The 60,948-nt window shown below is 49.3% G+C and overlaps 1 protein-coding gene across 1 annotated transcript; it reads left to right on the forward strand.

Moving 5' to 3' along the window:
* Nucleotides 1-18,006: 18,006 nt before the first annotated feature.
* On the forward strand, nucleotides 18,007-51,744 carry LOC134339628 (putative transcription factor Ovo-like 1). The gene is made up of 4 exons (XM_063036306.1): nucleotides 18,007-18,316; nucleotides 26,449-26,630; nucleotides 35,093-35,279; nucleotides 48,893-51,744. The coding sequence occupies exons 1-4, from the start codon at nucleotides 18,217-18,219 to the stop codon at nucleotides 49,165-49,167; spliced, it is 744 nt and encodes a 247-aa protein (XP_062892376.1). The 5' UTR covers nucleotides 18,007-18,216; the 3' UTR covers nucleotides 49,168-51,744.
* Nucleotides 51,745-60,948: the final 9,204 nt, after the last annotated feature.

Consider the following 60,948-nt stretch of genomic DNA (forward strand, 5'->3'; position numbering starts at 1 on the left):
CGAAGACACGCACTCAACGATTCAGGAACAGCTTCTTCCCCTCCGCCATCCAATTTAAGAACGGTCCACAAACTCATGAATGTTACCTCGTTGTCCCTTTTAACTATTACTTATTTAGTTTAAGATTTGCAATAATGTTATTGCTTTGTAACGTTCTGCTGCCGCAAACTACAGAAACAGGTGGGCCGCGCTCTGGTGAAGCGCTTTACGGCGGGGTAGGTTGTGAGGCCTACGTTCTGCTCGCTGCTCCCCGACGACGTTGGCTCGGCTCTGCGCTGAACTGAGGCTGCGGCCTGCTCCGCTGCAGTGAGGCCTGGCTTCATAAAACTTCAGTTCCGAATGCCGTTTGCTTACTTTTATATTTCTCACGATTTGTTTTTTTTCCTCTCTCTCTCTCTCTCTCTCAGTGGACCTAGGGTGTTTGGTGGTTCTTCTTTTCTTAGGAAGATGGGAAAATCTGCAGTCGCTGGAAATCCAGAGCAACGTACACAAAATGCTGGAGGAACTCAGCAGGCCGGGCAGCTTCTGTGGGGAAAGAGAACAGTTGGTGTTTCAGGCTGAGACCCTTCATCAGGACTGCGGAAAAAGATGACACAGGGGAATGGAAGAAGAAGTACAAGGTGGTAGGTGATAGGTGAAACCAGGAGACGGGGGGAAAGGTGAAGAGCTGGGAAGTCGATTGATGGAAGAGATAAAGAGCTGGGGAAAAGGGAGTCTGATAGGAGAGGGTAGGAGACCATGGAAGAAAGAAAAGGCAGAGGGAGCGATGGGCAGGTAAGGAGGTAAGGTGAGAGAAGGAAAAGGGAATGGGGAATGGTGAAGCGGGGGGATTCATTACCAGGAGTTTGAGAAATGCCCTCAGGTTGGAAACTATCCAGGTGGAATATAAGGTGTTGCTCCTCCAACCTGAGTGTGGCCCCATCGCGAACGTAGGGGAGGCCATCAACTGAAATGTTGGAGAGGGAACGGGAAGTGGAATTAAATGAGTGGCGACTGAGAGATCCTGCTTCTTCTTGCAGACGGAGTGTAGCTGCTCGGCGAGGCGGTCTCCCAGTCCACGTTGTGTCTCACCGATATAGAGGAGGCCACACCGGGAGCACCGGACACAGGGTATGACCCCAACAGACTCACAGGTGAAGTGTTGCCTCACCTGGCAGGACTGTTTGGGGGCCCTGAATGGTGGTGAGGGAGGAGGTGTAGGGGCAGGTGTGGCCCTTGTTCCGCTTGCAAGGACGAGCGCCGGGAGGGAGATCAGTGGGGAGGGACGAACGGACAAGGGAGTCACGTCGGGAGCGATCCCTGCGGAAAGCAGAAAGTGGGTGGATGGAAAGATGTGCTTGGTGGTGGGATCCCGTTGGAGATGACGGAAGTTATGGAGAATTTCGTGCTGGACGCGGAGGCGAGTGGGGTGGTAGGTTTCTTGGTTTTGCATCTGCCTGTAAGGTTGTATAATGTATACATAATTTGATAATAAATTTACTTTGAACTTTGAGTAAAGCGTTGGAGAAAAATAAATTGGCAGTACCACCAGGAAGGGCATGTGAGAGAGGTGATAAGTTCAGGGCTCAGACAACCATGTTCTTGTGTCTCTTCAGGAAACGAAGAGGAGTCTTGACCTAACAGCAGAGCTGCAGAGAAGATTCGGCAATGAACAATAGCTTTAATAATAGACCCCAAAAATACCGAACCATAAGGGGCCACAAAACGAGAGAGAACAGATGCTAAATGCCACAGGCAACGAGGTGACTGAGGACCAGCAGCAACTGGTTGAGGCTGGCTGGTCGGATGGATGAAGAAGGACTGGGTTTAAATAGGCTGCAGGTGACGTATTGGAAATCAGTGTCAGGTGACTCCTGTTCGCTGGGTGGAGGCTGGGAGGTGCCTGCTTGCGCGGGTATGACACAACCAGCCTTCCTGAGACAATGCACGGTGAGGGTGGTGTACATTACACTTTCAGTGGGACAGGGATGTGTAGAACAAACTGGACATCTCCCATGGGGTGAGGCCAAGTGGCTTCATGGGGCTGGTTAACAGCGGAGGGTCCTGAAGGGATTTTGCCCCCACTGATGCTGCTTGGCCCATTTGGTGCCTGGTCCCAGTTCCTTCACACATTTCTCTTTCTCCCAGTTGTGGTGAAGGGTGCCAGACCCGAAACGTCAGCCCCGCCTCTCCCTCCGCGGATGCTGCCCGACCTGCCGAGTGTTTCCAGCCCTCTCTGTTTCTGCCCCAGATTTCCTGCATCCTCAGCTTGTATTCTGATTCAAAAAAAATGTTTACCTAAACCCCGTCTCTCACGGCAACATTTCTTGCAGAAAGACACTCAGAAACGATAATCCACAGCAATGTGCATTTGCATAGTACCTCTTGTGTGTTAACGTGCCCCAGGAAGTGTTGCCAAGAGAAAAGTTTCATGTCGAGGTGCAACGGAGGGGGTAGCCAACAGCTGTCATAGAGTTATAGCATCATACAGTATGGGAACAGGCCATTCGGCCCAACTTATCAGTGCCATCAATGTTCAATTGTTTAATGGTCCCATTTAGGAGGGGAGGAGAAGGTGGCAGTGCGCGCAGCCATTCCGAATGATATCGATATGTGTTAACTGGGAGGCCGTGCACAATCCTGATTTGATGGAGACAGCCGTGAAATGCACAGAGGAACACCTGGAGAAACTTCTGAAATGCCCGCTTCGCTGCCGCTGCTACTGTGCGATCGAGAATCTCTGGAGGGGAAGGTCCCAAATCCTCGGCTTTGCCTGTTGCCTGTTGCCGGGGCCAGGGTCGAAGCGCTCGGCAGAGATGGTGCTCGGTGCTCGGTGTCGGAGTGCTGGTCGGAAGCTCAGAGTTTTTGGACGGACTCGGAGTCGGACTGTGGTCGGATGCTTCCGGGATGCTGCATCGGCAAGTTTGCGGCGCTGGAGGTTCACCACCTGTGTGAGATGATGGGACTTTCGAGAGACTTTGAGACTTTTTTACTGTGCCCATGGTCTGTTCTTTATCAAATTACGGTATTGCTTTGCACTGTTGTAACTATATGTTATAATTATGTGGTTTTTGTCAGTTTTTCAGTCGGTCTGTCATGTGTTTCTGTGATATCATTCTGGAAAAGCATTGTATCATTTCTTAATGCATGCATTACTAAATGACAATAAAAGAGGACTGCGTGTCCTCATAATCTAATCTAATACTAGAGAATGTATACAGTATACAACCTGAAATTCTTACTCTTCACAGACATCCACCAAACAGAAAAACCCCAATGAATGACAGAAATGTCAGAACCCCAAAGATCCCCCCTCTCACGCACAAGCAGTAGGAAAAGTATCAAACCCCCCGCATCACCACCCACCGTGCAAGTGATATCAGAGACCGTGATCTAGAGATCATCAAAAGCTACTGCCCACCCCAGCACTTCGATATTTCAGGTGCTCTCACTTCCCCTGACCCAAGGGCCTTCTTTGGGCAGCAGCATAAGCTTCACCGGCGAGTGATCCGGTCGTCCACGAGGCCGCATCCCGACGGCGCGCGTCTTCCAAGCCGCACCCGGAGATCCCGAGACGCCGGGCCGCGGGGCAAGCTCCGAGAGCGGGAGCCCACCGCCCCGAGTTGAGCACAACTGTGGACCGCGGACTGCGACAGGACCCCGGCCACCTTGAAAGGGGGAGGAAGGGACATCAAGGGGGAAGAAATTGAACTGTTTCGTGGACGAACTGGAAGAAGTCACCCGCGTCCGCAGAAACCTCTGGCACCACCTTTGGCTCCTCCCACCGTCTCGCGAGCTGGTCGCGTCCGATCGCGTTCTGCCCGCAGCCTTAAATCCTCCGCTATCCATGTGGTTACCTCGATGGCTTTTAAACGTTGCAAACGCTTGGCCACTTTCCAAACATCCCCCACCGCTTGTGGAAGACACTGCCCCCCGACTTCCCTTTTAAAAGCCTCACCTCTGATCCTAAACCTGTGCCTTCCTATTTTCAGACCCCCCTCCCTGGGGGTCTGAAACTTCCCTCAAACGTTGCAGATCAAACCCACACCCACCACTTCTGCTCGCAGCCAACGACAAACTGCAGCACTTTGTTTATATGAAGTTGGCTCACCATTGCGAGGAAGGGATTTAGTGAATGTCAGGCATGATTTCATTGGAAAAATGCAGATACTGAAGAGGGGAGACACATAGAACATAGAACATAGAAATCTACAGCACATTACAGGCCCTTCGGCCCACAATGTTGTGCCGACCATATAACCTACTCTAGAAACTGCCCAGAATTACCCTAACGCTCCTGCTCCTATTTCTTATATTCATCCATCAATAAGGACCCCCACCACCCAGGACATGCCCTCTCCTCATTGCTACCATCGGGGGGAGGTACAGGAGCCTGAAGACACACACTCAACGATTCAGGAACAGCTTCTTCCCCTCTGCCAGCTGATTTCTGAATGGACATTGAACCCATGAACACTACCTCACTACTTTTTTATTTCTATTTTTGTCTACGTATTTAATTTAACTAGGTAATATACTTACGATAATTCTCCGTTTTTTCCTATTAATATGCCAAATAAACTGATTCCTAAGGTCCGGAACCTGGGCCTTAGCACTCAGATCTGCAGCTGGATCTTCAACTTCCTCACAGACAGGACACAGGCTGTAAAAATAGGGGACAAGCTCTCCTCTACAATCACTCTGAGCACCGGGGCCCCACAAGGCTGTGTACTCAGCTCCCTGCTGTACTCACTGTACACCCATGATTGTGTAGCCACGTTTCCAGCAAACTCAATATATAAATTTGCTGATGACGCAACAATTGTAGGCCGTATCTCGGGTAATGATGAGTTCGAGTACAGAGAGGAAATTAAGAACCTGGTGGCATGGTGCGAAGACAATAACCTATACCTCAACATCAGCAAGACGAAGGAATTGGTTAACAACAGGAATTCTGCAGATGCTGGAAATTCAAGCAACACACATAAAAGTTGCTGGTGAACACAGCAGGCCAGGCAGCATCTCTAGGAAGAGGTACAGTTGACGTTTCAGGCCGAGACCCTTCGTCAGGAATTGGTGTTGACCTCAGAAGGAGTAGCGGACCGCATGACCCAATTTACATCGGTGGTGCCCAAGTGGAACAGGTCAAAAGCTTTAAGTTCCTCGGGGTCAATATCACAAATGACCTGACTTGGATCAACCAAGCAGAGTTCACTGCCAAGAAGGCCCACCAGCACCTTTACTTCCTGAGAAAACTAAAGAAATTTGGCCTGTCCCCTAAAACCCTCACTAATTTTTATAGATGCACCATAGAAAGCATTCTTCTAGGGTGCATCACAACCTGGTATGGAAGTTGTCCTGTCCAAGACTGGAAGAAGCTGCAGAAGATCGTGAACACGGCGCAGCACATCACACAAACCAATCTTCCATCCGTGGACTCACTTTACACCGCACGCTGTCGGAGCAGTGCTGCCAGGATAATCAAGGACACGACCCACCCAGCCAACACACTTTTCATCCCTCTTCCCTCCGGGAGAAGGCTCAGGGGCTTGAAGACTCGTACGGCCAGATTTGGGAACAGCTTCTTTCCAACTGTGATAAGACTGCTGAACGGATCCTGACCCGGATCTGGGCCGTGCCCTCCAAATATCCGGACCTGCCTCTCAGTTTTTTTGCACTACCTTATTTTCCCTTTTCTATTTTCTATTTATGATTTATAATTTAAATTTTTAATATTTACTAGTTTTTACTATTTTTAATATTTAATATTTGTAATCCAGGGAGCGGGAAGCGCAGAAACGAATATCGCTGTGATGATTGTACGTTCTAGTATCAGTTGTTTGGCGACAATAAAGTATAAAGTATAAAGTATTGCAATGTACTGTTGTTGCAAAGACAACAAATTTCACAACACATGCTGGTGACTGATTTTGATTTCCACAGTGAACGGTAGATGAGTAGCAGAGAGAGATCTGGGAATACAGACCCATAATTCCTTGAAAGTGGCATTCATGGTTAGAGAGGGTCGTAAAGAAAGCTTTTGACTGTCAAGGATCAGAGTTTTGAGGACAGGAGATGGGGTGTTACGTCGAACCTGTATAAGACATCGGTGAGGCTGGATTTGTAGTATTGCACCAATTCCTGGTCACCTACCAGCAGGAACTATCAGAATCGTTTTATTGCCAGTATGTGAAACATCCCAGAATTGATTGTGGTTCGGTGCCAAGCATAAAACACAGGACAATGCCATAACAGACAACACAATAGCAACCGACAATTTATGAAGACAAAAGTGCAAACAGCCAAGAGCAATCAGCAGGGCGGACAAAAGTCAAACTTAAATAAAACATGAGCCCATGAACAGGCTCGATAATTGTGGACAGAACGAGGAGGGCAGGAAGGACTGTTTAACAGATGTTGCGCTGGGACAGTTGGGGTGTTACACCTGAGTGAGTTTCGTTGAGAAGCTGGATAGCTACAGGAAAGAAGCCGGTCGGAGATGACGTGTGGTGCTGGTGGTGATGGGACTTGTAGCCTCTCCCTGGTGGGAATTTTGGTGAATCGGTGACTGCTGGGGTGGGTGGGATCAGAAGTCACTGTCCCAGCTCTTTTCCTCGCTCTGGCGACGAACAGGACTTTGAGCGCCAGTCGCTGACACCCACGACTCGCTGCAGCCCGGAGGCAGCGGGCGGAAAACCAAGCGGTGGCAGAGGTGGCCACGACACTCTCAACGGTGGCTGGGTGAAAACTCGTCCGTTGTTACGTTTCCGAAGATGGCGTAGGAAGGACCACCTCTGCTGGGCTTTCCCGGTGATGAGCGTATCTACGAGTGTGTCAATCTATCGGTTGTGGTAGTCCCCAGGAATTTGAGATCACAGACTCAACCCGACCATTAATTTCCAGGGGTGTGGCGGGGGGGGGGGCCAGGTAGGGGGTTTGATAGCATTAAGCTCTGAGTTGTTACGGGATCCTAATGTTGTACGATGGTCCAAGCCCTCCAGCCAACAGTTTGGCAGGTGACATTATTCTTCAAGATGATCCAGGGGAGCATACCCCGGCCGCGTGTCTACGCAGTCACTTTCGTTCTGAACGCTCCCGCTTGCTTTTAATGTTTGCACGATTTGTTTTTTCTTTCCTCCTCTCTGTGCATCGGGTGTTGGTCTTTTATTTTAAAGAAAATGGTCTCTTGTTTTGTGGCTGCCTGTAAGGAGGTAGATTTCAAAGTTGCATGGTTTATACGTACTCTGATATAATGGACGCACTTTGAACTTTGAGACTAACTACGGACCGCGTCATCGGCGGACTTTAGGGTTTTAGCGGATTTCTCTGCGGAGGCACGGTCGCTTGTATAAAGTGAGAACAGGGGTGGGGGGGGTGAAAGAACACAGCTCTGGGGGGGGGGGGTGCCTGTTCTTACAGACGTTGGGTCGGACAGGTAGGAGCCCAGCCTCACACACCACCTCCCGCCTCCTCCCCGCCGAGGGGGTTGTAATGCATCGACAGATACTGCAGGGTCCCGCTAGCTGTGGGGCAACTTCGGAACAGGAACAGTGTTGAAGGCGGAGCCAAAATCCACAAGCAAGCTCCTCACATCGGCGTTGGGAGACGTCAATCAGTTTGAAAGAGCGCGGAGAAAATTTAGATTAGATTAGATTATGAGAACCATCAGTCCTCTTTTATTGTCATTTAGAAATGCATACATGCATTAAGAAATGATACGATGTTTCTCCGGAGTGATATCACAGAAAACAGGACAAACCGAAGACTAACACCGACAGAACCACATAATTATAACATGTAGTTACAGCAGTGCAAAACAATACCATAATTTGATGAAGAACAAACCATGGGCACGGTAAAAATAGTCTCAAAGGTCCCCGAGTCGATCGATTCCCGAGTCCCCGATAGCAGGCGGCAAAAGGGAGAAACTCCCTGCCATAAACCTCCAGGCACCGTCAACTTGCTGATGCCTTGGGAGCAGCCGACCACAGCCGACACTGAGTCCGTCCATCCGAAAACTTCGAGCCTCCGACCAGCCCTCCCGAGTGCCTTCCTCTGCCAAGCGCTTTCGACCTTGCCCCGGCCGCTGAAACACACAAAGCCGAGGATTTCGGGCCTTCAGCTCCAGAGATTCCAGTTTCCACACAGTAGCAGCGGCAGCGAAACAGGCATTTCAGAAGTTTTCCAGATGTTCCTCCGTACTCTCACGTCTGTATCCATCAAATCAGGATTGTGCACGGTCCCCGACTTGACGGATAACGGACATCATCACCGGAGAGATCGCGTGCGCGCGGTACAGGGATGTTGCCGGGAGTGGAGGACCCGAGTTATTGGGAAATGTTGAACACGTTAAGACTTTATTCTCTGGAGCGTAGGAGAATGAGGGGAGATTTGACAGAGCTATACAAAATTATGAGAAGTATAGATAGGGTAAATGCAAGCAGGCTTTTCCCACTGGGGTTGGGTGGGACTACAACCAGAGGTCATGGGTTAAGGGTGAAGGGTGAAAGGTGAAATGTTCAAGGGGAACATGCAGGGGAACTTCTTCACTCAGAGGGCGTGGATCAAGCAAACAGTGGGTGCAGGTTCGACTGTGACATTTAAGAGAAGCTTGGAGGGCTCTGGTCTGGGTGTGGGTTGACGGCGCTAGGCAGAGTAACGGTTTGGCATAGACAAGACGGGCCGAAGGGCCCGTTTCTTTCCTGTAGCCCTGTGGCAAGGCATTTATTTGGCTTCCATTCACTACCCTTGTACGGTCACTGCCTCTGTAAAGCAGCCAGCATAATCAAAGACCACCACCCCCAACCCCACCACCCAGCCCGGACATTCCCTCTTCTCCCCTCTCCCATCGGGCAGAAGATACAGAAGCCTGAAAGCTCGTCCCACCAGGCTCAGGGACAGATTCCACCCCGCCATTACCAGACTCTTGACCTCATGGTCTCCACCGTCGTGGCCCTCGCCCCTCCTCGTCTGCCTGCGCTGCGCTTCCTCTGTAACTGCAAAACTCTATTCTGTCTTCTGTTACTGCTTTCCCTTGTCCCACCTCGATACACTGCTGCGAGGAACGATTTGTAAGATTTTTGCCATACCCAGGTACGCGTGACAATGGCTCACCAGTTACTGGTGACTGCTGCGTATCATCCATGTGTGTAACCCGAAGCAACTCCCAAACCTGTTTCGTCTACCACCAGCAAGTGGCGGGAAGCAATTGGTGCGTTCAGGACAATTAAAACGACTCAGGCAGGTTAGATCAAGCCAGTTTCGCCTTGAGAGTGTGGGTGTGCCGAGGGTGTGGGGAATCTAGACAAAAAAAAACAAGGAGAAGAGTCGATTCTTCAAATCTGACCCAAAGCATGTGGGGCAGATGTTAGAGTTGCTCCCTTATCATATATACACCGAAACAGACAGTGAAATGGGTCAGCATAAACTTGTAGGCTGGGGAGCCTGGCATCAGTAGTGGGAAAGTTATTAGAAGGTATTCTGAGGGACTGGATATATAAATATTTGCATAGGCGGGCTGATTAAGGAGAGACAGCCTGGTGAGTCATGTCCAACCGATCTTATAGAGTCTTTCGAGGCAGTGGATGGTGTCTACATGGACTTCAGCAAGGCATTTGACAAGGTCCCGCATGGGAGGCTGGTTAAGAAGGTTTGGTCGCTCGGCATTCAGGGTGAGGTAGTAAATTGGATTAGACATTGGCTTTGAGGGAGAAGCCAGAGAGTGGTAGGAGAGGGTTGTCTCTCTGACTGGAGGCCTGTGACTAGTGATGTGCCGCAGGGATCGGTGCTGGGTCTGCTGTTGTTTGTCATCTATATCAACGGTCTGGATGATAATGTGGTTGACTGGATCAGTAAGTTTGCAGGTGACACCAAGATCGGGGGCGTAGTGGACAGCGAGGAGGGCTATCGTGGCTTGCAGTAGGATCTGGACCAGCTGGAAAAAATGGCAGATGGAATTTAATGCAGGCAAGTGTTTCACTTTGGTAGGGCCACCCAGGGTCAGCCTTACACAGTGAACATTGAAAGTAAGAGCGAAAGGTCAGAAGTTTAAGGGGAACGCGAGGGGAAACTTCTTCGCTCAGAGGGTGGTGAGAGTGTGGACGAGCTGCCAGCACAAGTGGTGGATGTGTGCTCGATGTCAACATTTAAGAGAAGTTTGGATAGGAACATGGATGGGAGGGGTATGGAGGGCGATGGTCCCAGTGCAGGTCAATGGGAGTAGGCAGTTTAGATGGTTTGGCATGGACTAGATGGGCCAAAGGGCCTACTTCTGTGACTCTATGTACAGGGGGCAGCCTGCAAGTGTCGTCACACACATTCCCACACCAACGTATCACAGCAGCACGGCTCAGCGGAACAAAACAAAACCAGCAGATAATCCCCTTCCCCACCATCCCCCCCGCATCCACGCACGCACCCGGGCAGGATCCCGGACTCTCAGAATGGCAGACTCCGAACAGCCACCTCTGGACCCGCCAACTCGCGGCTTCCACCCCCCCGGACTCATCGATCCCTAGCTTCGGCCTCCGGACGCTGCCGACCTCTGGATGTCGACCCCAGGACTCGCTGACCGCGAGACTTTGACCTCCAGACTTTTCGACTGTGACCTTTGAACCTTGTTCTCCACATCCATCATTATTTGGACCCTGACTTCCAACCAGCAGTCGGAGGGAGTAGAAGATGGTGGCGCGACGCAGCACGCGCGGCTGTTCCGAATGATATCGTATGTGTAACTAGGGATGCCGTGCATCAATCCGGATTTGATGGGGACAGCCGTGAAAGCGCAGAGGAACATCTGGAGCAACTTCTGAAATGCCCGCTTCCCTGCCGCTGCTACTGTGCGATCGAGAATCTCCGGAGACGAAGACCCCAAATCCTCATCTTTGCCTATTGCCTGTTGCCGGGGCCGGGGTCGAAGAGCTCGGCAGAGATGGTGCTCGGTGCTCGGTGTCGGAGAGCTGGTCGGAGGCTCGAAGTTTTCGGAGGGACTCGGGTCGGATGTTTCCAGGATACATCATCGGCAAGTTGGCGGCGCTGGAGGTTCACCGTCTGTGTGAGATGATGGGACTTTCGAGAGACTTTGAGACTTTTACCGTGCCCATGGTCTGTTCTTATCAAATGACTGTATTGCTTTACACTGTTGTAACTATATGTTATAATTATGTGGATTTTGTTAGTTTTTAAGTCAGTTTGTCATGTGTTTTTGTGATGTCATTCTGGAAAAACATTTTTTTCATTTCTTAACGCATGCATTACTAAATGACAATAAAAGGGGACTGTGTGTCCTCATAATCATAATCATACTCCGAAGGGAGTGAAAATCTGGAATCACTTCAACGACAGGGATTTTATAATCAACGTGGGTAATTTTTGTGTGGGAATTAGATAAAAGGAAAAATTGAAGATTGTTTAACGTCATTTAATGTGTACAAGAGTAAAGGAGAATCAAATAATTGTTACTCTGGATCCGATGCAGTACACAGAAAGCACAATAGGATAAAGAACACAATAATAAAAAAACACGATAAATATAAATACATAAGATAGTTTCTATACAGAGATTGATTGTATGTCCATAAAGTGACACTAGGCTGTAAATAAGGTGACTGATCTAGTGGTGGAGTTGTTGGGTGGAGGTGTTGATCAGCCTTACTGCTTGGGGAAAATACCTGTTTTCGAGTCTGGTGTAATTTAAAGGCCCCATCCGGGCCCATCGCGCGAGCGCAGTTACGAAGAAAGCTCGACAGCGTCTCTGCTTCCTTAGAAGTTTGCAGAGATTCAGCAAACTTTGACAAACTTCTGAAGAAGTGTGGTGCAGGGTGTATTGGCTGGCCTGGCGTGGAAACACCAACGCCCTTGAACGGAAGATCCTACAAAAAGTAATGGATGCGGCCCAGTCCACCACAGGTGAAGCCCTCCCCACCATTGGGCACATCTAAATGGAGCGTTGTCGCAGGAAAGCAGCGTCCCTCATCGGGGACCCCCACCACCCAGGCCACGCTCTGTTCCTGCTGCTGCCATCAGATAGAAGGTACAGGAGCCTCAGGACTCGCACCATCAGATTCAGGAAACAAACATCAAAGTTGCTGGTGGAACGCAGCAGGCCAGGCAGCATCTCTAGGAAGAGGTACAGTCAACGTTTCGGGCCGAGACCCTTCGTCAGGGCTAACTGAAAGAAGAGCTACTAATAGATTCAGGAACAGTTATTACCTCTCAGCCATCAGCTCTTGAACCACAGGGGGGTAACTTCACTCACCCCCATCACTGAACGGTTCCCACAGCCTACGGACTCACTTTCAAGGACTCTTCGTCTCATGCTCTCGATATTTATTGCTTGAGTATTATTTGGTTTTTCCTTTGTATTTGCACAGTTTGTTGTCTCTTGGCCACAGGTTGTCCGCCCTGGTGCGGTCTTTGATTGAATCTATGATGGTTTTGAGTCTCAGGATTGTTTATGGTGACATATATATGTACACAGTTTGATAATAAGTTTATTTGAACTCCAGTGGTCCTGGCGTGGGTGCTATGTGGCCTCCTCCCTGATGGGAGAGGGTCAGCAGTTAGTCCTGACGAAGGGTCTCGGCCCGAAACGTCGACCGCACCTCTTCCTCGAGATGCTGCCTGGCCTGCTGCGTTCCACCAGCAACTTCTTCGTGTGTTGCTTGAAATTCCAGCATCTGCGGATTCCCTCGTGAGTCGGTGAGCAGGGTGGGTGGGACGTCACTGCCCCTTTCTGTATTTCTGTCCGTGATGGCGGGTGGGCTGGTGCCGGTGTTGTGTTGGGCAGTTTTGACTCCCCGTTGCAAAGCCACCCTGTCTGCCGCAGTTTTGGTCCCATACCGCGCAGCGACGCAGCTTGTTACGATGCTCTCTACTCCGCATCTGTAGACTCCCACCGGCCCCCATCACCCCGTCAAATTCCAGTCCCCCACCCTCTCAGTCTGCCTGCCACCCTCCCACCAACCCCTCCTCACCTCCCTCTCCTTTGCTCCGCTTTCCACTGTCCGGTCCCCTCCGGCCACTCCCAGCCGTCACCTCCCCGCTCCTTGCGTCGCAGTTCAAAGTAAACTTATTATCAAAGTACACTTGCTCGCAGTTATTTACTGTCGCTGTGGGCGCCGGCCACGACCGACAAGCCAGATGCTGGAAGATCTCAGCAGGCCAGGCAGCCTCTGCGGAAGGAAACGGCCAGTCAGTGTTTCAGAGGGAGACCCTTGATTCGGCCCGGTTCAAGACTCCAGCTCCCTTACTGAGATCCCTTTCAAGGACACAGGTACAGAAGGGAGCCGGGGCCACCAGGACCCACCAGACTCAAAAGCAGTTCCTTCCCCCAAGCAGTGAGGCTGATCAACACCTCTACCCCTCCACACCCCCCAACCGCCTCGACTTTATCATTTCCTGTCAGAGTCACCTCGTGCACAGACACTCCTGCGCCCAGAGTCATTTTATGGACAGGCAATCAATCCATGTGCAGGTATATAGATAGATTGATAGATACTTTATTGATCCCAAAGGAAATCACAGTGCCACAGTAGCATCACACGTGCACGGATATAAGATGTAAGCTATCCTACATATTTTATATTTTATTGTGTTTTTTTATTATTGTGTTCTTATTGTGTTTTTTTTTGTGCCGCATCGATCTGGAGAACACTGCACAGGATCGGAAAAGCCTGTGGAGAGTTGTAAACTCAGCCAGCTCCATCATGGGCACCGGCCTGCCCCCCGCATCCAGGACACCTCTGATGCCGCAGAAAGGCGGCGTCCATCATTACGGACCCCCACCACCCAGGACGTGCCCTCTCCTCATTGCTGCCATCAGGGAGGAGGTACAGGAGCCTGAAGACACACACTCAGCGATTCAGGAACAGCTTCTTCCCCTCTGCCGTCTGATTTCTGAGTGGACAATGAACCCATGAACACTACCTCACTATTTTACCCCCTCTTTTTGCACGACTTGCTTAATTTAGTTTTCTTTTTATATATACTTATTGTACTGTACATTTTTTATTATTATGTATTGCATTGTACTCCTGCTGCAAAACAACAAATTTCACAACATACGCCTGTGCTGTTAAACCTAGTTCTGATCCAGAGTCACAATTACTTCCTGCTCCTTCACACCGGAGTCCTGGGAATGCCTTCAATCTCGGTCGAAGGGCGTTGTTACCACATGTTAGGCGGCTATCTGCTGGGGTTGTCTGTTGCGTCCGGTGCTCCTAGTGCGGTCTCCTCCACACTGGCGAGACCCGAGGTAAACCGGAGAGGGCCACTTCGCCCAGCGCCTCCGCTCCGTCCACCTCAAGCCGGACTTCCTGGTGGTCAAACGTTTTAATTCCCATTGCGGCTGTCCGCCTGGCGTCAGTGGCCGCGTAACCAGGATGCATATGCACCGGCCGCTGGTACGAACACCCACCACCTGCTCCCGCGGCTCCACATGACCCTGACTGGGGGGGAGGCTAAGCAGGTGCTACCCCTTGCCCAAGGGCGACCTGCAGGCCAGCGGAGGAAAGGAGCGCCTCATACCTCCTTCGGTAAAGACCTGTCTCCACCCCCGCCAACCGTGGTAAAGGTGTAGACGACAGAGTGGACAGCCAGTGCAGAGGGAATGTCAGAGGTAGATTTTTTTTTAGAGAGGTGGGTGTGTGGAACGTACCGCCAGAGGTGGTGGCAGAGGCAGATACATTAGGGGCATTTAGGCTCATAAATAATAGAAAAATGGAGGGCTTTGTGGGAGGGGAGTGTTAGATTGATCCCGAGTAGGTTAAGGGGTCAGCACACAATTGTGGGCCAAAGGGCCTGTGCTGTTGTATGTTCTTCGAAGGGTTCAAAGGTTGAAGGGTTCAATTTAATATCAGGGAATGTATACAACCTGAAATTCTTACTCTTCACAGACACCCACGGAACAAGAAACCCCCCAATGAAAGGCCCGAAGTCCCTGTTTCCCTCCTTGTTCTGTGCTGCAATGTCCTATGTCTAAATTTGACCACATCTCTTCTGCTTGTAATGATTCCGTCTCTGCTACAAAACAGCACATACGTCTGATAATAATTCTGTAACAGTATTGAGACTTTGGCTGGCTCTATCTACATTTCTCACTGCCTCGGTACAACAGCCGGCGTAAGCAAAGACCCCCACCCCGGATACTCTCTCTTCTCTCCTCACCCCCCCCAAATCCGGCAGAAGATACAAAAACCTGGAAGCTCGTCCCACCAGGCCAGTTAAAAGATGACTGAATGGACCTCTTGTACGATAAGATAGACTCTTGACCTCACAATCTACCTGACTAGAACTAGAGGTCAGGCGTCACAGCTTGGTTCAGTTTGGCTCCGCCCAAGACAGTGGATGTCAGTTACTTGGATTTCTGAAGGCATTTGATAAGGTGCCACACATGAGGCTGCTTAACAAGATAAAATCCCATGGTGTTACAGGAAAGATACTGGCATGGATAGCGGGATGGCTGACAGGCAGGAGGCAGCGAGTGGGAATAAAAGGGGCCTTTTCTGATTGGCTGCCAGTGACTAGTGGTGTTCCTCAGGGGTCAGTATTGGGGCCACTGCTTTTCACATTGTTTGTCAGTGATTTAGATAATGGAATTGATGGCTCTGTGACAAAGTTTGCGGATGATACAAAGGTAGGTGGAGGGGTAGGTAGCGCTGAGGAAACAATGCGATTGCAGCAGGACTTAGACAAATTGGAAGAATGGGGAAAAAAGTGGCAGATGGAATAGAGTGTTGGGAAATGTACAATGATGCATTTTGGTAAAATGAACAAATTGGGAGAAGGTTCAAACATCAGAGGTGCAGAGGGACTTGGGAGTCCTCGCACAAGACTCCCAGGAGGTTAATTTACAGGCTGAGTCTGTGATAAAGAAGGCAAATGCAATGTTGGGATTTATTTCAAGGGGAATAGAATGTAAAAGCAAGGAGATAATGCTGAGCCTTTATAAGACACTAGTCAGGCTCCACTTGGAGTGTTGTCAACAATTTGGGCCCCATATCTCAGGAAGGATGTGTTGTCATTGGAGAGAGTCCAGAGGAGGTTCATGAGGATGATTCCAGGAATGAAGGGGTTAACATATGAGGAGCGTCTGGCAGCTTTGGGCCTGTACTCACTGGAATTTAGAAGAATGCGGGGGGGGGGGGGATCTCATTGAAACCTGCCGGATTTTGAAAGGACCATATAGGATGGATGCAGAGAGGGTGTGTGGATATGGCGAGGGTATCCAGAACTAGAGGGCACAGCCTCAAAATTGAGGGGCGATCTTTTAGAATGGAGGTGAGGAGGATTTTTTTTTTAGCCAGAGAGTGGTGAATCTGCGATGGAGGCCAAGTCTGTGGGTATATTTAAGACGGAAGTTGATCGTTTCCTGATCGGTCAGGGCATCAAAGGATATGGAGAGGAGGCAGGTGTGTGGGGTTGAGTGGGATCCGGGATCAGGTATGATGGAATGGCGGAGCAGACTAGATGGGCTGAATGGCCTAATTCTGCCCCTATGTTTTATGGTCCTTATGACCACGAGAAACCGTGGGGGTGGACACAGCTCAGCACATCACGGAAACCAGCCTCCCCTCCATAGACTCGGTCTACACTGCTCACTGCCTCAGTAAAGCAGCCGGGATAATCAAAGAGCGCCCCCCGCCCCGAACCCCGGACACTCTCTCCTCTCCCCTCTCGCATCGGGCAGAAGATACAAAAGCCCTAAAGGCCCAAGGAAAGCTTGTACCCCGCCGTTATCAGACTACCCTAGGACGACGAGATGGACTCTTGACCTCACAATCTACCTCATTATAACCTTGCGCCCTATTGTCGACCTGCAGGACACACTTTCTCTGCAACAGTTACACCTCATTCTGACGTCTGTTGTTGTTTTCCCTCGCTCTACCTCAGTGCTCTGATCTGTGCGAACAACAGTCTCCGTACGTGGCCCGTTCCAGTTCCAGCCTCGGTGAGAAGAACCTGACGATGAAATGGTTAAAAGTGACACGGAACTACGGCGCAGGAACGGGTTAATCTAACGATAAACCCACTCATAAGTTCCCTGCGCTCAAACACTGCAGAAGTTCCTGATAGGCTGCAAAGTTCGGGACATTCTGCGAGGCACTGCAAGGAAACGCAGGCTAGAGATGTCCCGACTGTCTGGGTGTAGAAATGAATCCTACAACGAGGGAGGCCGGCCCGTTGTGTTGTGTTTTTTTTTGGTGATGAGATGATTAGGGAAGAGGTGGGGACCGAACTTCCGCCAGCGGAATGCAGACAGGTGTGATCGCCACCGTTATTCGAGGGCGCATGCGTCAGTCCCAATGGGCTGCGGTGAAGTTTCGCTTTTTATCAGCTCGGGATAGGTGGGTCCGAGCCTCGGCGAGCGCCGTCTCCGTGTCGGGATCGCTCCCCCTCGCATCGGACAGACGGAGAGGGAGGCGAGGAGCCCGAGCTCTTCCGCCTTCGAGGAGCGGGGCGGCGGGAGGCGCAGAGGGAAGGAATAGCGGAGGTGCGGGAAAAGGGGGGAGGGGGAAGGTGCGGGATAGGTGAGCGGAGAGAGGGAAGGTGGGAGAGAGGTGAGCGGAGAGAAGGAAGGTGCGGGAGAGGTGAGCGGAGAGAAGGAAGGTGCGGGAGAGGTGAGCGGAGAGAGGGAAGGTGGGAGAGAGGAGAGCGGAGAGACAGAAGGTGCGGGAGAGAGGAGAGCGGAGAGAGGGAAGGTAGAAGGGAGGAGGAAGGAAAGCGGAACGAGGGGAGGTGCGGGAGAGGTGAGCGGAGAGAGGGAAGGCGCGGGAGAGGTGAGCGGAGAGAGGGAAGGTGGGAGAGAGGTGAGCGGGGAGAGGGAAGGTGGGAGAGAGGTGAGCGGAGAGAGGGAAGGTGCGGGAGAGGTGAGCGGAGAGAGGGAAGGTGGGAGAGAGGGAAGGAGGGTGAGAGGAGGGGTAGGAAAGCGGAGCGGGACAGGTGAGAGGAGGGGCAGGAAAGCGGAGCGGGACAGGTGAGCGGAGAGGGTAAAGGAAGGAGGAAGGCAGAAGCGGAGAGGGGGAGAAGGGGAAAGAATCCGAGGGAGGGAGAGAAAAGTGAGGGGACAGAGGGAAGGAGAAAGCGAAGAGGGGGAAAAACGAGGGGGGAGAAAGAGAGAGAGAACGGGGAAATCGCGGGAAGAAAGAGTTGGAGAAAACCGAAGGAGAGGGGTTTTCTTTGCCCTCTCCCCGCGAGACTCGAGGCTGTTCGGACCCAGACCGGGACAGGTCGAACAACATGCCGAGAGCGTTCTTGGTGAAAACCCGCAGCGCTGCCGCTAGACACCGCAGCTGGAGCGAAATGCCGGACGAAATGCGAGCCGATGTCTACATTCCGCGTGAGTTCCGTTCTGACGTTCCCGTCCCGCAAAAACAAAAACGCAAACGCAGGTCGAAGGGGAGAGGGCAGTTTAAGCGGATCGGCACGGGCTAGACGGGCCGAAGGGCCTGATTCTGTTGCCGGAGTGCTGAGATGGCACCCTGACGTAAATTATTACCCTGTTGGTTCAGTTCAAAGCCGCGGGCTCTGTTGCACTGATCTCGCTCGACAGGCGATCTTGCTCGTTGACAGTTGTCGAACGGCGTAAACAGTAAATATTTTCGCCTCTGAAAGGGCGTTTGATTCCAGACTAACAGGAGGGATTCCCCGCTACTGCGTCGGTTCGCATTGTGAACTTCAGGAAGGCGACTGACAACTTAAAAAGAAAGTTTGGACCTCGCCGCAAAACTTTCCGAGTGAGATTCAGTCAGACGCTCGGGGTTTTTCTTTCCTCCCGCTCAGCCCCAACTTGCAATCCTACGTGTTGAGGGGGGGGGGGAATGTTTTGGGAGCCGAGTCGTAAATCTGCCTATCAAAGAGTGGCTGTAACTTCAGAGATTCTGATTGCTGACCCCCACCCCACCCCCGGGAATGTAGTTTTAAAGATTCTTTACTACGGTTACGACGGCCAACACCTCGCTCGGCACAGGAGGGGGAAAAAAAGGGTGCGGTTCGAAAGCTCAGGGGGAGGTGATGAGTTTTAAAAAAATATATAACGGTAAGAGGGGCGGTCAAGGATATTCTGTTAAAAAATAATTAACTCCGTTTCTGGATCACGTGGGAGGAAGTTTAAGTTAACGTCGGTTCTACTCCACCTGAAAAAGTGTTAAGTCTCAAGTCGTATTGCAATCTTCGACATAAGAGCAGAATTAAGCCAATCGGCCCGTCGAGTCTGTTCTGTCATTCCATCATGGCTGATCTATTAACCCTCTCAACCCCATTCTCCCATCTTCTCTCCGTAACCTTTGCCGCCCTGACTAATCAAGAACCTGTCAACCTCCGCTTTAAATACAACCAGTGGCAATGAATTGCAGAGACTCGCCACGTTCTGGCGAAAAAAAATTCCTCCTCATCTCTGCTCTAAAGTGACATCCTTCTACTCTGAGGCCGTGTTCTCCAGTCCTACACTCCCCCACTATAGGAAACATCCTCTCCACGTCCACTCTATCTGTGTCCTCTGGTCCGAGACTCCCCCACTATAGGAAACATCCTCTCCACATCCACTCTATCTGTGTCCTCTGATCCTAGACTCCCCCGCTATAGGAAACATCCTCTCCACATCCACCCTATCTGTGTCCTCTGGTCCGAGACTCCCCCACTATAGGAAACATCCTCTCCACATCTACTCTATCTGTGTCCTCTGATCCTAGACTCCCCCGCTATAGAAAACATCCACTCTATCCAGGCCTTTCAATGAGACCCCTCCCCAACCTCGTTCTTCTAAACTCCAGCGAGTACAGGCCCAGAACCGTCAAACGCTCCTCATACGTTAACCCTTTCATTCCCGTGAGCCTTTCTTTAGTGCTTCTCCAACTCCGCAGGTCCTTTCCTCAGATAAGCGGCCGAAAACTGCTCACAATACCCCGAGTGCAGTTAACCGACTAACCTGCATGTCTATGTCTCCGCACTGTCCCTGCGAATTGCGAACTTCGAGTTAGCCGCTTGTGTTCGGAATCACAGAACATTATTAATTGAACAGTTTTCTGGGTTGAGGCTCCGGCACCCTACTTTTCGAGTTACACCCTCCCCCCGGGCTCTCCATCCCGGTCCAGTCCTGACCTGCTGCTCAACCGCTGTCTTCGAGTTTCCCGCTCTCCGCACGCCGGCCTCCATCAGTCGGGGGCATTGGGTGTGTACTTTTGGTCACAGGACGTCCCGTTTGTACCGGAACAAGGCAAGACAGCGGCTATATTTCATTCGGCGTTTGAGGAGGTTCAGTACGTCACCAAAAACACTCGCAAATTTCTACAGATGTACAAGGGAGAGCATTCTGACTGGGTGCATCACCATCTGGTATGGGCGGGGGGAGAGGTGGGGGCTACTGCACAGGATTGAAATAAGCTGCAGAAAGTTGTAAACTCAGTCAGCTCCATCATGGGTATTAGCCTCAGTATCCAGGACATCTTCCTCAGAAAGGCATCATCCATCACTAAGGACCCCCATCACCCAGGACGTGCCCTCTTCTCATTGCTACCATCAGGGAGGAGGTACAGGAGCCTGAAGACACACACTCAACGATTCAGGAACGGCTTCTTCCTCTCTGCCATCTGATCTCTGAACAGACAACGAACCCATGAACACCACCTCAGTATTTATCCTCTCTCTCTTTGCAATGATTATTTAATTATCTCCAACCTGAGTGTGGCCTCATCGCGGCAGAAGAGGAGGCCGTGGGCTGACGTGTCGGAATGGGAATGGGAAGTAGAACTGGAGAGGGTGGCCACTGGGAGATCCCACTTTTTCTGGTGCTCAACAAAGCGGTCCCCGAATCTATGTCGGGTATCACCGATATACAGGAGGCCACACTGGGAGAACCGAACAGAGTATAGGACCCCAACAGACTCGCGGGTGAAGCGTCGCCTCACCCGGAAGGACAATTTGGGGTCCGGAATGGTAGTGAGGGGGGAGTTGTGGCACTTGTTCTACTTGTAAGGATAAGTGCCAGGTAGGAGATCAGTGGGGAGGGACAAATTGACAAGGGAGTTGTGCAGGGGATCGATTCCTGCGGAAAGCAGAAAGTGGGGGTGGGAGGGAAAGATGGGATCCCGCTGGAGGTGGTAGAAATTACAGAGTTATGTTTATGCATAGTTTTTCATACACTCTACGGTTTTTCATTATTTTCCTGTAAATGCCTGCAAGGAAACAAGTCGCGAGGTAGGAACATGCGCAGGAGGGTGCTCTGATAATAAATTTCACTTCTAACTTGACCTTGGTTAAACTGGAAAGAGTTCGGGGCAGGTTTTACGAGGATGTTGCCAGGACTAGGAGAATGGAAGAGGGGGCGGGGGGAAGTGACCTGATAGAAGTGTTTTCGATTCTGAGAGGCACAGGTACGGTGGATGATAAGTCTTTTCGCAAGTGTAGGAGAGTCCAAAAGTTGGGGGCACAGGTTCTGGGTGAGATGGGAAAGCTTTAAAAGAAACCCGAGGGCCAACTTTTCCCCACCCAGAGGGGTTCTGAACGAGATGCCAGAGGAGGTGGTGGAGGCAGGTACGGCGGTATCCTCTTGGGAGCGCATGGAGGGGTATGGGCCGAATGCTTGGAATTGGGGCTGGCTGGCTGGGCGCTGGGGCTGGGGTGGACTGGATGGGCCAAAAGGCCTGTATCCCTGCTGTAAGGCTCCTTCTACTCTCCTGCCTGACGTGACCGGTTAAACCTTCAGAATGCTGAAAGGTCCAGGTGGGACATGAAGAAGGCGTTTCCAACAGTGGGAGAGTCTAGGACCAAAGAAGAGAGGCCAACTCCATCGTCAAGACAGCCTTCATTGGACCCCCGAAGGGCGGGGGAAACGCGGGGCGCCAAAGGCAACTTGGCGCCGTGCCGCAGAAGCAGAAATGAGGACCCTGAACCACACAATAGAGAAGAGGGCTGAGGACAGACAGAGATGGAGAACCTCGATTTCTGCCCTAAACACCAATGGCATAACCAACCAACCTGGACCAGAGGGCGCAGCCTCAGAATAGAGGGCTGTCCCTTTAGGACAGAGATGAGAAGGAATTTCTTTAGCCCGAGGGTGGTGAATCTGTGGAATTCAGTGCCACGGACGGCTGTGGAGGCCAAGTCATTGAATATATTTAAAGCGGAGGCTGAGACGTTCTTGATTAGTCAGGTTATGGGGGAGAAGGCAGGAGAATGGGGTTGAGAGGGATAATAAATCAGCTCCGATGGAATGACAGAGCAAGCTTTGTGGGCCAAAGTGGCCTAATTCTGTTCCTATCTCTTGTGGTTAATGGCAGAGTCATACAACATGGCCTAACCTGTCCATACAGATCCCACTGGCCCATACCCTGCTGAAGTTCTCCTCTCTATTTATCTGTCTGACATTGTAATTGTACCCATTTTTACCTCTTTCCTCTTGCAGCTCGTTCCATACACCCACCACTCTTGGGACATATTCACTGTATAAATATGAAATTAGAATCAGAATCAGGTTTATTATAACCAGCATTTAATGTGAAATTTGTTAATTTAGCAGCAGCAGTTCAATGCAATTCATAATCTAGCAGAGAGAAAAAAATAAAATAAAAATAATAATAAATAAACAAATCAATTACATATATTGAATAGATTTTTTAAAATGTGCAAAAACAAAAATACCAATGCCTGGGTTTCATCTCCTAAGTTACAGAGAAAGGTTGAACAAGTTAGGTCTTTATTCTTTGGAGCGTAGAAGGTTGAGGGGGTACTTGATAGAGGTGTTTAAAATTATGAGGGGGATAGATAGAGTTGACGTGGATAGGCTTTTTCCATTGAGAGTAGGGGAGATTCAAACAAGAGGACATGAGTTGAGAGTTAAAGGGCAAAAGTTTAGGGGTAACATGAGGGGGAACTTCTTTACTCAGAGAGTGGTAGCTGTGTGGAACGAGCTTCCAGCAGAAGTGGTTGAGGCAGGTTTGATGTTGTCGTTTAAAGAGGGGAGGAAGCTGTTCCTGAATCGTTGAGTGTGCATCTTTTGCAGGTTCGATGCTGTCGTTTAAAGTTAAATTGGATAGATATATGGACAGGAAAGGAATGGAGGGTTATGGGCTGAGTGCAGGTCGGTGGGACTAGGTGAGAGTAAGAGTTCGGCACGGACTAGAAGGGCCGAGATGGCCTGTTTCCGTGCTGTAATTGTTATATGGTTATATGGTTATTTTTTCAAAAGTGAGGTAGTGTCCAAGGGTTCAATGTCCATTTAGGAATCGGATGGCAGAGGGGAAGAAGCTGTTCCTGAATCACTGAGTGTGTGCCTTCAGGCTTCTGTACCTCCTACCTGATGGTAACAGTGAGAAAAGGACATGCCCTGGGTGCTGGAGGTCCTTAATAATGGACGCTGCCTTTCTGAGACACTGCTCCCTGAAGATGTCCTGAGTACTTTGTAGGCTCGTGCCCAAGGTGGAGCTGACTAGATTTACAACTTTCTGCAGCTTCTTTCGGTCCTGTGCAGTAGCCCCTCCATACCAGACAGTGATGCAGCCTGTCGGAATGCTCTCCACATTACAACTATAGAAGTTTTCGAAGTGCTATGCTATGTAATTAGTTGCTGGGTTATTACAGTGGAGAACATTTTTAAAATGTTTTCCTCCTTCAGAATTTTTTTTGTTTATGATAGACCACTTGAAGCTGAACACAAATATAGTTTCAGATAGAAATATGGAGAAACAAGAATTTGGAAAGCCACGGTTCCAAACCTGGGGTCCACAGACCCTTCTGACCATGCACAAAACTGTTTGGGAACTCCTGGCCAGAGCTGACTTCACATGCCGGGGACAGGCATGTCCCTGTCCTTCCCCCCCCCCCCACCCCGCTGGGGTTTAGCCAGCCTGTCGAAGCGGTTTACTGGGGTGTGTGGCCGCTGTCACGTGCAAACAGCTACCTGGAGCTGCGGGTGGGAGCTGAGTGTCTGCTGGGGCCCCAAAAGGTGAGCAAGGTGCCCCCAGAGTGGAGGGGACAAGCCCCTTCGCTGGAAGTGTTACCCCCACCCCACACACCCATACATCCTGCATCAGGCAAAACCACATCTGAAATAAAATCTCTTAGGAAAATAGAAGTTAATGTGTTCTTTGAACATAATCAATTATGGCCTTTTGAGATAAGTTATTACCTGATGCTCTCTGGTGACAGATGGAGAATGGGTCCCCTGAACTCGATTCCTTTCTGAGGTTTCCATTGGTAGGTGAGACTAGAACTAGGGGACACAGCCTCAAGATTCAGGGGAGAAGATTTAGGACGGAGATGAGGAGAAACTGTTTTTCTCAGAGAGTGGTGAATCTGTGGAATTCTCTGCCCAGGGAAGCAGTTGAGTCTTCCTCACTAAATATATTTAAGAAACAGTTAGATAGGTTTTTACACAATAGGGGAATTAAGGGTTATGGGGAAAAGGCAGGTAGATGGAGATGAGTTTACGGACAGATCAGCCATGATCTTATTGAATGGCAGGGCAGGCTTGATGGGCCAGATGGCCGACTCCTGCTCCTATTCCTTATGTTCGTAAGAAACATTCCCTGTGGCAGAAGCTGTCATAGTCATACTTTATTGATCCCGGGCGAAATTGGTTTTCATTACAGTTGCACCATAAATAATAAATAGTAATAGAACCATAAATAGTTAAATAGTAATATGTAAATTATGAAATAAGTCCAGGAGCAGCCTATCGGCTCAGGGTGTCTGACCCTCCAAGGGAGGAGTTGTAAAGTTTGATGGCCACAGGCAGGAATGACTTCCTATGACGCTCTGTGTTGCATCTCGGTGGAATGAGTCTCTGGCTGAATGTACTCCTGTGCCCAACCAGTACATTATGTAGTGGATGGGAGACATTGACCAAGATGGCATGCAACTTGGACAGCGTCCTCTTTTCAGACACCACCGTCAGAGAGTCCAGTTCCATCCCCACAACATCACTGGCCTTACGAATGAGTTTGTTGATTCTGTCGCTGTCTGTATGGAATTTTACATGGCACACAGCACTGTACAAAAGACTTGGGCACATATATATAGCTAGGGTGCCTAAGACTTTTGCACAGTACTGTACTAATTTTATGTATTGCTCTGTATTGCTGCCACAAATAAAAAATTTCATGACATATGTGAGTGATGATAAACCTGATTCTGATAGGGGTCTCTATTGTGGACTGAAAGTGGGAAGGGAGCAGGGAGAGGGGAGGGAGCGGGAAACACCAGAGAGACATTCTGTAATGATCAATAAACCAATTGTTTGGAATCAGATGACTTGGTGTCTCAGGGCTCGGGGTGCCTGGATCCGTGCCATCCGCTGCCCCCTGGCACTCCTCCTCTGCCACCTGTTCCTCGCCCCTCCAGTGGCACTCCCGCCAGATTTACAAACTCGCTCTGCGCTCCGCATTGACAAATACAGTACTGTGCAAAAGTCTTGGGTACCTGAGTTGTACATACGTGCCTAAAAAGTTCTGCAGAGTTTTTTACATTCAAGTTGAAGTTTCATTCTCATTTGACCATACAAATGAATACAGCCAATCGGAGCAGCGTTTCTCCGGGGCCGATGTGCAAAGTGCATTAGTGCCTGCGCACAGCCGTGTATAATTACGATACCAGAAAATCACAGAGTCACAAAAAAAATGATATAGCCCAGGTCCCTGAGTGTCATGGATTGTGGATTGATGGTGCATGGGATGTTGTCCTGGAGCCATGTTTCTGCAAGAACAAGCCTGCAGCAGTTTCTCATCTCGCACTGGGTCTTACACGGAGCGAACACTGGAGAGCAGCACTGATCTTCTGTGACCGCATTTTTATTTTGTGATACAGCCCAGTGAGCCAGCACCTCCCAGTTGTACCCAATGTGGCCAATTAACCTACTAACCCTTACGTCTTTGGACTGTGGGAGGAAACCAGAGCTGCCGGGGGAAACCCACGCAGTCACGGGGAGAACGCACAAAGTCCCTCCAGGCAGCGGCGGGAATCGAACCCCGGGTCACCGGTGCTGTAGTACCATTCTGCCCTACCATGACACCCCACAAGCTCGCACCCCTCACCTAAGAAAGGACGTGCTGGCCTTGGAGACGGTCTGGAGGAGGTTCACAAGAACGATCCTGGGAATGAAAGGGTTACAGACGGCTGTATGAGAAGAATGAGGGGGAAATCTCATTGCAACCCAGCGGGTATTGAAAGGCCTAGTCAGAGTGGATGTAGAGAGGATGTCTCCAAGAGCGAGAGGGTATGGATTTGGAATAGAAGGACGTCCCTGTCGATGAGGAGGAATTTCTGTATCCAGAGAGGGGTGGATCTGTGGAATTCATTGTCACAGACGGCTGAGGAGGCCGAGTCATCGGGTGTACTTCAAGCAGAAGTTGACAGGTGCTCACTAAGCAAAGGTGTCAAAGGTTAGAGGGGGAAGGCAGGAAAAAGGGGTTGAGAGGGAAGATAGATCGATGGGCCAAATGGCCTCATTCTTTTATGGTCTTGTGATCTCCTCATTAGATCCACTGGATGTGATTCACTGCCGAGGGTCAGAAATGTGCGAGGCTCCCCTCTGCCTGACTGCCGATGACAGCACGGGGAAGGAGTCGTCCTACGACACCGACTCGAGCGCGTCTGCGCAGGAGGTGGAGAACGGCATCAACCAGAGCGGCCAGCAAGGATTCGTCCGCTCCAAGATTAAGGTAGGCCGTCGGCTCCTCAGACAACTGGCCCATCGTTGTCGTGCGTACTGGCTGCGGCGAAAACCAGCCTCTCACACCGTTCATACGACCGCTTTGTTACACGGCAGGAACGGGGGGGGGAGGGGGGTACAGTAGTGTGGCGGTTAGCACGATCACTTTCCAGTTCCAGTGCTCAATGATCAGGGTTCGATTCCCGCCACTGCCTCAATGTTTTAGGAAAAACATTGAGGCTTTTTCCCAGGGCAGAAATGGTTGCCACAAGAGGACACAGGTTTAAGGTGCTGGGGAGTAGGTACAGAGGAGATGTCAGGGGTAAGTTTTTTACTCAGAGAGTGGTGAGTGCGTGGAATGGGCTGCCAACGACGGTGGTGGGGGCGGATACGATAGGGTCTTTTAAGAGATTTTTAGATAAGTACATGGAGCTTAGTAAGATAGAGGGCTACAGGTAAGCCAATATCTGACGAGGATGTCATGAACAGAGCAAACACAAAAAGAGAAATAATGTGTGAGATCATGAAAAGGCAATGTAACTTCATTGGACTTGTGACTAGGAAAGAGGAGTTAGAATGCACGGTAATTATGGGAAAGATTGAAGGGAAGAAAGCAAGAGGAAGGCAAAGACAAATGATGATGGAGACGGCAGCCAGAGAACTGGAAATGAATACCAATGAATTGATCCACTTGACCCGAAACAGGAGTGTGTGGGCCATGGCAGTCAAAGCTCAAACTGGGCACAGCACCTGATGATGATAGGTAAGCCTAGTAATTTCTAAGGTAGGGACATGTTCGGCACCACTCTGTGGGCTGAAGGGCCTGTATTGTGCTGCAGGTTTTCTATGTTCTATGTTTCTATGAAAGGTTTCTTCCTCTCTACCATCAGATTTCTGAATGGACAATAAACCTATGAATAGGAAATAGGAGCAGGAGTTGGCCATCTGGCCCGTCGAGCCTGCTCCACCAGTCAGTAAGATCATGGCTGATCTGACCGTGGACTCATCTCCACCTACCTGCCTTTTCCCCATAATCCTTCATTCCCCTACTACGCAAAAATCTATCCAACCTTGCCTTAAACATCTACTGACGTAACCTCCACTGGGCAGGAAATTCCACAGATTCACACCCTCTGGGAAAAGCAGTTCCTCCTCATCTCCGTCCTAAATCTACTCCCCCAAATCTTGAGGCTACGTCCCCTAGTTCTAGTCTCACCCACCAGTGGAAACAACTTTCCTGCCTCTATCTTATCTATCCCTTTCATAATTTCATATGCTTCCATAAGATCTCCCCTCATTGTAAATTGGTCATCGTAAATCGTCCCGTGATTAGGCTAGGGTTAAATCGGGGCAGTGAGGCTCAAGGGGCTGTTCTGTGCTGTATCTCACTAAATAAATAACTATAAAATGGTAAGAGGCAATCGAACGGTTGAAAGGAAGAATCCTTTTGCCATGATAGGGGTACAGACAAGGGGAGGGCAAAGATTTAAGGTGGGCGAGAAGAATTTTGCAGTGGATTTGTGGGGGAATCTGTTGCTATCTGAATGGGGTCAGATATAATCACTGTTCAGGAGACATTTGGACGGAAATGTAAATGACCAGGGCATCGAAGGATACAGACCTGGTTAGGGTTAGTAAGCTCTGGGCTTGATTGTTGGCGACAGTTCTTTGGGCCTGCTACGTTGGCGACACCCGCGGGCTGTCACCAGCACGGTCCACGGACCGGCGCAAAACGAAGCATTTCACTGCATGTTTCGATGTACGCGTGACAAGTAAAGCCAATCTTTAATCTCGGAAGTCGTACAACAGGATAGAGGGATGTTCACTTGGAACGGGAGAAGAGGAATTTCTTTAGCCAGAGGGTGGTGAATCTGTGGAATTCATTACCATGGGCAGCTGTGGAGGTCAAGTCTTTATAATCATATAACAATTACAGCACAGAAACAGGCCATCTCTGCCCTTCTAGTCCATGCCGAACTCTTACTCTCATCTAGTCCCACCGACTTGCACTCATAGAAACATAGAAAATAGGTGCAGGAGTAGGCCATTCAGCCCTTCGAGCCTGCACCGCCATTCAGTATGATCATGGCTGATCATCCAACTCAGAACCCTGCACCAGCCTTCCCTCCATACCCCCTGATCCCTTTAGCCACAAGAGCCATATCTAACTCCCTCTTAAATATAGCCAATGAACTGGCCTCAACTGTTTCCTGTGGCAGAGAATTCCACAGATTCACCACTCTCTGTGTGAAGACGTTTTTCCTAATCTCGGTCCTAAAAGGCTTCCCCTCTATCCTCAAACTGTGACCCCTCGTTCTGGGAGCCCATAACTCTCCATTCCTTTCCTGTCCATATATCTATCCAATTTAACTTTAAATGACAACATCGAACCTGCCTCAACCACTTCTGCTGGAAGCTCGTTCCACACAGCTACCACTCTCTGAGTAAAGAAGTTCCCCCTCATGTTACCCCTAAACTTTTGCCCTTTAACTCTCAACATGTCCTTGTATATTTAAGGCAGAGGTTGATAGATTCTTGATAGGTCAGGGTGTGAAGGGATACGGGGAGAAGGTAGGAGATTGGGGCTGAGAAGGGAAATGGATCAGCCATAATGAAATGGCGGAGCAGACTAGATGGGCCAAATGGCCCGATTCTGCTCCTTTGTCTTATGGTCTATCGGCACGTCGAGGGAGGACAAGCAATAACAGAATGTAGAATCGTGTTACAGTTACAGAGGAATTGTCTGCCTGCACCGTACTAAGGTGCAAGGGTCATAACGAGATGGATTCTGAGATCAAGAGTCCATCTTATCGAACAAGGGACCGTTCGGTAACAGTGCCCTTGGGCCTGGTGGTACTTGCTTTCAGGTTTTTGTATCTTCTGGGGGGGGGGAGAGGAGAGAAGAGATAATGGTTGAGGTGGGAGGGGTCTTCAATTATGCTGCCGGCTTTACTGAGGCAGTGGCAACACTCTGGTAAGTGTATGATTATATAAACCAGTGCTGCAAAGACCCCGCAAGTCAGGCAGCATCTGTGGAGAGGGAATCTGTCAACGGTTCAATTTCCTGTAATTTCTAAGGTAAGGACATGATCCGCACAGCTTTGTGGGCCGAAGAGCCTGTATTGTGCTGTAGGTTTTCTATGTTTCTATAGCCCTCTATGTTTCTAAGCTCCATGTACCTGTCCAGGAGTCTCTTAAAAGACTCTATTGTTTCCGCCTCCACCACCGTCGCTGGCAGCCCATTCCACACACTCACCACTCTCTGTGTAAAAAAAAAACTTAGCCCTGACATCTCCTGTGTACCTACTTCCAAACACCTTAAAACTGTGCCCTCTCGTGCCAGCCATTTCAGCCCTGGGAAAAAGCCTCTGACTATCCACATGATCAATGCCTCTCATTATCTTGTATACCTCTATCAGGTCACCTCTCATCCTCCGTCGCTCCAAGGAGAAAAGGTTGAGTTCACTCAACCTATTCTCATAAGGCATGCTCCCCAATCCAGGCAACATACTTGTAAATCTCCTCTGCACCCTTTCTATGGTTTCCAAACCCTTCCTGTAGTGAGGCGACCAGTGGGCCTGACCAGGGTCCTATATAGCTGCAACATTACCTTTCGGCTCCTAAACTCAATCCCATGGTTGATGAAGCCCACTGCACCGTATGCCTTCCTAACCACAGAGTCAACCTGCGTAGCAGCTGTGAGTGTCCTATGGACTCAGACCCCAAGATCCCTCTGATCCTCCACACTGCCAAGAGTCTTACCATTAATTCTATATTCTGCCATCATATTTGACCTACCAAAATGAACCACTTCACACTTAACTGGGTTGAACTCCATCTGCCACTTCTCAGCCCAGTTCTGCATCCTATCAATGTCCCGCTGTAACCTTTGACAGCCTTCCACACTATCCACAACACCCCCAACTTTTGTGTCATCAGCAGATTTACTAACCCATCCCTCCACTTCCTCATCCAGGTCATTTATAAAAATCACAAAGAGTAGGGGTCCCAGAACAGTTCCCTGAGGCACACCACTGGTCACCAGCCTCCATGCAGAATATGACCCATCTACAACCACTCTTTGCCTTCTGTGGGCAAGCCAGTTCTGGACCAAAGCAATGTCCCCTTGGATCCCATGCCTCCTTACTTTCTCAATAAGCCTTGCACGGGGTACCTTATCAAATGCCTTGCTAAAATCCATATACACTACAACTACTGCTCTACTATCATCAATGTGTTTTGTCACATCCTCAAAAAATTCAATCAGGTTCGTAAGGCATGACCTGCCTTTGACAAACCCATGCTGACTATTCCTAATCATATTATGCATCTCCAAATGTTCATAAATCCTGCCTCTCAGGATCTTCTCCATCAACTTACCAACCACTGAAGTAAGACTCACTGGTCTATAACTTCCTGGGCTATCTCTACTCCCTTTCTTGAATAAGGGAACAACATCCGCAACCCTCCAATCCTCTAGAACCTCTCCCGTCCCCATTGATGATGCAAAGATCATCGCCAGAGGCTCGGCAATCTCCTCTCTCACCTCCCACAGCAGCCTGGTGTACATCTTGTCCGGTCCTGGTGACTTGATGCTTTCAGAAAACTCCAGCACATCCTCTTTCTTAATATCTACATGCTCAAGCTTTTCAGTCCACTGTAAGTCATCCCTACAATCGCCCAGATCCTTTTCCATAGTGAACACTGAAGCAAAGTATTCATTAAGTACCTCTGCTATCTCCTCCTGTTCCATACACACTTTTCCACTGTCACACTTGATTGGTCCTATTCTCTTACGTCTTATCCTCTTGATCTTCACATACTTGTAGAAAACCTTGGGGTTTTCCTTAATCCTGTCCGCCAAGGCCTTCTCATGGCCCCTTCTAGCTCTCCTAATTTCTTTCTTAAGCTCCTTCCTGCTAGCCTTATAATCTTCTAGATCTCTATCATTACCTAGTTTTTTGAACCTTTGGTAAGCTTCTCTTTTCTTCTTGACTAGATTTACAACAGCCTTTGTACACCACAGTCCCTGTACCCTACTATCCTTCACCTGTCTCATTGGAATGTACCTGTGCAAAATTCCATGCAAATATCCTCTGAACATTTGCCACATTTCTTCTGTAAGTTTCCATGGGAAACATCCTTTCCACATCTACTCTGTCTAGGCCTTTCAACATTCGAAAGGTTTCAATGAGATCCCCCCTCATCTTTCTGAATTCCAATCAGTACAGACCCAGAGCTATCAAATATCCCTTGTATGATAACCCTTTCATTCCCAGTATCATCCTTGTGAACCTCCTCTGGACCCTCTCCAATGCCAGCACATCTTTTCTAAGATGTGGAGCCCAAAACTGATCACAATACCCAAGGTGAGGCCTCACCAGTGCCTTATAAAGCCTCAGCATCACATCCTTGCTCTTGTATTCTAGACCTCTTGAAATGAATGCAAACATGGCATTTGCCTTCCTCACCACCGACTCGACCTGCAAGTCACCCTTCAGGGTGTTCTGCACAAGGGCTCCCAAGTCCCTTTGCATCTATCCCGTGCTGAAGCCATTTAAACTGCCTACTCCCATCGACCTGCACCGGGACCACACCCCTCCATACCCCTCCCATCCATGTACCTGTCCAAACTTCTCTTCCACGTTGAAATCGAGCTCGCACGCACCACTTGTGCCGGCAGCTTGTTCCACACTCTCACCTCCCTCTGACTGGAGAAGTTTCCCCTCATGTTCCCCTTAAACTTTTCACCTTTCACCCTTAACCCATGACCTCTGGTTGTTGTCTCACCCGACCTCAGTGGAAAAAGCCTGCCTGCATTTACCCTATCTATATACCCCTCATCATTTTGTCTACCTCTGTCAGTGACGGATGCTGACTTTTGAAGATGTCCTCAGTGGCGGGGAGGCTAGTGCTGGTGATGGAGCTGGCTGTCTCTGCAACCATATATCATGGTGGTTGTGATCAGAATCAGGTCTATTATCACTGTACCAGTCCACGTTGGAAGAGAGAGAAAGTGTTTAATTACAACCCTAAAACACAAAATAATTGATTGCACAATTCCTCACACCCTTCAGGTCGGTCTTTAGTAGATGCACCTTTAGCAGCAATTACAGCCTTGAGTCTGTGTGGATAGGTCTCTATCAGCTTTGCACGTCTGGACACTGCAATTTTTCCCCATTCTTTACAAAACTGCTCAAGCCGTGTCAGATTGCATGGGGATCGTGAGTGAACAGCCCTCTTCAAGTCCAGCCACAAATTCTCAGTTGATTGAGGTCTGGACCCTGACTTGTCCAATCCAGGACATTGACTTTGTTGTTTTTAAGCCATTCCTGTGTAGCTTTGACTTTATGCTTGGGGTCATGGTCTTGCTGGAAGACAAATCTTCTCCCAAGTTGCAGTTCTCTTGCAGACTGCATCAGGTTTTCCTCCAGGATTTCCCTGTATTTTGCTGCATTCATTTTACCCTCTAACTTCACAGTGAAGCATCCCCACAGCATGATGCAGTCACCACCATGCTTCATTGTAGGGATGGTGTGTTTTTAATGATGTGTGGAGTTTGGTTTACACTAAACAAAGTGTTTAGTCTGATGGCCAAAAAGCTCAATTTTTGGTTTCATCAGACCACAGAACCTTCTACCAGCTGACTTCAGAGTCTCCCACATGCCTTCTGGCAAACCCTAGCTGAGGTTTCATGTGAGTTTTTTTTCAACAGTGGCTTTCTCTTTGCCACTCTCCCATAAAGCTGTGACTGGTGAAGCGCCTGGGCAACAGCTGTTGTCTGCACAGTCTCTCCCATCTCAGCTACTGAAACTTGTAACTCCTCCAGAGTTGTCACAGGTCTCTTGGTGGCCTCCCTCACTAGTCCCCTTCTTGCACGGTCACTCAGTATTTGAGGACAGCTTGCTCTAGGCAGATTTACAGCTGTGCCATATTCTTTCCATTTCTTAATGATTGACTTAACCGTACTCCAAGGGATATTTAGCGACTTGGAAATTTTCTTGTATCCATCTCCTGAATTGTGCTTTTCAATAAGCTTTTTCTGGAGTTGCTTGGAGTGTTATTTTGTCTTCATGATGTAGTTTTTGCCAGGATACTGACTCACCAGCAGTTGGACCTTCCAGATACAGGTGTATTTTTAATACAATCAATTGAAACACCTTGACTGCACACAGGTCTCCAAAAACAGATCTCCATTTAACTAATTTCGTGACTTTTAAAATCAATTGGCTACACCAGTCATGATTTGGTGTGTCATATTAGGGGAACGTCGACTCAGACCATGAGAGGCCTGCGTTGGGCATTTTTCATGCCTTACAAGGCGCAGATTGGAAGTCTGTGTGGGGCGCCATTCCTCTCACAGACACTAGAGCAATGTGTGGTTAAGTGCCTTGCTCAAGGACACAAACACTCTGCCACCGCTGAGGCTCGAACTAGCGACCTTCAGATCACTAGATGAACATATTAAAGGGGCTGAATATTTGTGCAATCAATTATTTTGTGTTTTATATTTGTAATTAATTTAGATGTGTTGGCGCATGGCCAAGTGGTTAAGGCATCGGTCTAGTGATCTGAAGGTCGCTAGTTGGAGCCTCGGCCGAGGCAGCGTGTTGTGTCCTTGAGCAAGGCACTTAACCACACATTGGTCTGCGACGACACCGGTGCCAAGCTGTATCGGCCTTAGTGCCCTTCCCTTGGACAACATCGGTGGCGTGGAGAGGGGAGACTTGCAGCATGGGTAACTGTCAGTCTTCCATAACCTTGTCCAGGCCTGGGCCCTGGAAACCTTCCAAGGCACAAATCCATGGTCTCACGAAACTAACGGATGCCTAAAAATTTAGATCACTTGGTAGAGATCTGTTTTCACTTTGACACGAAAGAGTCTTTGTCTGTTGATCAGTGTCAAAAAGACCAAATTGAATCCACTGTGATTCAATGCTGTAAAACAATAAAACATGAAAACCTCCAGGGGATGGGGGTGGGTGATATTTTATAGGCACTGTAAACTTCTGGAGATGTTTGTTTCTGAACTTACACCCAGTTCAGGCAGCTGCCGTCTAACACCCAGAATGAAAAATTGTTGTCCTCACCTGGTCTGATTCTTGTCCCACCTGCCCAACAGCCCATAAGATATTGGAGCAGAATGAGGCCATTCGGCCCATTGAGTCTGCTTTGCCATTCCATCATGGCTAATTCAACATCCCTCTCAACCTCATTCTCCTGTCTTCTCCCCTGTAACCTTTGACGCCCTGACTAATCGAGAACCTATCGGCCTCCGTTTTAAATATGCCCAAAAACTTGGCCTTCATGGCAGTCTGTGTTGATAAAATCCCGGTGAAAGAAATCCCCCTCTATTCAGGTGCAACGTGGAGTGCGGCGGGTGCGGAGGGCGGGGGGCACTAACGGGCTTGCGGGTGGGAGAAGGCAGACCGTTCCTGACCTCACCCTGTGCGTGTGTGTGTGTGTGTGCAGGTGACCATTGGAGAGTGCGCGGCCGAGAACTACGCCTGCCAGCTGTGCCACAAGACGTTCCAGTTCCAGCGCATGCTGAACCGCCACATGAAGTGTCACAACGTGGTGAAGCGACACCTCTGCACCTTCTGCGGCAAAGGCTTTAACGACACGTTCGACCTCAAGAGGCACGTCCGTACGCACACAGGTAACGGGGTGGGGAGGGGTGTGCGAACCGCCTGAACTCCACTCGTATCCTCTCCTCTCGGCCATTCAGAACCATCACCATCCTCAGACGCGGGCAGAGAAGTGGCAGCTGCAGTTTAACCCCGCTAAGTGCGACGCGTTGCGTCTCGGTGGGTCAAATGCAAAGAGATAGTTAGAGACAAGATCCTTAATGGTGTTGGTGAACAGAGGGATCTTTGTATCCAAGTTCATAGCTCCCTGAAAGTGGCCACACAGGTTGATCAAGAAGGCAAATGGCATGTTTGGCTTTATTAGTGAAGAAATTGAGTTCAAAAGTCAGGACGTTACGTTGCAGCTTTACAAAATTCGAACTGGGCCGCACCTGGAGTATTGCATTCAGTTCTGGTCGCCCCACTACAGGGAGGATGTTGAGGTTTCGGAGAGGGTGCAGAAGAGGTTCACCAGGATGCTGCCTGGTTTAGAGGGCATGTGCCATCACGGGAGGCTGGTCAAACTTGGGCTGTTTCCTCTAGACCAACAGACGCTTCAAGGGAGGATCTGATAGAGGTTGATAAGATTATGAGATAGTGTCGACAGACAATGAAATGTCGAATACCAGAGGGCTTGCATTTAAGCTGAGAGGGGGTAATTTCAAAGGGGATGTGAGGAGCAAGTTGTTTTTTTTCACACACAGGGTTTGGGTGCCTGGGGTGGTGGTAGGGGCAGAAACGTCACAAATTTCACGTCACAAGCCGGTGACAATAAACCTGATTCTGAATTTAAGAGACATTTAGATAGGAGACATGACTGTGAGGAAAATAGAAGGATAGGCAGAAGAGATTGGTTTAGTTGGCCTTTTGACTACTAATTTAATTGGTTCAGCACAACATTGTGGGCCGAAGGGCCTGTTCTGACACCGCACAAATCAGAATCTGGTTTATCATCACTGAGTTCTGGTGGTGAAATGTGTTGTTTTGTGGTAACAGTAGAGTCCGAGGCATAAAAGAGTAACAGTGACAATTGTATAAATGTAAATAAGTAATGCAAAACCGAAAGTAGTATGCTGTGAAACCTGTTGTTCTGTAGCAATGGTACAAGGCAGATATAAAAATTTACTATATGTTATTTGAAACAAGTAGTGCAAAAGATGATTATCAAGGTAGTGTTGATGGGTTCACGGACCGTTCAGAGATCGGACGGCAGAGGGGAAGGAGCGGTTCCTGAATCGTTGAGTGCGTGCCTTCATAAACTCGCGTAGAGGATGAAGTTCGGTTATTATCGCCACGCGTACCGAGGTTCCGTGGGAAGGCATTTTGCGTGCAATCTGTACAGGATTTTCCATCCTATCAGGCAGTGCAAAGGGAAACGATAACGGAACGCGGAGCGAACTGTGGCACAGTAGCAGGGCGGCTAGCCTAAGGCTTCACAGCCCAGTGACCGTGGTTCAATTCCCGCTGTTGCCTCTGTGGAATTTGCATGTTCCTTCCAGGACCACGTGGGTTTGCTCCAGAAGCTCCGGTTTCCTCCCACGTTCCAGAGACGTGCGGGTTAGTTGTGGGCGCGCTGTGTCAGCACCTGAAGCGTGGCGGCTCCCGGACCGGGCCGGCCGTGGGCGCAAGACCACCCAGTCTCGGCCCGAAACGTCGGCTGTTTACTCTTTTTCTCCCCCCCACGGGCACTGCCCGGCCTGCTGAGCTCCCCCAGCGTTCCGCATGTGGCGCTCGCAGAATAAAGCATCACAGTTACAAGAGGAGGTGCAGTGCAGACGGCGAGGTGCACGGGCCACGGCGACTGGCGCAAAGCCTTTACAGCTCGGGGTGCCGGAGTTGGGAGTTCAATTCCGACGTCCTCCCAATGCGTGGGCTTTCTCCGGACCCTCTAGTTTTTCCCACGGTCCGGGTGGGTTATTATGTAAATTGTCCCGTGACTAGGCCAGGGTTAACTCAGGGGTCGCGGGGCGGTGTGGCTTGAAGGACTGGGCAGGCCTGTTCCGCGCTGTATTGCTAATTAAACACATAAATAAGGGAGGTCGATTATGAGGTCAAGGGTCAATCTTATTGTCCTAGGTGACCTCTGAGGAGTGCAGGGTAGAAGATGTCCCTGAACCAGGTGAAACAATGAGAGAATGCACAATTCAGTGTAACGGCGACAGGAAATCAGACAGTAAGGAGCAAGATCATAACAAGGCAGATCGTACTAAGGAACTACAGTATGTAATAGTCTGATAACATCGGGGTAGAACCGCCCCTGGGCCTGGTGGGACGAGCTTTCGGGCTTTTGTATCTTCTGCCCGACGGGAGGGGGGAGAAGGGAGAATATCCGGGGTGGGTGGGTGGGAGGTCTTTGATGACGCTGTCTGCTTTACTGACGCAGTGAGGAGTGTAGACAGAGTCCATGGAGGGGAGGCTGGTTTCTGTGATGTGCTGAGCTCTGTCCACGACTCCCTGCGGTCTCTCGCGGTCACGGGCAGAGCGGTTCCCGTCCTGAGCCGGGATGCATCCAGTTTGGATGCTCTCTGTGATGCGTTGATAATAGTCAGTGAGGGTTAGCGTGTGTCTTGCTGTAGGATCCCTGTCTGTGAACTGCTCTCACAGTGGTGTCACTAACAATTTTCAATACAGGCCCTTCGGCCCAACGCATGCATGCCAGCTAAGGTGCTCACTCGAGCTAGTTCTTGGCCTATTTCATATCCACCTGCATACCCCAATGGTTTTTAAAGAGATTCAAGATCATTTCACGCCATTCCCAGCACACAAGTGTAAAGGACAGTGAAATAATTGTGACTTGGGATCCGATAAAGAACGTTCGTTATGTGCCGTGTCGTACGACATCATCGTTATGTGTCACTCCATATGACATCATCATTATGTGCCGATGGGGCGATCGAGGTCTTTCCACAACCATGATTGTTCTTGGCAAGTTTTTCCTACAGAAGTTGTTTGCCCTTGTTGCCTTCTGGGCAGAGTCAGATGTAGAACACAGTAACTAAAAACAGAATAATTATAAATATATAAGATAGCTTATAGGGTGATTGCACGTCCAACCACTTCCACTGGTAGCTTGTTCACCCCGAGGAAGGGTCCCGGCCTGAAACGTTGACTGTTTATTCCCCTCCATAGATGCCGTCTGACCTGTTGAGTTCTTCTACTCATTAATTCTCTTTTCTTGGGAGAGAGGCTATGTAACTTTTGCCCTAACTATAAACCTCATGATTTTATACATCTCCAATAAGGTCACCCCTCATCTCCCGTGATCTGCGGTATAAAACCATAGGCTCCCCAACCTCTCCCTACAACTTAGGCCCCCCAGTTCGTGGCAAAATCTTCCCAGCACTCTTGCCGGCTTAAAGATGCCTTTCCTCTGACTGGTAGAGAGTTGTCCAGCATCCATACCTACAGGCACAGAATCGCAAGGGAAATTACAGTGTCACCGTAGCATTACAAGAGCGCAGATATAAATATTAGAAGAGAAGTAGAGAGAATTTAAAAAATAAGTTACCTCAAACAGTCTAACAGGAGGGGTCATCACTTCCCGGGCTACAGGCTGACTCATTATAGAGTCTAATGGCCGAGGGTAAGAATGATCTCACCGTGTCAGAGAGTTCATCTCCATGGAAACGCCTTGCAAGTACTGTTAGATTAAGCTGTATAATTGTCATTTTCAAAGTTCAAAGTAAGTTTATTATCAAAGTACATGCATGCCTCCATACACACCCCTGAGGTTTGTTTTCTTGCGGGCACAACTCAGTAAGTCAAACAGTCGTAGCAGGGCCGGTGAGAGACCAGACCCGACAGTGCGCAGAAGCAGTGTGCACGGTAGCACAACGCCGTACGGTACAGGCGACCCCGGTTCAATTCCCAACGCGGTCCGTAAGGAGTTTGTGCGCTCTGCCCGTGACCGCGTGGGTTTCTTCCCGCAGTCCGAATACGTACCGGCTGGCGGGTGAATCGGTGATTGTAAATTGTCCCGTAATTAGGCTGGGGTTAAATCGGGGGTTGCTGGGCGGTGAGGCTGGAAACACCAGTTCCACCCTGCACCTCAATAAATAAATGTTTACAACGACAACAAACTCAAATATAAAAATAAATAATAATAAATAAATAAGCAATAGATATTGAGAACATGAAATGAGGATTCCTTGAAAGTGAGTCCATCGGTTGTGGGAGCATTTCAGTGATGGGGCGAGTGAAGTTATCCCCTTTGTTTCAAGAGCCTGATGGTTGAGGGGTAATTACTGTCCCTGTTTGTGTGGGTCCCGAGGCTCTTCTACCTATTTTCTGATGGGAACAGCAAGATGAGCGCATGTCCTGGGTCCCCTGACGACGGCCGATGCTTTCCTGTGACACTGTTCTGTGTAAACGTGCCTAATAGTGGGGAGGGCTTTAGCTGTGACGGGCTGGGCCGTATCCACTACTTTTTGTGGAACTTTCAGTTCAAGGGCATTGCTGTTTCCGTACCAGGCCATGACGCAGCCAGTCAGTACGCTCTCCACTGCACGTCTGTAGAAGTTTATCACCGGGTTTTAGACGTCATGCTGAATCTTTGCAAACTCCTTAGGAAGTCGAGGTGCTGCCGTGCTTTCTTTGTGTTGGGCCCGGGACAGGCCCCTTTGAAATGACAACACCGAGGAACTTAAAGTTGCTGACTCTTTGCAGCTTAACAATTTATGCCTGCTTATATTTTATATAACTACTTATGTCTAACTGTTCCGAATGCTTCCTGGTGTCAAAGTATGTATGTACAATTGGTCAGGGTGCTCCCTAGTGGTTACAGTTCTTTATGTTATTCTATAACCTTCTCTGGTTGGTGGTATCACATTATTTGAATAAGGGCTACTTGATTGGTTAACTTTTATCGACAAACCTGAAAGGAATGTCTCTTGTACAAGAAGGGCTGAGCATGTCGTCTCGCCTTCTTTAGTCTTTTCATGTTCCTTGTTCTTGGCTATTAGACTTCCGCAACTCTCCGTTTCCAATTCCTTTGTTCTGTTTACAAGATGATTGTGAAGCAACAAACTTTGTGCCCCTTTCTTGACTTCTGAAAGAACTTTAGATCAAAAACAGCACTGAATTCTCTCCTCCCTCCCATTCCCACATTCCTAACCCTCTTGATTCTGGGAGTCCAGATAAGATTTTTTTTTAAAGGTTAGTTTTATTTGTCACATGTTCAACAAAACATACAGTTTTGGAGTTGTAGAAAACTACAGCGCAGAAACAGGCCCTTCAGCCCATCTAGTCAGTGCCTACTCCCATCGACCCACACCAGGACCATAGCTCTCCATACCCCTACCATCCAAACCTCTCCAAAATGTTTCGCGTCAAATCAGATGGGTACGGATTGTGCTGGGGGCCACAATAGCATCCCCCCCGACTTACTAACCCGAACCTGTCTGCTTTCGCAATGTGGGAGCACCCGGCGGAAACCCACGCGGTCACGGGGGGAACGTACGAACTCTTTACAGGCAGCAGCGGGAGTTGAACCCTGATATTGCAGCGGTTCTAACATTACACCAACCGCGACGTCAGTGGGGAAACTTTAGCGATGGACAACTCTGCTGCTGGGCAAAGTCTTTGTAACGGTGTGAGTAGATGGGTTAGGAGAGACTTCAAAGATCCAAAGTACATTTATTATCCAAATAAAACTCTGGGATTCATCTTCTCCAGATAGGCACGAAACAAAGAAACGCCATAGAACCTGTTCAAGGAAATATCAAACACCCAACGCGCGATAAAAGAACTAATTGCGCAAATAACAACAAGTGAGTGAACATCAAACATCAAACCAGGAGTCCAGTAGTACTCAGTTTAGTTCAGTTCAACGTCGCGCCACTAGCTCACAGCAGGCCGCAGGATCGTCCTTCGCCAAAGCGCCCCAGACTCCATCGATCAAAAAACTGCAAAAAAAAAGAGGCCAGAGTCCAGAAACACATACAGCATGAACCTCGAAGCCTCCCAAAACAAGGCCGCGGCTTGGCCGATCAATCCTTGCAATGTGGATCGCAAGAGTCCTGCACGTTCCTCCGACAGCAGACAGCGAAAGGGAGAGGAAGACTGGCTAAACACAAGACGGCCGGCCGTCCTCCATACAAACATAGAAACATAGAAAATAGGTGCAGGAGTAGGCCATTTGGCCCTTTGAGCCTGCACTGCCATTCAGTACGATCATGGCTGATCATCCAACTCAGAACCCTGTACCTGCCTTCTTTCCATACCCCGTGATCCCTTTAGCCACAAGGACCATATCTAACTCTCTCTTAAATATTGCCAATGAACTGGCCTCAACTGTTTCCTGTGGCAGAGAATTCCACAGATTCACCACTCTCTGTGTGAAGAAGTTTTTCCTCATCTCGGTCCTAAGAGGCTTCCCCTTTATCCTCAAACTGTGACCCCTCGTTCTGGACTTCCCCAACATCGGGAACAATCTTCCTGCATCGAGCCTGTCTAATCCCTTTAGAATTTTATACTTTTCAATAAGATCCCCCCTCAATCTTCTAAATTCCAGAGAGTATAAGCCTAATTGATCCGGTCTTTCATCATATGAAAGTCCTGCCATCCCAGGAATCAATCTGGTGAACCTTCTTTGTACTCCCTCTATGGCAAGGATGTCTTTCCTCAGATTAGGGGACAAAAACTGCACACGATACTCCACTCCAACTTTGCTTGGCGCCTCAGTCGGGGAGAAGCAACGGAGTCAATCGTGGACTCGCGCCCCGCCTCCGGGCTGCGCACTCTGCTCCCAGCCTCACCGAACTCCCTCGGAGTCAGCAGAGCGCCAGATCGCTGAATCGGCCCAAGAGCACGCCATCGAAAGAAATGTAAATTGCAGGGCTCCAATCGCACGCAGCTCAGTCGAGGCATCACATTTGAAAGAAGTAGCTGTTTCGTGAACTATCTGCCAGATGTCGCCATTGGCCGTGTTGTTCACTGGCTCCATCTTGCCTGAGGGGCAGGTGACCTTTCCCTGTGCAAACCTGTATGCTGACAGCAGAGGGCAGCACACTCCAGGCTGTGGGGATGTAGCAGACTGCAGATACCGATCCTGATGAAGGGTCTTGACCCGAAACGTGAACTCCTTCCCCTCCACAGACGCTGCCTGACCTGCTGAGTTCCTCCAGCATTTTGTGTGTTGATTCATACCCCAGGCTATTTTCATTTCTGTTGTTACTAATCATTCTTTTAAAGATTATTATCTTTATCTCTCATACGCACATCGAAACGTACAGTCAGACGCATCAATGACTAATGCAGTCCGAGGATCGTTCTGGGGGCAGCCCGTGCTTCTGGCGCCAACATAACGTGCCCCGAGACTCGCTAGCCCCAACCCGTACGTCTTTGGAATCTGCGGGGGACACCAGAAGAGTTGGGGAGGGTGGCACAGTAGTGTAACGCTCTACAGCGCCTGCAGTCGGAGGTTCGATTCCCGCCGCTGCCTGCAAGGAGCCTGTACGTTCTCCGCGTGACCGCGTGGGTTTCCTCCAGGTGTTCCAGGGTCCAAAAAAGACGTAATGTCACCCGATAGGTCACCAGTGGGGGGAGAAAAAGGCTGGCTCGCAGGTGCAACAGGTATCAAATGGAATATTGGCCTTCGAAGTACGTATACAGAATACAACTCTGAGATTTGCCCTCCCGCAGGCGGCCAGGAAACCGAGAATCATCATGGGAACCATTCAAGAAAACCTCAACCAGTGAACATAGAGACAGAGAAAACCTGCAGCACAATACAGGCCCTTTGGCCCGCAAAGCTGTGCCGAATGTGTCCTTACCTGAGAAATTACCTGGGGTTACCCATTTTTCTGAGCTCCATATACCTGTCTTAAAAGATCCTATCATATCCGTCTCCATCACTGCCGCCGGCAGCCCATTCCACTCTCTCACCACTCTGTGTAAAAAACTTACCGCTGACATCTCCTCTGTACCCGCTTCCAAGCACCTTAAAACTGTGCCCTCTCGTGTTAGCCATTTCAGCTCTCGGGAAAAAGCTTCTGACTATCCACACGATCAATGCCTCTTATCATCTTACACACCTCAATCAGGTCACCTCTCATCCTCCGTCGCTCCAAGGAGAAAAGGCCAAGTTCACTCAACTTATTCTCACAGGGCATGCTCCCCAATCCAGGCAACATCCTTGTAAATCTCCTCTGCACCCTTTCTATGGTTTCCATGTCCTCCCTGTAGTGTAAAGCAGCGGTCCCCAACCACCGGGCTGTGGACCGGTACCGGGCCGTGAGGAAACGATATGAGTCAGCTGCACTTTTCCTCGTTCCCTGTCCCGCACTGTTGAACTTGAACACAGGGTTGCCAACTGTCCCGTATTTGCCGGGACATCCCGTATATTGGGCTAAATTGGTTTGTCCCATACGGGATCGCCCTTGTCCCGTATTTCCCCGCTAAGGTAGAGCATACCTATGAAACCGTGCCGAAATGGCGTGAAGCGAAGAAACAATTACCATTAAGTTATATGGGAAAAAAATTTGAGCGTTCCCAGACCCTAAAAATAACACATAAAACCTAAAATAACACTAGCATATACTAAAAGCAGGAATGATATGATAAATATACAGCCTATATAAAGTAGAAATAATGTCTGGACAGTCTAGTCGGGAAGGTGAAGGCAGAACCGATTTGCGGGAGGGGAAAAAAAAATCGGCACATACGCGCATGCGCACATCACATCCGTACGTCACATATGCACTTGCGCACACAGGTGCCCGCGCAAGGCTTCATGGTCATTGTAGTCTTTCCAGGGGTAAAGTGTCCCGGGATTTGACTGCTACTTTTGTCCCTAATTTGGGAGTGGGAAAGTTGGCAACCCTAACTGTAAAAGACATGTTGAGGTGAGTTTAACCCCACTTGAACACCACCCCCCCACCCAGGTCGGCTGGTCCTCAAGAATATTGTCAATATTAAACCAATTCATGGTGTAAAAAAGGTTGGGGACCCCTGGTGTAAAGAAACACGGGCTGCGGGAGGTCAAGTCTCAGAGTTGTATTCTGTACACAAACAGCAAAAAGCAAGAGGACAACACATCAAACATCAGACCAACAGTTTGGATCAGTTCAGCATCGAGCCACTAGCCGCAGTCCGCAGGGTAATGCCTCCCTCGCTGAAGAGTCCGAGACTGTGTCATGCCAACCACTCAAAAACAGCGGAAAGATGAGAGGAACCGGAATCTAGGAACATATTCAACCAAGTCCCCCAAATTGCATCTATAGCCTCCCCTTGCAACATGGATTCCAAGACCCCTGCAGTTTCCTCGGACAGAGGCCAACGGGCGAGAGAGGAAGACCGATCACGCGCAGGCAGACGGTGCCGAAGGCCCACGCGTCCGCCGCTCTCGACCTCAATCCGAGAGAAGCAGTGGAGCTGGCCGGGGTCTCGCTCCCCGTCTCCAGGCTTCCCGGCCCGCACGCCCCCCCAGGCCGCGCACGCTCTGCCCCGAACCTCACCGAGCTCCCGCGGAGACAGCGAAGCGCCAGGCCGCTCGGTCGGTCTGAAAGAATGGCATCAAAGTGAAAATCATTGTTCGAGGGACTGAATTTACGGGCAGGGAGGTTATGCTGTAAGTGTACAGGCTAGTGGTGAGGTTGCACGTTTAGTACTGCATGGGGTCTGGCCTCTTGGCTTGAGGAGAGAGTTCCCGGCTTTACAAGAGAATTCTTAGAAGTGCGGAGGCTCACCAGGTTGATTCCAGAGATGAGGGGGTTCGCCTCCGAGGAGAGATTAATACTCACTGGAATTCAGAAGAATGAGAGGGGATTTTATAGAAACATAAGATTATGAAAGGGATAGATGAGATAGAGGATAGAGACAGGAAAGTTGTCTCCACTGGTAGGTGAGACTAGAACCAGGGGTCAGAGCCTGAAGATTCATAGAACATTGAACAGTTCTCCGACCTTGGCAATCCGTTTGCAAACGTTTCATCACCATACGAGGAGACATCATCGGTGCGCTGGTCACTTGCGGTGTGTCCTCCGAATGCTTGGCCTTTATACACGTATCAATCAGCCGGTTGGCCGTCATTACAGGGAATCGATTGTGAGGGAGGGTGGAGATCTCGTTGCTGATTGGCTGCGTGGCGGACCCTGCGCGTTGAGGTCTGGAATTTTGCCCGCGTCGGCTCATAAGTAGAATCGAGCTCCCCATGCCTGTTTACAGAACTGCTGTGCGGAAAACCGCGCTCCCAGGAGTTCTCTTGCGCCACGACTTCCACTGGCGCCCGGGCGAGTTTGCGCCCCTCCTGGTCGTCGTGGGTAGAGACGAGAGAGAGTTGGTCATGCAGTTTCACCGCCAGCTGATGTACATCGCCAAGATCGGGGAACAGCTGAACCCAACCACATTTCCGAGTTATTTCCATTCAGGACATGCCCTCTTCTCATTGCTACCATCAGGGAGGAGGTGCAGGAGCCTGAATCAGATCAGAATCGGGTTTAACATCACCGGCATATGTTGTGAAATTCTTTAACTTTGCAGCAGCAGTACAATGCAATACAATAATAATAGAGGGGAAAAACTGAATTACAGTAAGTTTTATATAGTAAATGGTTAAATTAAATATGTAGTAGAATAACACACTTGTAAAAAAAAGTAGTGAGATAGTGTTCATGGGTTCAATGTCCATTCAAAAATCTGATAACAGAGGGGAAGAAGCTGTTCCTGAATCGTTGAGTGTGTGTCTTCAGGCTCCTGTACCTCCTCCCTGATGGTAGCAATGAGAAGAGGGCACGTCCTGGGTGATGGGGGTCCTTAATGATGGACGCTGCCTTTCTGAGGCATCGCTCCTTGAAGATGTCCTGGATACTACGGAGGCTGGTAACCGTGATGGAGCTGACTGAGTTTACAACCCTCTGCAGCTTCCCTCGATCCTGTGCAGTAGCCCCCTCTCCCCATACCAGACAGTGATGCAGCCTGTCGGAATGCTCTCCACGGCATATCTGTAGAAACTTGCAAGTGTTTTTGGAGACATCTCCTCAAATTCCCAGTGAAATAAATCTGCTGCCGTGCCTTCTCTGTAGCCGCAAAGATACATTCAACGTTTTGAGAACAACTTCTTCCCCTCCACTATCAGATTTTGGAAAAGACAATGAACGCATGGACCCCACCTCACAATTTTGTCTCTCTTTTTGCACTACTTGCATACATTTTGTAATCTATAGTTTGTTATCATTACGTATTGCACTGTACTGCTGTCGCAAAGCAACACATTTCACCACATATGCCGGTGATATCAAACCTGATCCTGATCTTATTGAAGCAACACACCTCAAAACGCCGGAGGAACTCAGCGGGCCAGGCCGCACCTATGAAGAAGAGTAAACAGTCCACATTTCAGGCCAAGACCCTCCATCGGGACTGGCCTGAATCTGATCTCATTGAATGGGGGAAGGTGGACCAGAATGGCCCACCCCTGCTCTTTTATCTTGTGTAAAACTACTGTGTTTAACAGCTTTGCAACAAAGGCCAATATTTCATTAACCTTCTCTGGTTGTGAGTCTGAGGACCCAGATAGCCATCGTTATCTCCCAGATTTTGGGTGGTGGAGTGGAGACACGCTTCTACCAAAGGAGGTGTGAGGTGCTCCTTCCCTCCGCTAGCCTGCAAGTCACCCTTGGGCGAGGTGCAGCACCTGTTTAGCCCCCTGATCAGGGTCACATGAAGCCATGGGATCAGGTGGTAGATAGTCATATGAGCAGCCAGTTCACATCACAAGTCCTGGTTATGTGACCACTGACGCCAGGCAGACAACCTCCAAAGCTTATTGATAATGACTTGGGGGTAGGGGGGGTCACCCGTCTTGTAAAGACACTGCCCAGAAGAAGGCGATGCCCAAACCACTTGTGTAGAAGCATTTGCCAAGAACAATCACAGTCAAAGACCATAATCGCTGACGTCATACCACATGGCACATAATGATGATGTCATATGACAAGGAAGATAATGATGATGATTGGGTAGGACACACAAAATGCCGGAGGAACTCAGCAGTTCAGTCAGTATCTATGGAAAGGAATAAACAGTCGATGTTTTGGGCTGAGACCCTTCATCTAGGCCTGAAACATCAACTATGTATTCCTCTCCATAGATGTTGCCCGGCCTGCCGTGTTCCTCTGGCATTTTGTGTGAGTCACTCTGGTTTTCCACTGTCTGCGTTCAAGATTGTTTGACATAATTTCTGGTACAGAAGGGTAAAGGAGAATAAAATTCTCCAGAAACTTGTAGCTATCGTGTAGGAGTACACTTTAAAGCCACCACTCCCTAAACTTCTCAAGACACTTCTGTAAAAAAAAACCAGACGGGATAAGATGAGGAACGGGCATTCGGCCCCTCAAGCTCTGCCGGTCAACAAGGCCTTGTTTTCCTGCCCTCTTTGACTGAGGGCAGTTAGTTCATGGTCTGCCTGCACCGACCTGTGTTCAGCCTTCATCCCCTGTGCCTGCAGTCTCCGCGTTGCTGGGATGGAACCTGGAAGGGAGATGGTGCGGACATGTGAAAGTTTGGTTACAGGGAGAATTAGTGGGGAACTAGGTTTAGCCTTATTTGTCGCACGTACAGTGAGATGCCTCGTTTGCGCCAACGACCAAACCCCGTCCGAGGATGTGCTGCAGGGGGGCCCAGCCTGCGAGCGCCACAACGCACTAGCCCGAACCCGTAGATCTTTGGAACGCGGGTGGAAATCTCCGCTGGCGTGGGGAGGTCATGCGGACTCCTCGCAGACAGGCACAGGGATTGACCCCCGACCCCTGGCGCTGTACAGTGTGACACTGGGACAGGGTTGCATTGACAGCTGTCACAGGCTTAATGGGCTGAGTGGCCTCTAATGTCATGAATGATAAGTGCCTCATCGTGCATGTGGGGCAATTTTGGTTTTAACAGTGGCGGGTGTCTGGAATGTGCTGCGATGAGGGGGAGGTGTTTCAGAGGCTCTTATAGGCACATGGTTGTGTGTGTGTGGGGGCGGGGTGTATAGAGATTCCAAAGACAGAAGGAATTGGTTGAGCTCGACATTTAAGTACCAGTTTAACCAGGCTGGGACGGTAGTATAGTGGTTAGCACATCACATTACAGTATCAGCGACCTGGGTTCAATTCCTGATGCTGTCTGCGAGGAGTTTGTACGTTCTCCCCGTGACTCCGTGGGTTCCCCCCGGGTGCTCCAGTTTCCTCCCACAGTCCGAAGGCGTACAGCTTGGTAGGTTAATTGGTCAGTGTAAATTGTCCCGTGATTAGGGTTAAATTGGGAGACTGCTGGGGCGCTGGGACACTGTGTCTCACTCACTCACTCGTAAAACAAACAAGAAACAAGTACAGCAGAATGTTGGGGGCCAAAGGGCCTGTTCTTGTCCGATGTTCTATGAAACATGGAGTGATCCAGCACAGAAATAACCCTGTTGGCCTGCTAGGTTTGCATCCTTTCCTAATCCCATGTGATATGATCCCCACATTCCCACTGTATCCCTATATCAATACAATTCCAGGTCGGAAGCCAGTACCCAGCCTGTGATTGATCTCTCTCTCTCTCTCTCTCTCTCTCTGCCACCGCGGCACAGATGGTGGAGGGCGGTGTACGGTGTAGGCTGTTTGAGGAGGTGCACTTCCGGCCCCGGCACGCCACCGGCTAACGTCTGTCTTTGTCTGAGCAGGGATTCGCCCGTACAAGTGCGACCTGTGCGAGAAGGCCTTCACCCAACGCTGCTCGCTGGAGTCCCACCTCAAGAAGATCCACGGTGTCCACCAGGCCTACGCCTACAAGGAACGGCGGACCAAGCTCTATGTGTGCGAGGACTGCGGCTTCACGGCCGAGAGTCAGGAGGGACACTTCGTCCACATGAGGGAAAGGCACCCGGACAGCCCCTCGCTGCGCAAGAGCGCCAAGAAGATGGCAGTACTGCAGTCTGGCCTCGCCTCGTCTTCCTGATGCCCCGTCTGCTCCCCCCTCCCACTCACTGGTGGCGAGTTGCGGTGGGTGAGGGGGGAGGTGGACTTGCAGTGCCATACCAGCCCGTCTCAACACCGCTGTAATGCCCAGCTTTGGCCGGATCGCTCGCGATGATGGGAGTGTTTCCCCCAGCTCCTTCCCTCTCCACCCTCCAACATCCCCTCAAGCGCCTCTCCGCCGCCAACCGGAAAGAGCAGGAGAAGATTTCACGGGAGTTGCCTCAGGCGGGGCCAACCGAAGCGACTCCAACCCGCCACGATCGGAAACTGGTCGGGAGGGGGGGCCGCGATCAAGACTCGTCCTGCTGATCACGCCGGCGCTGACAGCTCCGAAGCCGTGCCCTGAAACCCCCGCGTCTCCGCCACCCCCAGCCTTTTGCACTGACCCGGATCAGCTATCTGCTTTGCAGACCCCACACCTGCACCTTGTTGGAGTTCCAGTCGCCGAACTTGGTCCTCTGGCCCGAAACTTTGACTGTCCCACTTCCCAAAACGGTTGCTACCTGATCCCACTAACTTACCTCCGGAGCTATTTTCAACGAGGGGGAAAAGGAGTAAGAATGGCACTTTTTTTTTTAAACAGTTGCTGCTCGACAAGGCTGATGGACTTCATGGGTATCGCCGAACACAGTTGTCCTCTCCCCGCCCAACCGACCTGCTTCCAAGAGGAATCATGGGCACGTGGTCACGATGGATCTGGAGATACTGACACTTACTGCTGTCAACTTTCAACTTCTGGGGACTTGGGTGGGATAGAGTGGGTGAGGTGGGGGAGTTTGGGGAACGTAGGGGAATGGAGTGCTGAGTGGATGCTGCTTAGTATCTATGGCATTGAGCACTTTTTTATATCATAAGAGAACTGGGAAAAGCAACATCTGTCTTGACAAATGGTGGTGAAACAAATAATTCTGTAGGCAGTACATATAATTTCTTAACTAACTGGAACTTTCACCCTTCTGATTCTTACATGACTTTTGGATTTGATTTGCAGATAATTTAGTTTAAAATTTTCTGCTCAGGGATTTTGTGCAACAGGTGCATATTTTAAAGACACAGTTGTGGGGCTTCTGAGTGGTAGATATGGAATGAAGCTCTCTCCACACTGTCCCATCACACACTCCCGGGGTCAGACACAGAGTGAAACTCCCTCTACACCGTCCCATCACACACTCCCAGGGTCAGACACAGAGTGAATCTCCCTCCACACCGTCCCATCACACATGCCCCGGGTCAGACACAGAGTGAATCTCCCTCCACACCGTCCCATCACACACTCCCGGGGTCAGACACAGAATGAAGCTCCCTCCACACCGTCCCATCACACACTCCCAAGGACAGTTTAGAAATAAAAGAATGAAAATAATTGTTTATGTACACATTAAAACTCACTACTGAGTGGATTAGGTCTTAATTTGGAAGTGGGGAATGAGCCCAAACAGCCTGTCTGATCCCACTGGGACTGGAACTACCTGACTGCTCCAGGCTCACGAGTTGGAGAGGGTCAGTGCCACGCTAAGACGTGAGGTCCCTCAGCCCTAAGAGACTTCACTCGGTATCAGCCCCGGGAGACACGAGAGGCCGCAGATGCAGGAATCAGGAGCAATACACAACGCCCCGGAAGAAGAACTCAGCAGGTCGGGCAGCATCTGCGTGGAGGGAAATGAACAGTCAGTGCCGCGGACTCTCCCCGCCCCCCCCCGGCCTCCCGGCCCCCCGAACCATCCATTTCCCCCTCTGTAGATGCTGCCCGTCCCACTGTGTCTTTATCATTGCAGCATTTGGGACCACGCCTTGCGTATTCGGGGTTCCGAACTCTGAACTCCCTGCCACCCTGCCGACCCAATCCTGAGGCGATGATGTGGCTCGATGCTGCGGTTTTAGCGGGCAGCATTCCTGTTGGCACAGCTACGGTACTTTACTTTGTTACAGCACTGTATAAACTCGAGGTGTACAGGAAGGAAAATGTGGCAGAATTTGAGCAATACAGTATATGTTTTAAATGTATTTTAAACTATTTTTTAATTATCTATTATTGGTGATGGAATTTATTTTGCATTTTATTTATTTAGAGATACTACATGATACCAGGGATTTCCAGCCCAGCTGCTTTGTTTAGTAACTCCAGAAAGTACTTGCGGCCCGTTACGCTGCCGGCGTTTCGGGCAGCAATGAAGGTCCTCCATCTCTGGCGGTGTTCAGGGCTTCCTTCATCCTATCAGTCGCTTCCTCTCAGTTTTCGCCACTGTCAGACATGCAAGTCCCGGGTGGAGACTCAGGAATACCGTCGCACTCAGATGGACGTCACACTCTGCTTCCGTAACAGTTTTGTTTGACCAGTCAGGGTTGTTAGCCCTGAACCTGGAGGACCGGTGGACCGCTCTTGGTCTGGCCTCTAACCCTTTGACCCTTTTTTGGCATGGACGACCCTACCAAGAACCAAGGCATAAAGCCCTGACTCCAGCCAACGTAGCTCTCTGGGTCTTTGAGGCTCACGAGCCTCCAAATCATGACAGGGTTAACTAATCAAAAGAAAAACACGGTAGCCGGGGATAACACGAGCATGTTTAGTTTTACTTTAGTGAGGCGTGCACTTATGATGTGGTGGCTTGATAACACACGCCATTTACATAGTTCTACATATAACCCATAATGAATTATGTAAACTAACAAGAATGCTTAATTAAGTAATATATGTACAATATTTCTCAAATATTACTGAAAAATTAAATACACTACACTCCTCCCTGATTAGCTATAAACTCAATAAACTACAGAATGCATTCTGTGCGGGGAAGTTTATGAAGTAGAAAAGCTGTTGCACTGGGACCGGGGCAGTTCCACTCTCTCAACATCAGAAGTCCAGGTCCAGTGGGACGAATGAGCATCACAAACCGGGGTCTTCCCTGGTTGCAGTGGATGACCGTGACGTCTTCTGTGCCTTGTCCTGCCCTTCGCTCTCCACGGAGCATTACAGAACTGTATATAAAGTATAAGTGCAGTATACTATACGATACAGCTACTATATAGACATCCACAGCATAGTACACTGTAAACTGTCCCATTCAGGCCTGAAGATTTAACCATGTGGAGGATTTAATGTGGGATACCATCTTTCCTGGCAAGGGAGGATCACTCTGCTTGGTAGGAGAGACGTTTGACTTTGAAACCGTCTCAGACTCTGGGGGTGGTTGTAGAAGTTGATTCTGGGACTGCAGGAAGTGGTTCTGACAGCTCCAGACGCCTCTCTTCTCCAACAACTGTCTCTGTTCTCCTCAACTGATCAACGTGTCGTCTCCAGATGACATCAGACGCATTCTCCGCCGTGCAGGAGGGGTCCCGTTCTGTCCTTGATCTTTTCCGAGTACCCACTTCTGACCTCCTCTGTAGTCGCTCGCCGGGACTGCTCGTCCAGGAGTGAAACATTAACACCTCCTCGTTCGAGGAGCCCTCTATTTGTCTCTTAGCATCCTCCTGAGGTTGGGCTCGAGGAGGTCCAAGCACGAGCGCGAGGGATAACCCAGGAACAGCGTAGCTGGTGAGTTGTTGGTCGTGGAGCATGCTGCACTGCGATCTGCAAGGAAAATTGGTGAGCTTCTGATTCAGTGTTCGTGTAGTGTGCTCTTTAGACTCTCACCAAGCCATTTGTAGCTAGATGGTATGGTGCAGGTATGATATGCCTTATTCCATTCATTTTCAGGAATGACTGAAACTGTTCCGAAACAATCTGTGGTCCATTGTCACTGACTAAGTGTTCTGGAACACCAGTCCTTGAGAAGAGGCTTCTCAACACATCAACAGTGTGTGAGGCTGTAGTGGAGACTGTTAGGAACATGTCTGGCCACTGTGTAGCTGCATCTGCTACTACCAAGAAATTCGTGCCCATCAATGGTCCGGCAAAGTCCGCACGAATCCTCGGCCAGAGCAATGCAGGCCATTCCCAGGGATGGACAGGTGCTGCTCTTGGTAGCTCCTGGGCTTGTTGGCACTCTGGCAGAAAGTTTGAAGTTAATAACTCACCTCCTTCTACCTTAGGCCACGAACTTATCAATCACCCCTGATGAGTTATTAACTTCAAACTTTCTGCATAATCACTCAAAGAGTTGAACTGCATGTGCATGTAACGAGAGCTGTATAACTCATCTCCTTCTACCTTAGGCCACAAACTTATCAATCACCCCTGCTGTGGACACTTTCTGGAGGTCCAAGATCCGTATGCTCCACGACCACTGGACTAAGTGTGCAAATGTAGGAGGGGACTATAAATGTGCTAGGTTTTCTAAAATTGACTCCTTCTACCTTAGGCCACAAACTTATCAATCACCCCTCGCATGTTTAGTTTTACTTTAGTAAGGCGCACACATATGACATGGTGGCATGATAACGTATACCATTCACATAGTTTTACATATAACCCAGAATGAACTATGTACACAAAAAAGAATGCTTAGTCAAACAATATATTTACAATATTACTCAAATATTACTGAAATATTAAATACACAGTACCAACGAGCCCGCGCTGTTCAATTCCTCTCACGTGACCCATTAAGACCATAAGACATAGGCTGTATGGCCCATCAAGTCTGCTCCTCTATTCCATTGTGGCTAATTTATTATCCCTCTCAACCCCACTCTCCTGACTTATAGACAATAGGTGCAAGAGTAGGCCATTCGGCCCTTCGAGCCAGCACCGCCATTCACTGTGATCATGGCTGATCATCCACAATCAGTATCCAGTTCCTGCCTTATCCCCATAACCTTTGATTCCGCTATCTTTAAGAGCTCTATCCATCTCTTTCTTGAAAGCATCCAGAGACTTGGCCTCCACAGCCTTCTGGGGCAGAGCATTCCATATATCCACCACTCTCTGGGTGAAAAAGTTTTTCCTTAACTCCGTTCTAAATGGCCTACCCCTTATCCTTAAACTGTGGCCTCTGGTTCTGGACTCACCCATCAGCGGGAACATGCTTCCTGCCTGCAGCGTGTCCAATCCCTTAATAATCTTATATGTTTCAATAAGATCCCCTCTCAGCCTTCTAAATTCCAGTGTATACAAGCCCAGTCGCTCCAATCTTTTGACATATGACAGTCCCGCCATCCCGGGAATTAACCTTGTGAACCTACGCTGCACTCCCTCAATAGCAAGAATGTCCTTCCTCAAATTTGGAGACCAAAACTGCACACAGTACTCCAGGTGTGGTCTCACCAGGGCCCTGTACAGCTGCAGAAGGATCTCTTTGCTCTTATACTCAATTCCCCTTGTTATGAAGGGGATTGAGTACTTCTCCCCGTACATGTTGACACCCTGACTAACCTAGAACCAATCAACCTCTGCTTTGAATATGACAATGACATGATTCACGTGGCAATGAATTGTACAGTTTCACCACCCTCTGGCTGAATAAATTCCCCCACAACTCTGTTCAAAGGGTCATCATTGTATTCTGAGGTTGTGCCCTCTGGTGCTAGACTCTCCTGCTACTGGAAACATCCTCTCCATGTCCATTCTCTGTAAGCCTTTCAATATTCGAAGGGTTTTAACAAGATTCCCCATCCTTCCTCTAAACTCCAGTGGGTACAGGCCCAGAGCCATCAAACGCTCCTCATTCCTGAGATCATCTTCGAGAACCACCTCTGGACCCTCTTCAGGGTTCAGTGCGGGGACCGCAGCTGTTTACAATACATATTAATGATTTAGATGAAGGGATTAAAAGTAACATTAGCAAATTTGCCGATGACACAAAGCTGGGTGGCAGTGTGAAATGTGAGGAGGATGTTATGAGAATGCAGGGTGACTTGGACAGGCTGGGTGAGTGGGCAGATGCATGGCAGATGCAGTTTAATGTGGATAAATGTGAGGTTATCCACTTTGGTGGTAAGAACGGGAAGGCAGATTATTATCTAAATGGAGTCAAGTTAGGAAAAGGAGAAGCACAACAAGATCTAGGTGTTCTTGTACATCAGTCACTGAAAGCAAGCATGCAGGTACAGCAGGCAGTGAAGAAAGCTAATGGAATGCTGGCCTTCATAACAAGGGGAATTGAGTAAAAGAGCAAAGAGGTCCTTCTGCAGCTGTACAGGGCCCTGGTGAGACCACACCTGGAGTACTGTGTGCAGTTTTGGTCTCCAAATTTGAGGAAGGACATTCTTGCTATTGAGGGAGTGCAGCGCAGGTTCAGAAGGTTAATTCCCGGGATGGCAGGACTGTCATATGTCAAAAGATTGTAGCGACTGGGCTTGTATACTCTGGAATTTAGAAGGCTGAGAGGGGATCTTATTGAAACATACAAGATTATTAAGGAATTGGACACACTAGAGGCAGGAAACATGTTCCCGATGTTGGGGGAGTCCAGAACCAGAGGTCACAGTTTAAGAATTAGGGTAGGCCATTTAGAACGGAGTTGAGGAAAAACTTTTTCACACAGAGAGTGATGGATATGTGGAATGCTCTGCCCCAGAAGGCTGTGGAGGCCAAGTCTCTGGATACTTTCAAGAAAGAGGTGGATAGAGCTCTTAAAGATAGCGGAATCAAAGGTTATGGGGAGAAGGCAGGAACTGGGTACTGATTGTGGATGATCAGCCATGATCACAGTGAATGGCGGTGCTGGCTTGAAGGGCCGAATGGCCTACTCCTGCAGCTATTGTCTATTGTCAATGCCAGCTCATCCTTTCTTAGACCAGGGATCCAAAACTACTCACAGTACTCCAAGCGCGGTTAACCTACTGAGCCGTTATGTCTAGGTCTCCACACTGTCTCTGTCAGCTTACCATCGTAACTGTCGCCTTGCTGAACTTCCACACGAAGAGACTACGCTCTGCTCTGTTTGCACACCATTCTAACAAACAGTGTGGGAGGAAACTCAGGTGGTCACGGAGAGAAAGTACAAACTCCTTACAGAGAGTGGTGGGGTTTGGACCCCGGGTCGCGGCCACTGTAATAGCGTTTAGCTAACCACTACGCTACCCTGTTGCCCAAAACTCTTTTTTTTAATACAAAAAAAAAAATTAACAATAGACCTTGGAGTTTTGCAGGTCAGATTTCACCTTGAATAGACGATAAAGACTTTATTGTGTACGGTTTTGGTCACCCTGCTATAGGAAATACATTGTTAAACTGGAAGAACTGCACAGAAGCTTTACGAGGACCACACACAAAACGCGGGAGGAACTCGGCAGGTCAGGCAGCGTCTGTGGAAATGAATAAATAGTCGACGTTTCGGGCCGCGACCCTTCCTCGGGACTGGAAAGGAAGTCGCCAGAACGAAAAGGAGGCGGGGCGGGAGGAGAAAGAGGACAAGCTGGGAGGTGAAGTCAGGGTGGGTGGGAAAGGTGAAGGGCTGGAGAAGAAGGAATCTGATAGGAGAGGAGAGTGGACCATTGGAGAAAGGGAAGGAGGGGAGGCAGCATGGGGAGGTGATTGGCAGGGGAGAAGAGGTAAGAAGCCAGAGTCGGGAAGAGGGAAGGGGGAGAGGAAAAGAAAAAAAAAGAAGAAAAAACAAATTACCTGAAGTTGGAGAAATCAGAGTTCATGCCATCAGGTTGGAGGCTACTCAGACAGAATATGAGGTGTCCCATTGCAATTTGCCTGTCGCCACAATAGATCAACGGCAGACGCAATCTCAATGGCTCTCCACGCGGCTTTAGATCACCTGGACAACACAAACACCTCCTTCAGGATGCTGTTCATCGACCATAGCTCAGCATTTAATACAATCATTCCCACAATCCTGATTGAGAAGTTGCAGAACCTGGGCTTCTGTACCTCTCTCTGTAATTGGATCCTCGACTTCCTAACCGGAAGACCACAATCTGTGCGGATCGGTGATAACATCTCCTCCTCGCTGACAATCAACACTGGCGCACCTCAGGGGTACGTGCTTAGCCCACTGCTCTACTCTCTATATACACATGACTGTGTGGCTAGGCATAGTTCAAATACCATCTATAAATTTGCTGATGATACAACCATTGTTGGTAGAATCTCAGGTGGTGACGAGAGGGCGTACAGGAGTGAGATATGCCAACTAGTGGAATGGTGCCCCAGCAACAACCTGGCACTCAACGTCAGTAAGACGAAAGAGCTGATTGTGGACTTCAGGAAGGGTAAGATGAAGGAACACATACCAATCCTCACTGAGGGATCAGAAGTGGAGAGAGTGAGCAGTTTCAAGTTCCTGGGTGTCAAGATCTCTGAGGATCTAACCTGGTCCCAACATATCGATGTAGTTATAAAGGCGGCAAGACAGCGGCTATACTTCATTAGGAGTTTGAAGAGATTTGGCATGTCAACAAATACACTCAAAAACTCCTATAGATGCACTGTGGAGAGCATTCTGACAGTCTGCATCACTGTCTGGTATGGAGGGGCTACTGCACAGGACTGAAAGAAGCTACAGAAGGTTGTAAATCTAGTCAGCTCCATCTTGGGCACTAGCCTACAAAGTACCCAGGACATCTTCAGGGAGCGGTGTCTCAGAAAGTCAGTGTCCATTATCAAAGACCTCCAGCACTCAGGACATGTCCTTTTCTCACTGTTACCATCAGGTAGGAGGTACAGAAGCCTGAAGGCACACACTCAGTGATTCAGGAACAGCTTCTTCCCCTCTGCCATCCGATTCCTGAATGAACATTGAATCTTTGGACACTACCTCCCCTTTTTTAATATACAGTATTTCTGTTTTTGCACATTTAAAAAAATATATTCAATATACAAGTACAGAGGAAGAACTACAAAACTTAATTGATACAGTTGTTGAATAAAGTGCAAAAATAGGTCTATTTATCAATTGCAAAAAGACAGAATGTATGGCGATATCCAAAAAGAAGGAGAATCCTATCTGCAGGCTGAGAATAAACAGGGAAGACATAAAACAAGTACAGAACTTTTGCTACTTAGGAAGCTGGGTGACATCAGATGTCAGGTGCAACATGGATATCAAAAGAAGAATAGGGATGGCAAAAGAGACCTTTACGAGAATGAAGAGTATACTGACCAACACTAAACTAGGCATGACAACCCGCCTCAGAGTACTGAAATGTTACGTTTATCCAGTTATGTTATACGGCTCAGAATGTTGGACAATATCGAGTCACATGAAGAAATGAATTGTAGCAGCAGAGATGTGGTTTTTGAGGAGGATGCAAAGAATATCATGGACGAAACGAATATCTAATGAGGATGTCACGAACAGAGCAAACACAAAAAGAGAAATAATGTACAAGATCATGAACAGGCAACGTAACCTCATTGGACATGTGATTAGGAAAGAGGGGTTAGAATGTACGGTAATTATGGGAAAGATTGAAGGGAAGAAAGCAAGAGGAAGACAAAGACAAATGATGATGGAGACAGCAGCCAGAGAACTGGAAATGAATACCAATGGATTGATCCACTTGACCCGAAACAGGAGTGAGTAGGCCATGGCAGTCAAAGCTCAAACTGGGCACGGCACCTGATGATGATGATAATTCAATATACGTAATTGATTTAATTGTTCATTTATTATAACCATATAACAATTACAGCACGGAAACAGGCCACCTTGGCCCTTCTAGTCCGTGCCGAACCCTTACCCTCACTAATACTCTCATATTGTTGTGTGCCTTTACCAAACCCCTCCTCATTCTCCTGAACTAAGTGTTAATCCGTTCAATCTTTCACTATAATTCAGGCCCCCAAGTTCTGAAAACATGCCTGTAAATTTTCTCTGTACTCTTTCAATATTCTTGATATCTTCTCTGTAGGTACGTGAACAGAACTTCATACAGTACTCCAAATTTAGTCTCACCAATGTCTTATAAACTTCAACATAACATCCCAAGCCCTGTACTCAGTACTTTGATTTGTGAAGGCCAATGGGCCGAAAGCTTTCTTTACAACGCTATCCATCTGTGATGTCGGTTTCAAGGAATTATGTATGTGTGGTCTCTGATCCCTCTGTTCTACTGCACTCCTCAGTGCCTTACTGTGTAAAGCCCACTCTAGTTTGTCCTCCCAAAGTGCAACATCTCACACTTGTCTGCATTAAATTCCATCTGCTATTTTTCAGCCCATTTTTCCAGCTGGTCCAGACCCCACTCCAAGCTTTGATAAACGTAGGACCATACGACATAGGAGTGGAATTACGCCCCTCGACCCATCAAGTCTGCTCCACCATTCCATCGTGGCCGATCCAACAACTCTCTCAACCCCGTTCTCCCCCTCTCTCCCCGCAACACTCGGCATGCCTACCAATCAAGAATCCATCAATCTCCGCCTCAAATATGCCCGATGACATGGCCTCCACAACGAATTCCATAGATTCACCAGCCCCCGGCTGAAGAAATTCCTCCCCAGCTCTGTTCTAGAGTGACACCCTGTAATCTGAGGCTGTGCCCTCTGGTCAGAGTCTTCCCCCACTATAGGAAGCACCCTCTCCAAGTCCACTCCATCTTGGTCCGTCAATACTCGACAGGTTTCAGTGAGATCCCCCTCATTCTTCTGAACTCCAGTGAGTCCAGGCCCAGAGCCATCAAATGCTCCTCATACATTAACCCTTTCATTCCCAGGATCATTGTCGTGAACCTCCTCCAGACCCCATCCAACATCAGCACATCCACTCCTCGATACGGGGCCCACTTGCTCTCCGTATTCCAAACGTGGTCTGACCAATGCTCCGCATAGCCTCAGCTTTACATCCTTGCTTTTATATTCTTGTCCCCTTGCAATTACCTTCATATACCCTTCCTCGCTGCCCACTATGCCCCCAATCTTGGTGTCATCCACAAATTTTGCTGACCCAGTTGACTACGTTATCATTGACAGATGTTTCCCTGACGAGAGGCAAGGGAACATAGAAAGCAGCTGCTGGAATCTAGAGCAAACGGCACACAGCTACCCAAGGAACTCAGCGGTTATTTTTCTCTCTCTCTCTGCTAGACTATGTATTGCATTGAACTGCTGCTGCTAAGTTAACAAATTTCACGCCACATGCCGGTGATAGTAAACCTGATTTGATCCTGATACTGATTCCAGCCTGAGAGTGGCTTGATGATGGCAGAAGAGGAGGCCGTGGACTGACGTGCGGAAACGGGAACGGGGATTAAAAGCGCTGCCACACTTGCAGGCTGCCCCCAGCACAGCCTCGGCCTGTGTCGGTAACTGACGCAAAAGGCAGTGCATTTCACTACGCTCCGAAGCACGTGATAAATAAAGCTGATCTATTCTTTCACACAGTAAACGATCCAAGCTCAATCCTCTCCCATAAGAGGATTTACCCCCCCTTTCTCCCATTTTCCCCCTTTGCCCCTTAGTTTGTCATTCAAACAACCCACCAGACCAGTTCTGCTACCCCATCTCCCCTTTGTCTTCATTCCTCAAGTCAAGTTTATTCTCATTAAACTATATACATCTGTACTGTCAAACGAGATGCTTCTCCAGATCAGGGTGTAAAGCACAGCAGCTCCTGATAAATGCCCCCGATGGATGGTAGGGAGACTCCTGTGATCCCCTCAGCCGTTCTCAAGTACCCAAACAGTTATCGGCCTGAGCTTTGAAATTTTACCGACGGTACCTTGGCACCCGTTTCTGGGTGGGTGGGAGGGAGGGGCAAAGTTGCAATCTGTCCTCCAGGAAGCAGTGGAAAGGTGGGGCTCTCTCCAGCAACGAGTGGCGCAAGTAAACAGCGCGGGTGCAGGCAAGTAGCTGGAAAACACACGGAGGGGAGGGTCACCAAGTTCAAAGCTGCACACCTCAAGATAAGCCTCCGTAGTGCAAAGCAAA

Source organism: Mobula hypostoma, chromosome 30 (assembly GCF_963921235.1).
Source record: "Mobula hypostoma chromosome 30, sMobHyp1.1, whole genome shotgun sequence".
In the NCBI taxonomy this organism is placed as follows: Eukaryota; Metazoa; Chordata; class Chondrichthyes; order Myliobatiformes; family Myliobatidae; genus Mobula; species Mobula hypostoma.

What these genes read in the sequence shown, in the direction of transcription:
- LOC134339628 (XM_063036306.1), top strand. Translation starts at nt 18,217, where the DNA reads ATGCCGAGAGCGTTCTTGGTGAAAACCCGCAGCGCTGCCGCTAGACAC. An exon ending in AGCCGATGTCTACATTCCGC is followed by an intron (nt 18,317 to 26,448) that starts GTGAGTTCCGTT and finishes TCTCCTCATTAG; the next exon opens with ATCCACTGGATGTGATTCAC. An exon ending in TCGTCCGCTCCAAGATTAAG is followed by an intron (nt 26,631 to 35,092) that starts GTAGGCCGTCGG and finishes GTGTGTGTGCAG; the next exon opens with GTGACCATTGGAGAGTGCGC.